This window comes from Papaver somniferum, chromosome 1 (assembly GCF_003573695.1).
Source record: "Papaver somniferum cultivar HN1 chromosome 1, ASM357369v1, whole genome shotgun sequence".
NCBI lineage: Eukaryota > Viridiplantae > Streptophyta > Magnoliopsida > Ranunculales > Papaveraceae > Papaver > Papaver somniferum.
In genome coordinates this window covers 241522011-241594099 of record NC_039358.1, presented here as the reverse complement: position 1 = coordinate 241594099, position 72089 = coordinate 241522011, and the positions used below count along the sequence as shown (strand labels likewise).

The 72089-nt window shown below is 36.8% G+C and overlaps 3 protein-coding genes and 1 long non-coding RNA gene across 16 annotated transcripts; all 4 read left to right on the top strand.

The window, feature by feature from the left end:
* The first annotated feature begins 6299 nt into the window (after positions 1-6299).
* On the top strand, positions 6300-6909 carry LOC113274733 (extensin-like). Its single transcript, XM_026524125.1, has 2 exons — positions 6300-6441; positions 6617-6909. Exons 1-2 carry the CDS (start codon positions 6300-6302, stop codon positions 6907-6909), a joined length of 435 nt encoding a protein of 144 aa, XP_026379910.1.
* An 18024-nt stretch (positions 6910-24933) lies between these two features.
* LOC113274725 (repetitive proline-rich cell wall protein 1-like) lies at positions 24934-25887 on the top strand. Its single transcript, XM_026524120.1, has one exon. The coding sequence runs from the start codon at positions 24934-24936 to the stop codon at positions 25885-25887; it is 954 nt and encodes a 317-aa protein (XP_026379905.1).
* A 2463-nt stretch (positions 25888-28350) lies between these two features.
* Positions 28351-33586, top strand: LOC113321671. 13 transcript variants are annotated; one of them, XR_003346853.1, is made up of 10 exons: positions 28352-29061; positions 29273-29283; positions 29501-29719; positions 29928-30002; positions 30138-30273; positions 30366-30905; positions 30986-31244; positions 31348-31436; positions 33078-33177; positions 33263-33586. It is a non-coding gene; the product is annotated as an uncharacterized LOC113321671 (long non-coding RNA). The 13 variants fall into 13 exon arrangements; XR_003346842.1 differs by adding an exon at positions 29380-29399 and having other exon boundaries at positions 28352-29283; XR_003346846.1 differs by having other exon boundaries at positions 28354-29719; positions 30366-30493; positions 30574-30629; positions 30834-30905.
* A 1969-nt stretch (positions 33587-35555) lies between these two features.
* Positions 35556-42811, top strand: LOC113274716. The gene is made up of 15 exons (XM_026524108.1): positions 35556-36444; positions 36540-36671; positions 36773-36897; positions 37027-37237; positions 37346-37583; positions 37691-37841; positions 37943-38289; positions 38353-38397; positions 39706-40574; positions 40929-41057; positions 41182-41306; positions 41416-41626; positions 41729-41966; positions 42059-42209; positions 42297-42811. Exons 1-15 carry the CDS (start codon positions 35583-35585, stop codon positions 42657-42659), a joined length of 4197 nt encoding a protein of 1398 aa, XP_026379893.1. The 5' UTR covers positions 35556-35582; the 3' UTR covers positions 42660-42811.
* The last annotated feature ends 29278 nt before the right edge of the window (positions 42812-72089 follow it).

Here is a 72089-nt window from a genome sequence, read left to right as displayed (position 1 = left end):
TTATCTCGGAAATACTTGTCGATTTTGCTGTTCCATGCACGCGGTGCTTGCTTCAGGCCATATAGTGCTTTGCGAAGACGATATACCATTTTTCTTTTCCTTTTCGGATATATCCTTGAGGTTGTTCAACGTACACCTCTTCTTCAAGTTCTCCGTTTAGGAACGCCGACTTTACGTCCAATTGGTAGACCTTCATTTTTAGTTGAGCTTCCAAAGCTAACACCATCCAGATTGTTTCCATGCGAGCGACTGGGGTGAATGTCTCGTTGTAGTCGATTCCTGGTTGCTGGGAATATCCTTTTGCAACTAGCCTTGCCTTGTTCTTTTGAATCAAACCATATTCGTTGTACTTTGTCTTGTAAACCCATTTTAGACCAATGATCTCTTTGTCACTTGGATGATTAACAAGCTCCCATGTCTTGTTTTTCTCGGTTACTCGCATTTCTTCGTCCATGGCGTTTCTCCATTTTTCTTCTTTTGCCGCTTCCTCATATCTTTGAGGCTCTAATGCTATAAATGCACAATTAGATATTTCATAAATATCTCTTAGGGAACACACCTTTCTAGGTGGGGCACTTGCTTCCGATGAACTTGGACTTTGTTGTGTTGGACTAGGAGACCTCGGGCTTGCTGGTGGAGTACTTTCTTCCTGATGTGGCTGATCTGGCTCGTCTTCGGTGAGTAGTGGCAACTTGTAGTTGTCTGCTTCATCATTCCAATCCCATGATTTGAATTCATCAAAAATAACATCTCTTGAAATTACCAGTTCCTTTGTATCTGGCTTTAGAAGTCTATATGCTTTAGACTCTTCGATGTATCCGATGAATATTTGCTTTTCTCCTTTTTCATCGAACTTTTCTCTATGTTGGGATGGAATATGTGAGTATGCTACGCAACCAAAAATTCTGAAAGAAGTTACCTCGGGCTTTTTCTTATGCCAAGCTTCATATGAAGTTTTGTTGAGAACTGCTTTTGTTGGCGAACGATTAAGGATGTAGACCGCCGTGTTGACTGCTTCTTCCCAGTAACTGTTGGGTAGCTTCCTTGCTTTCAACATGTTGCGAGCCATATCCACGATTGTACGATTTTTTATTTCCGCGACGCCGTTTTGTTGTGGAGTGTATCGGACGGTAAGCTCCTTCTTAATACCGCTTTCTTTGCAGTAGTTGATAAACTCATTTGAGGTAAATTCTTCACCACGGTCTGTACGGAAAACCTTTAGTTGGTGACCACTTTGCTTCTCTGCTAGCGCCTTGAACTCTAGGAATTTAGGGAATGCCTCGGACTTTTGCTCGAGAATATACACCCACATCATCCTGGTATAATCATCCACGAATAGGAGAAAATATCTTCTGTTGTTGAGTGAAATTGTTCTTGTCGGACCGTAGATATCGGCGTGCACCAATTCGAGGGGCCTTCTTGCTCTCCACGATTTATTTGTAAATGGAAATCTATGAAACTTTCCAAGAATAGAACCTTCACATATTTTATCTCCACCGCTGATATTGGGAAGACCAATTACCATGTTCTTTGATTTTAGAACCTTCAAGGATCTGTAGTTGAGATTCCCGTATCTCATATGCCATAGCTTGCATTCATCTATATGATTGGTACTCATTGCACAATTTTCAATTGATGGCATAGATAAAGGAAAGACAAAATTTCCTGACATTTTTACTTTTGCCACCAATTGTTTATTAATTTTATCATAAATTGTGCATTCTCCGTCTTCGAAATGTAGTGAGTACCCTTTTCTTATAAGTTGTCCAACACTTAATAAATTTTGATCTAGGCCAGGAACATAAAGAACATCAGATATGTATCGAGTTTTACCTGACCTTGTACGTACGGATATGACTCCTCTTCCTTCAACATTATGGAACTTTCCCTCTCCGAGCTTGACCGGTGGAATCTCTTGCTCCTCCAATTTTACGAAGTATTCTTTGTTTCCTGTCATATGGCTGCTGCATCCGCTGTCGACATACCATATACCTTGCGCTTCTTGTTGCGAGGTGAGGCAGGAATAAAATACTTGATTTTGAGAATCATTTTTCTCGGAATAGTTGGCTTCATTATTTTTAAGCCAACAATATTTTTCCATGTGATTTAAGTTATCACATTTGGTGCACTTGTACTTGCAATTTTTAGTTGCATGGCCAAACTTTTTACAAACACTACATCGGAGATTTGAGGAGTAATTTTTTCCGTACCTTTGGTTGTTGTTTCTATAACCTCCTTTTCCTCTTCCACGTCCGCGGTAGAAATTTTTGGGCCCTTGATTTGATGTCGACCCTTTCTCGTGAGGTGATGTTGATGACGATCCCCCTCTGGAGCTTTCTTTTCTGGCTTCCGTATTTTTCTTTTCACTGAAATTTATTTTTGATTGAAAAGCCTGCTCCAACGGTTGCTCCACGAACCTATTTATCCTTTTCTCGTGCGCCTCGAGTGAACCCATTAATTCGTGTACCGAGAGAGTCGATACATTTTTGGACTCTTCAATGGCAGCGATGATGTGATCGAATTTGAACGGTAAGCTCCTTAAAATCTTTTCTACAACTCTTTTATTTTCTATGGTATCTCCATAACTACTAATTTGATTTACTATACCAGTAACTCTTGAAAATAAATTATGGATAGTTTCATTTTCTTTCATAAGTAGATTATCAAAATCTCGCCATAAGTTTTGTAGTTTAATGGAGATTACCTTTTCTGATCCTTGGAATGCTACTTTAAGAATATTCCAGGCCTCCTTCGAAGTTTTCGCCACCGAAATTCGAGGAAAAATAGTTTTGCTTACCCCTTGTTGTATAAATAGTAGTGCTTTAGCATCCTTCTTTTTGTTTTCCTTGTACTCCTTTTTCTCTGCATCCGTACATGACGACAGAGCTTCTGCCGACTCGGGTACCTTATAACCATCTTCTACAAAATCCCATAAGTCTTGTGAAATGAATAATGTTTTCATTTGTAAACTCCAATAATCATAACTCTCACCATCAAAAATTGGAATTAGACTTTGGGCATAATTGAAACCTTGAATACTTTGGTTAATTTCCATGGATAGAGTTTTAGGATTACTGGGTTAGGTTTGCTCTGATACCAAATTTGTTGGCGCAATGCGGAAGTGTGATGGATTTATGGAAATGAAACTAGGGAAAGAGAGGTTGGTTAATTGAAAAGTGAGGCTTATATTAATTTGGAAATGAAAATATTACAAAGGGAATTTTTAGTGTAGCACTTTGGCTCACTATGTTTATGAACACTTTGGCTCTTACTACTCTAGCTCTAGATCTCACTCTCACTCACTCTCAACTCACTTCAGTTTTTGATGGATCAAAATGAAACCATGGAGTGCCTATTTATAGGCCTAGTGAGTGACTATGAAGAAAAATCTAGAAATGAAAATTCTAGAGACTATGATCGACTATGCCTTAAGAGAATTCTAGAGAAAAAATTCTCTAGATTACACGTGATTAAAAGGAAGACTCTAGAGGCCCATAAACTCTAGAATGTACTGGGCTTTACCTAGTCCAGGGGACTTCAAGATTATTCTAGAATAATGATCACAAATTAACTTGTATTTTTAACAAGAGAGTGTCCTTGATCGATGTTGATGCTTGATTCAAATTATTAGATCAGTATTGATTAAATTCAGAGCCTCCCAAATTAATGAGAGGGGTTTCTGGACGGAAATCTATTGCATCATTAGATTCAGATGAGCTAAGTGCAGATACAGATGAAGTTTGGGAATTTGGAAAGGTGATAATATATCCTAGTTTTGGCGAAACATCAGAGTCAAATGCAGGGATTAAATCATAGTTTTCTGGTGTATAATATTGTTCATCGGAGAAATCATTTTCAGGCTCAAGAGGCATGAAATCATCTCCCAAAATTGGTGAAGAAAGGACCTGATTAACTACTTCTTGAAGAAGACCCGAGTTATGAGTTTGATAATCAAAAAACAGAAATTGGTTGATAAGACGGAAGAGGTGAAAAAGGGGGTCTTGGAGGTGAATCCCAAATTCGTTGCCTTTTACCTAGAATTGAGTCTGAGAAAATCAAATCTTCTCCCCCTTCTTCCTCTGAAGGTAGAACCAAAGATGGGTTATTGAGACTATCGTCACTGAGAGAATAGAAAGAGTTCATTGCCACCTCCTTGTATTCTCATTGATGCTAACTGCATAATTCAGGTGCAAGGTTCTAATATATTCACCATGTACTTGTATTACAGATCTCCTTGTATTCTCATTGATGCTAACAAACACTAATATGATCAATTGTCTCGACACCCTTATCTTTTGCGATTTTCCTTCTTGGAGTAAACGTCTTGATGGTCTGGAAATAGACATTCAACATTAGACAAGCTAATTTCAAACTCACAAACAAATGAAAAAAAAACATATTTCTGGAAACTCTTAAAGATTATAAACAGACTCGTGTTTGCTTCCAAACATATTCATTACTGATGCCTAAAGTGCTTTATGGATCTACAAATAAGACCTCTTCAATAAAAATATAAAAAAAGTATTATCATACTCTTCATATTCTTTGTCATAACTGGACATTATGCAAACCCATAAAATCTTTTTGTCTATAATCACTTTAAAGATCTTCATAAACAATACAACCACAAAAATTACACCAGGCCTTGGAATGCGGAACATGGACTAATCACGAATTATATCGAGTGTAAGAAGTGTGCAGCTTTGGTCTATCAAAACCCAAGCTTATTCTATAACAATCACACCATCCTGTAGGGTATGAAGTGCAAAGGATAGAACTAAACCACTCCACCATTAACACAGTCCCATAAAACAAAATTATCTTCCAAATATATTGCATTAGTACTAATCTATTATAATGATACTCATCTCCAATATAATAACATCAAAGAAATTAACAAATCAAGTAAACAAACATAAGACAAGTGTGCAAAGGATATTACCAAACCCTTGGAACTCCTCATGTTGTCCTCTCCTGCATCAATTTTTTGAAGTTGAATAACCACCAGATGCTCCTCTTCCATAATCATACTTGCACAGTGACTCCGAATAATCTAGCATAATGATACTCATCTCCAATATAATGATACTCATCTCCAATATAACAACATCAAAGCAATTGACAAATCAAGTAAACAAGCATAAGACAAATGTGCAAAGGATATTACCAAACCCTTGGAACTCCTCATGTTGTCCTCTCCTGCATCAATTTTTTCGAGTTAAATAACCACCAGATGCTCCTCTTCCGTAATCATACTTACACAGTGACTCTGAATTCAACAACTAATCCTTTCTCCTGTGCATTTGCCTATACATCCAGCAAAAAAACACAAAACTTCAAGATATTAGATACTCATCAAAACTCTATTTGTCATTTCATCAAACAAATAAATTGCATAAATAGAAATGGGTATCTGTTTATTAACTTCAGGGTCGAACTCAATACTAAACACAAAGAAATCCCAAAAAATATCAAAATCCTCAAAATAGAGAGAATTAAAACCCTAGATTTGAAAAGTAAAGGGGTTGTTTTCTTCTCATCTTGTAAGAAAAATCTAAAATTGTTTAAACTCTTAAACAATCTGCAAATAAAAACCACAAATTAATCATATCTAAAGCTTAGATCTCTAAAAATAGATAGTAGAGTCAAAAATTTAGAGAATGTTAGTAGTGGCAGGTGAGAAATGGGAAAAATTAAGGCCTGTTGATTTTCGAGGGAGAAAGTAAGGGTTTTCTGATTGTGATGATAAAAAACGAAGATACGGTTTTGGTAGTTGTAGATGAAGGAAATAAAACCCTAATTAAATGCCTTCGTTTGCAGAATCGAACCCAATCCCAAGAATTTTGATACCAAATCAAAACAATATAGTGAAACCCTAAGAAAACCCCCAAATCAAATCCCTAATTTCATTCCAAATCTAAACATAATTTGAGATCTATTGGTTTCCTCTGCAAATAATGTAGATTTTCATATGAAATTAGAGTTTTGATTTAGGGGATATAGACATGAATTCTTGTTCATGGAATTTGGTGATTTTATTTTCTGTTTGGTAAACAAACCAAAAGAAGAATAAGAACAAGATCGGTGTTGTTTGTGTGCTGAAGATCGGTGTTGGTGTTGTTCATGGATGCGGTATATTGATGATTGCTGTCAAGGTAGCCGGTGGTGGTTGGAGGGAGAGGGAAAGACGAGCTGACGTTGGAGAAGAGATGGATGGGAGGGAGTACTGAGTAGTGAGTGTGAATAGGATAAATATGAGGCGCAGACAGAAGGAGAAGATATCTTTATCCTCGATAATAATGAGGTCTCTTCTTCCCGATCCAGCCATCCATCTCATCTCAATTGATGGCTCAAATCTTATACATCTCCAACCGTTCATCAGACATAACTACAGCGCATGCCTAATGGTCTCTGAATCGGAGTTCCAAGAAGGATACAAGGGTAAATAAAATTTGTTATTCTGAGACAGCTTAGTAGGCTCTCGGATATGGTCCGGTTTTTTATTATATCAGATACCGCTATGTGTGGTCCGCGGTCCAACTACCATTAATGAGGGTCTCGGATGTGGGTAGCTAAACCCCCATTTTCTACTAGTGACCCCCTCCTCCATCTCCAGTACCCGCTCCTTACCATTACAAATCACCCCCTCCTCCATCTCCAGTGCCTGCTCCTTACCATTACAAATCGCCACCTCCACCAGCTCCAGTACCAGATCCTTACCATTACAAATCACCACCTCCACCACCTCCTACTCCGGTCTACAAGCCCGCTCCTCATCCGGTCTACAAGTACAAGTCACCACCACCTCCCACTCCCATTTATAAGCCAGCTCCAATTCACAAACCCACTCCCATCCACAAACCTTCCCCAGTTTACCTATACACATCACCTCCTCCTCCTTACCACTAGTGATAAAGTATCTAAAGCTCCCTATGTTTCACTCTTGTTTGATCAAAAGATGCGCTTCAATAAGCAATTAAGCGTCTTCATCAAGCACTAGGAGGTTGCAGTAAGAATCACAAATGTTTGGATTGTATCTTTTCTTTCTTTATATCATGTCTTGTATTTCTTTTTGTTCTTCTTTTTCTTTTTTGGTTGTACATCTTGCATGGTATGTGTAAACTTCAAATGCATTTCCACGCAAGTGCACCATTGAATAAAATTGCTTTTCTCTTTTATTTGTTTGAATTTTCAATTCATCGGTGGTAGTAGGAGCCATTGGCCAGGAAAAATTAAATTATAGTAAATTCTATCCAAAATCCTAAACGAACAGTTGGTGTAATGTCATTTGGCATCACAAGCAAAAGAAAGAGATCAAATGTTCATATATAAAAATATTAACACCACAAAAAGAAAAATGTTTTCAAAACACCGTAGCAGTAAGTGAGTGAATCTTACTATTGTATGCATCTCTATTCTAAGCCACATGCAAAGGACATAGTAGTATACTCATTAATCTAAACATCACAACCAAATTTAAAAAGACTTTGAAGAATAAATGGCATCTTGCCTATGAATATGTACGTTTGCTTTCTGACAAATTCGGCGACTGTTGTGTATGGTACCTACGTACATTTGTTTTTTGAAGCAGGTACCTATCGACATGCATACATACATGGCACTTCAAACTTCAAAATCAGTATTATGCTGACATATGTTTGTTTTCTACGACAACTGTTTAAACTGATTTGTTATAAGGTCTAAAATGGAGGTCTTTGTTTGAGCACTGTGGAATGGAAGACCGTTTTTATTTTTAAAACTTTAGCCCACAGTTTTACTTAAATCTGTGGTTAAATTTTTTTGTAAGGGTTTAACTGTCAAGAACTTTATGAAAAAGTTTTGACTTTCAGCTCCAGCTATTTTTTTAGAAAGAGTGACTGTGTACTGACATGATCTTCCAGAAAGTGTGTTTGAAAGCAAAGAGAGAAGTAAAGAACTAAAGATTGCACAAAAAGGAAAAGAGAAACTACCTAAAAAGAAATTTAAAAAATGCTGAGACATTCCTAAAAGAAAGTAGATAATTTTACAGTGAAGCGTACATGAATGAAAATCAAAGGAAAAAACTTAATACATACAACAAAAAACAGAGCAGCTCGGATGTGACTATGTGAGGTCTAATGTGATATGTATAGTGACGCATGGACATTGTCGGTTCTTCTTCTATCAGCAAGTTGAGATGGAAAGTCATACACAAGCTAAAAAAAAATGGTTCCATAATGTGTCACTAGTATCACAGATTCATAAGTAAGAAACTTTGTGTTCCAAATAAAATAAAAAATTGAAACGCAATATATTGGATTATCAATAGTGAACCAAAAGCTTCATTCATATTCCACTCTGAACGTGTAGACAGACAATCTTTCAACAATTGATTGAGAATTAAATGTTATCAGGAACAGAAAAAAAGAAAAAAAAGAATGATAATAATTGATTGTATAGACAGGATTTGTTCAATAAATGATGTTTTTTCTTATTTCCACAACTGGGAGGTTTTATGATGTAACGACTTTGCAGATACAACAGCCAAACTATAACCACATTTTTAGATCACTATGCTACCAACCTTTGGGAGTAAGAACTGAGAACTGGCTCTGCTATTACATAACTTTCACAATGCTAATTTGACATCACGTCTGCAAAAAATTCTGCGATAAACAACACAAATTTCATGTCATAGGGAGAGGGTGAAAAATCACTATCGATATTTATCATTGTCTCGACACTTAGAATTCTAGGACTTCTATTAGAAGTTATCAAATTTCATTTGGCGTTACCAATCCTCATATAACAAAACATTCTTCATCTCACCGGATTGGTAACACCTCTGTAGCAACCTTGCAAAGTTACATAATAAAAAATAATGTACAATCGTATCACATGATTGATCGAGTTTTTGATAAAATGACTAAAGTTCACTCGGTTTCATTTTTCATTTTTGTCTGCTCAGTGCTCAGGAGCACGCGACACGAACTCCCAAAGTAAGAAGATGGGCCTCCATCCAGTACTCATAAGAGTGACCTCCGGTGTCGCGGACTGATAGAGCCTTCTTGACCTCTGGTATTTTATTTTTCAAGCCCAATAATATCACAAAACCTAGGGCCTAGGAAATAGGGCTGCACAAGACCCGCCCACGATACCCAAACTCATCCGTACCCGCTAAATCCGTGGATTTTTAGTCCATACCCGCCCGTTGTGAGTGCGGGATTGGTTATGAAGAAAAACAACCCGTTGTCTGTGGGTGCGAGGTTGGTTTAAGCTAATACCCGCCCAAAAAACCCGCAGATTTATACCACTAGATAAAACTAATCCTAGCCGTCCATTATGAAACCCTAATACTAGTAGATAGGATAACTGATAACCATCATTCACTTTCTACACTCTTCTCTCTGTTCAGCCTCTCCTCTTCTTCCTCCTCAGTTCTTCTTCTTCACCTACGAACGACAATTACCAGAAATCTTCACCAGAAATCGACAACAACAACTTCGAATCTTCACCAAAAATCGAAAACAACCGAAAAATCAACAGATTCAACACTTAATCTTCATCTGTGAACTTCCTAGGTATGAATTTTTTGGGGGTTTTGGTTTTTTTTCTCACTTAATCAAGGAGAATAGAAGTTACTCTAAATACCTGAATATAAAGCGGGTTTAAACCCATTTAAACCCATACCCGCCCAACCCGTAGCGGAAGGATAAAAAAACCCGCCCGCTGTTTATGAGTGTGGGGTTGGTTATGAAAAAAAAAACCGCAATTTGTGGGTGCGAGGTTGGTTTAGCTTATACCCTCCCATATCCGCCCATGTGCAGCCCTACTAGGAAATGAATTTTCTAGCAAACCCAAGATTCAAACAAGCAAATCTTTCATTTTATAGCAAACCCAACAAGCCCAGGGGCGCAATTCGACTCCAACAAAAACTGAGTTCTCTCAGGTTATTAAGTGATGGTATAACTCCACAAATATTTTATTGCTGTCAAAATGAACTAAGCGCAAGACGGGCACCTAGCTCAGCTGGTGATCCCCGTTTTTCAAAGTTCATGCGCTCCCGGAGGTCCTAGGTTCGAGCCCCCAATGGATTAATATTGCAGGAATTAACATGGAAGGTAGAGTTAGCTTGCCCCCTTTATGATATAATTTAAGCCTCCCATCCGCTTCGGCTTCCTTGTCTAGGTTACCTATGAGGCTCGCTGGTAGGCTAGCACAACAACCTGTTCAATTAATGTAATAATATGTCGTTGGAGCTTAGCTTGTTAAGCTTTCAACTAGTTAATGTAATACTCTTTTGCATGAATTATTATTATTATTTTTTTGTAATTGATCAATAACCATAATTAAAAGGGAATTGTTGTCTAAGGACTTAAAGGCCTAGACAAATAAAGCTCCCACGTTGAAAGGTGAGAAACCCTAGTTTCCTATTGGCCGGAAAAGGCTTTTTTTGAGTTTTGTGAAACAAGCGTTTTGGTGAGGATACTTGGAAACGTATGATTGGTATAAACAAAATAGGAAAAAGATTAAAAAAAGGAAACAGAATTAAATTTGCTGATGATATAAACAAACTTGAAAAGAACTGGGTTGTCAAGATAGCTAATGCAATATGGGAGATCTGGAAAGCACGCTGCGACTATGTTTTTGAAAATCTGAAGCCATATCCACTAACAGTTATAAAGCGTATCGAACATCTTAATGCAATCACAGGGAAAGAGATGAAAACGAGGACAACTCAAGTTACAGCCCGAACAACACCAAGCAATACTGACTTTAACTGTTGGAAACCACCATCTTATCCCTATTACTCTATATGTTGTGATGTTGCATATAAAAAAACTGTTACAAATGATTCAGGAATTGGTCTAATTCTACGTAATTTTGCAGGTGGATTTGAGCAGGCACAATGCAGCTATGCAGACAGACTGAACGGCGCAGAGCAAGCTGAAAGTGAGGGATTGCTGAAAGCTATGGAGTGGGCTGAAGATTTAAAGCTTCAACATGTCTGCTTTGAACTGGATGCTCAAACTGTGGTAAATGAAGTTCTTCATGAAATTAGAGAAACTTTGCAATAATCCATTATTAGTAGATGTAGTTCTTCATGAAAACCGATTATCTTTGAAATTAGGGAGAAACTTTGCAATAATCCATTATTGGTAGATGCAGTTCTTCATTCCTATTTAATGTATTTTTCCCAACACACCAAACCAAAAATACATCTCCACGGGGCGGGGAGAAGCCCAGCGCACCAAATCAAAAATGCATCGCTACGGGGCGGACGAATCCCCGCTAACACCAAATCAAAAATACATCGCCACGGGGCGGGGAAAACCCCGCACACACCAAATCAAAAATATATCGCCACGGTTGGGGAGAAGCCCCGCGCACACCAAACTAAAAACAAATACGCCTGGTGCGTAGCACGGGGACAAATCTAGTGTTCTAAATTTCCCGTAGTTTCTCAACACATATGCCAAGATCACTCGTATATTGCATGAATTTCTTGTGAAACTAGAAAATAGACAAGGAGAGACAAAGTAGAGGAGAACAAGAGAGAGGGAGATTTCTTATTCATGTGTGGAAAATACAAAGGCTTAGGACTCTATTTATAGAGTTTACATACTTGGTTCCCAAGTAATAGGGTTCCACTAAAGTGGGCATCTATATAATAAACTGTTGTTTATAACACTCCCCTAGATGACCATTGTATCTAAGCAATTGCATCGTTAAAACCTTTATCAGGAAAATCCAAAAGGGAAAAAACATGATCGAAGGAAAAAGAGTACAATTGTGAGAAAACTTAGAACATAATTGGACATGCATATGTTGCCTCGTTAAAACCTTGACAAGGAAAACCCGATGGGAAAAACCTTGGTGAAGGAAAAAGAGTACAACATGATAGTCCAGTAAAATACCTCCTAATTTGATATTGTTTCAGTTTCAGACTTTCTGTCCAAGCCGCCATGTACCATATACTGAATGGATTTTCACCAAGGAAAATGTAGGTATATGTTTAATCCGGAGATTTATTGCATGTCCAAAATTTATATATATTTGTGCCGTACAAGGACTGCTCAATAATTGGTCCTTCTTCTTAATAAGCCTATCTAAAGAGATGAGAAGTGTATCATAGCACCACCACAAAGAAAATCCAATGTGAAGAATAGGAACAAAGAAGGAAGCCCTAGTCGCTTCTTCATATATTACATTTTTAGTGTTACTTATATGTCTAAGTTTTCCTTTTCAAACCACAGCAGAGACTTACTCCTCGGATGAGCCACCACCACCTCCAACTCCAGCACACACGAATAAGCCTACACCAGTATACAAGAATAAACCACCTCCACAATGCTCTCAAATCCCCACATCTCGCAGCCCGATCCTCAAACCAACTCCAATCAAAAGGCCTCCTGGTCCAATATTTACACCTCTCCCAATTTTCAGGCCTTTTCCACCGAAAAGGCCGATAGGTCCAATCCCCAAACCGCTGAGTCCATTTTCAAAGTGAAAATTACAGTCACAGCCATTTTTTAGATTTTCTCCACTGTCAAACTCACTGTCCCAAAAGTTCACTGGCGCACCCAATTTTTCCTCAAAAATTACTCGCTCGCCCATGTTTTCTAAAATTATACTTTCGTTTTTATTTTGTCTTGGTTTCGTTTTTTTTCTCAGTCGGAGGGAGGAGCTTTAGGACTGAGAAATTTCACCCATATTCAGACCTAGCTTCGCTTCTGCAAATAATTCCATTTCAAGCCTTCTGATTCTTCTCAAAATCTCAGTTCACTTTCCTCCAAACTCCTCTACAACGCCATTCCCAGTTCAACCAAGTATCTTCTATGCTACTATGTATTTTCCTCCATATCTCTCATTCCTTGACTGCAAGCGAATCAATTCCCTTACTGCCTCACCTCCATCGACTGCAATAAAGCATAACCAGCTCAATTATCTCAGAACCGAGCTCCATACACCCATGAATCGATGAGTAATGCAATAGCCAACGAACAGCCACTCTCCAAATACGTTCCATGATTTCTGAATTTCAGACTGCATAGAAGACCCCCAGATTAATTGATGTTGTTAACTCCTTTCTGCATAAAAATGGATACTTGATTAAACAGGAAGAAGATTTGCATGGGTTCTTTGGTTAATCGATTTGTAGTTGCGAACGGTGGAGTGAAGTACAAGAAGTTGGTTCTCGGTGGCTGGAGGGGTGGTGCTCTCGTTCCAGTGGGTATTGTCTAATAACCACATCAGAGGCAACTCCTCACGTACTAAAGATGCACACAACTGTTTGCTAAATTTCTAGAGAGAAAGAATTGAAACTGTCGGAGTTGGAAAGATGATTGAGGTGGTATTTGAATTGGTCTTGTTGCTGAGTGTATGGAAGGGTTTTTTGTGATGATTCTTAGTGGTTTTGAGATGGAACCAGTGACGGAAACAGACAGAATAGAAGAGTCTGTGTGTTTTGTGTCGATGGTGTTCTCGAACTGAAATTCAGGGAAGAGAGACGAGAGGTGTTGTGGCTGATTCTTAGTGTTAGTTCTAGTAATTAAATTGGTGTTGTGGAGACACATATGTATAGTTGGATGGCTTATGGATGAGGCTGATGTGATCTTGAGATATTGTTTCGGGAAATCAAATTGGTAGAAGAAAGTTGTCTCGACCAAATTTGGCAAATCAAGAGAGATTATAAAGAGTTTCAAAGACGAGGTGACTGCGAAGTAAAACTGTTGAACAACTGGAGTTGGTGGCTGTAAAGACAGTGTTGTGTAAACGGAGATGATCATCTCGAGCTGTGCTGCCAGAGATAGAAGTGCAGTCGGTGGTGGCAGTGGGATATATAGCGGTTGTATGCAGTTCGTGTTTGTGAATGGATTCGAGCTGGTGGTACAGCATCAAAGGATAAGGTAATACGCTGAGAAGATGGGTTTGAGGGTCTTGTTTGGTGTTGATGGTGATAGCTTGGACATGACTGAGATGATTTATATGTGATGTTCGCGTTGTCGTATAGAGAGCTCGGACACGAAAATTGAGCTGTCATTGATGGAGGAAACAAGGAAGCAGGTATTGGTGCTAGAGGAAACAAGGTGGTGATGCAATGGTTCGGGTGGTAGGTGTTGCTGCATTGAAGTAGGTGAAAGCTGGTAGTAGTGGATTGCATAACTTGTCATGATCCTCAATAATATCTGTATAACCTGTCATGCAGTCGAGAAAATGTGAATTACCTGTTATGCAGTCGTGCAAATGGATGCATAACCTATTATGCATCTAAAATTTTTTTTGCATAACTTGTTATGCAGTCCAGAAAACGATTGCATAGCATGTTATGCAGCAACTTTTTTGTCACTATTGAAACCTATAAAAAAAAAGACTACATAACTTGTCATGCACCAATAATAATATATGCATAACATGTTATGCAGTCGTGAAAATTGATGCATAACCTGTTATGCATCCGAAAATATGGATGCATAATGCATTATGCATCGAGAAAATTGTTGCACAATCTTTTATGCATCGAGAAAATTGATGCATAACCTGTTATGCATCTGAAAATATGGCTGCGTAATGTATTATGCATCAATTTTTTTATGTACGCACTGAAAATCAACCAAAACAATGGCTACATAACTTGTTATAGATGCATAACCTTGTTATGCAGATGCATAATTTGTTATGCAGTCGAGAAAATGGTTGCATAACAAATGGTTGCATAATTTGTTATGCACTTGCAAAATGTGTTATGCATCTTTTTTGGTGGATGCATAATGATTATGTATCAAGTTTTCAAAAATTTTGCCTAAAATGATGATCACCTCCGATTTTTTCGTGAAAAACAAAAATTTGATATTCTTGTTTGTACTCGTTGTGTACCTCTCTTAAAAAGATTTCCAACGATATAAAACTTGTAAAATTCCAAAGCGCGGATTTTTAGATATGTTATATCCAAGTTGTGTTGCCAATTATACCCCTGATGCATAACCCGTCATGCGGATGCATAGTCCGTCATGCAGACATTTTAATAGTTTCATATAATTATGGGTGTCACGGAACTAGAAATTAATTGTGGGCCTGACAATGAGAATATTATTTTTTTTGGGCCTGAGCCTAATTTTCCCTTTTTCAAAGAACGATTTTTTGGGGACCATGGTTTTTTTTGGGGAACCATGGTTTTATTTTGGTTAAAGGCATTAGAAGTAATTTTAGGTCACCCCATATCTAGTTATTTATTTAATACCTAATCTACCCTCTTAATTCATTTTAGGTTATGATTAGTGAATGATTTAGTTAAAAACAATTAGTGAGATTAAATTAAAAGATAGGTTTATTATTAGTTGAGTAGAATTATTGATAGAGTAGAGTTAGAGAAGATGAAGGAGAGAAACATGGAAAATAAAAAAAAATTCCAATTCACTAAGTTTGAGTATTCAAATGATGAAAACTCATCTGATTCTTCATCTCTATCCTCTCCTAGAATATTTGTTAATCTTCAAAATGATCTGGATTTGAACTGGATTTTGAACAGTTCGGTTACTTTATATGAAGAACAAGTAACCGACCTCATCTGAAGCTGTAGTTCGGTTGCCCCGTGAGGTGAACAAATAACCGAACTCATCTGAAAGTGTAGTTCGGTTACTTGTTCCAAACACGCAGGTTACCGAAATCTCAAATAATAGAATTTATAGGAGTTACAGCGTTATGTTCGGTTGGTTCTCAACTAACCGAACTTTGGTGTAAAAAGTTCGGTTGGTTCGCAAACTGCATGCACTTTTGATCTAACCGAACTTTACGTAATATAGAGTATATAAGTTTACAAAGTTTGGTTCTTTCGCAAAATTGAACCTAACAGCTAACCAACCGAACTCTGAGTTCGGTTTCTGTGATAAAATTGTGAAGTTACCGAACTTAATAAACAAAAAAAATGTGAAGTTCCAGCGTCTATTGGCTAAGTTCGGTTACTTTGTAGTTTTAAAAGTTTTTGCGAACAAACCGAACTCTATTGGCTAAGTTCGGTTATTTTGGAACTCAACATAGTGGCCACAACAGCACAGTTCGGTTAGACTGAATTTTTTCTTTTTTTCGGTTCTAAGGGTGGAGTTCGGTTACTTTGTAGTTTTAAAGTTTTTTGCGAAACAACCGAACAAAGAGTTCGGTGACTTAGTTTTAAATCCAATAGAACCGAACTGTTCTCCGTGTTCTTCATTTTCAAGAAGTTCGGTTAGTAAACTAGGGTTTTTTGGAAAATCGGCCTAACCGAACATGGCTCTTTAACTCCTATTACAACCCTATTTTGATGATTTCTATTCGATTGAAGCAATCAAAATCAAATTAAAGTGAAGGGTTTGTTGGAAAATACCTCCGGAATGGTCCCATGGAAGAATCAGGTTGCGGCTGGCGTCTTTTATACTCGATAAAATTATTATGTAACCGAACTTAATTGTGATTGCATTGATGTTGTTACATTTCTTAAATAGGCGGTGGCCGTGGTGGTGGGAGGAGGTGGTGGTGGTAATCGGTGGTTGGTGGTGGTGGTGGTAATCAGAGGTGGTGTGCGGTGATGGTGGTGGTGGTAATCGGTGGTTGGTGGTGGTGATAATCGGAGGTGGTGGTGGTGGTAATCGGCAGTGGTGGGAGGAGGTGGTGGCTATATATATAGGTGGTTAATAGGTTGGTTTTAAATTAAATTAGATTAAGGGTAGGTTAGTCATCTCAACGTTTTAGGACAACCCTTATCACTATAGGGTAGGTGGCCTAATAAAACCATGGTCCCCTCAAAAAACCATGGTCCCTAAAAAATCATTCTTTTCAAACCTACTCCAACCAAAATGCCCCCTACTCCAATATTTAGACCTCGCCCGATATATAGGCCACCTCCAAACAAGAGGCCAATAGTTCCATACCACCCCACTCCAATTCCAGTTCCGCCAAGTCCTACCCGCAAGATTGGTCCATTTAAAAGGCCACCTGGTTCTTTTCACAGGCCCCTCCATACAAGAGGCTAATAGTTCCATACTATCCCACTCCAATATTTAGACCTCGCACGATATATAGGCCACCTCCAAACAAGAGGCCAATAGTTCCATACCACCCCACTCCAATTCCAGTTCCGCCAAGTCCTACCCGCAAGATTGGTCCATTTAAAAGTCCACCTGGTTCTTTTCACAGGCCCGTCCATACAAGAGGCTAATAGTTCCATATTATCCCACTCCAATACCAAAGTCGCCAAGTCCGATGCTCAAGCCTGTCCCATTTAAAAGGCCCCCTGCTCCAATAATTAGAATGATTTTTTAGGGACCATGGTCTTTTTGAGGGGACATCAACGCATGAACCCTCAACAGGAGGACCGGGAAAATGTCTCGAGTATTCATGCTGCAAATACGAATTCTACCGAAGAAGAAACACATAAAACTGGAGATGAAGGAAGGATTGAAGGAAATGAATAAAATATGACACTTGAAGAACTTAGACAAAGATTGATTGCAGAACGACAAAGAGAAGATGAAGAGCGTGTGAATTTGATACGTCAGAATAATGATTTAAGAGAAGAGAATTTCAGATTGCACAAACAGAGATCAAGAAGCGATACGCGATCCAGATCAAGGACCAGCGGGAGTTCATCAAGACAAAGTCAATCTAATCGAAGATATGCTAGGCGAGAGCAAACATTAGGTAATATTGATGAAAAATTGCAAGTAAATGATAATCTACAAGATCAACGCGACGAGAGACGCACAATATATGAGCGATACGAGCAACCACGCGAACATCGTCGTCGACAAGAAGTTCAAAGGAACAACAGATTTCAAATTGAGTCGAACGTCATCGCACTCACCATGAATCAGATAGTGACAGAGAAGATGATCCGGAACAATGAAGAATTCTATTACATGGTAGAGAAATATTGAGGGATCAATATGCACGCGAACAAGAGGAAGAGAGAAACAATGATGTTTGTGAACGTGCTAGATCTGAAAGAGAAAGGCGTAGAAGAATAAGAGAAGAAGCTGAAGAAATAGAGATTGAAGAGGCCATGCGTCAGAATAATCATGAGAATAGATTAAGGAAAGCCAGATTAAAAAGACCAATGCGGCAAGATTTAGACCAAACTATGAGCGAAGAAATTCTCAGAGAAATGGAAGAATTGAGAGAAATGATGACTACGGAAGAAATGGTGGAAGGAGACAGTTAGAGGAAGTAGTAGAGGAAACTGGAAAAACACCTTTTGCAAGGCAAATTCAAATTCCTATAATACCACCAAAATGCAATTTACCCGTGTTCACTACTATATTTTATGGTAGTACATGTGCAGTACAACACATAAAAGCCTATATCCGATCTCTATTGCAATGAGAAGAAAATGATGCAGTGCTCTGTAAATATTTTCCTGCGAGCTTGACAGGAGAATCCTTGCAGTCGTTTGAAGGATTACCAGTAGGAACTATTAGATCATTTCGTCATTTACAGAACGTCTTCTTAGGACCATATATCAGTAATAATATTCCAAGAACAGGAATTGAGACGGCCTTTGGACTTCCCAGAAGGGTCAATGAAAGTTTGCGTCATCTAACAACACGTTGGAGAACCATGTGTAGTGAAATGGCATGACGAGTAGATGAACGATATCTTATACTAGCTTTTATCAATGCTCTTTTTCCTACGGATTTATTATATACACAGATTTTCAGGATAAAATACACCATCACAATGTCGAAGTTGCGTGAATTTCAAGAGGAGTATATTGCGCTTGAGGAGAAGCAGAGAGAAATGGAATCTTATCCAGTGGCAATGCCTAATGCGAACAATGGGAATGCAAGTTTACTCCCAAGAATGACAAATTTTGTTGCGAGTACATCGCACGGAAGTCAAGGAAAGAAATATACAGAGATGGAACAAAAACTGGTAGCCATGGGGTAGTGCAGATCAGGAAGAGCTCGAAAGATAATATAAAGAAACACAATCTCAAGCTAGAGGAAGAAATAACAAGATTCAAAGAACCCCGTGGAAGGTTATGGAGGTCAACAACCATATCATAATAGAAGACAAGGGAATGGAAAGGTGGTCTGTGAACAAATAAGCTTACCAACGTTGAATACTACAGTAGACAAAGTTTAGGAAGCTGTTATACTAATGGAAGAAATTTCTGAACCACACAATGTAGGAGATGAACCACCACCGGGCAGAAGGAGCAAAGAATTCTGTGTATATCATCGCTGTCATGGTCACACAACAAGTAATTGCAGAAATGTGAGGAAAATCATACTGAGAATGATTGAGAAAGGAAAACTGAACCATTTATTAGTACAACATCCACCGAATCTACCACCAGCACCACCAGGAGGAAATACATATGGTGAGGAGAAAGGAAAGAATACATTTGTAATTGAAGTAGGTGCGAAAGCAAAGAACCTCTATTGCAATTCGATTATACATTCTTTCAAAAATATAGAAGATTTTCATGACAACATCTTAAGCCGTGTGTATGAGAGAGATAATGATGGAAGAGAAATCCTCAACCTTGCAAAGATATCACCATTAAAGGATTGGAAAAAACATACCATTTCGTTCAGTTAGGAAGAAACACCAACAAGAGGAGAATTACATGAATGTCCATTAGTGGTGAGGTTGGGAATTAATCCGAAACCAAAAATAGATGATCACGATGAAGAAGAAGATGAAGCGAATAATTGGGATATAAATAGAATACTCATAGATTCTTGGAGTTCTGTTGATATTGTCTTTTATCATACATACAATATTATGGGTGGAAGAGATGACGAGTTAATTCCTTCAACTTACAAAATTTATGGATTCAATGGCGCTGCGAACAAGCCAAAAGGAGAAGTCAAAATGCGAATTCCTCTGCGAAGTCTGCCAACAAAAATTGTATTTTATGTTGTTGATGTTGAATCACCTTATAATGCTCTGATTGGGAGACCATGTTTGCATAGTATCTTGGGCGTGGCTTCAACATTTCATCAATGCATAAAATTTCCTTTACCTCAAGGTCTTGGCATAATAAGAGGAGATAAAAATGAAGGCAGAAATTTTCAAGAAATCGATATCGACGAACGCGAAGAGCGAGAATGCAAACGAAGAAATTGGAAATAACGTGCTAAGGATAGTCAAAGAGGTGAAAGATTAATGGTGGATGTAGTGTCTAAATCTGGGAAGATAAACAAGAAGGACATTGAATCAAAATCTTCTGCGAATAATCACACCAAGCGAGTCAGAAAGATTAGTTTTAAAGAAGGAGAGCGAGTGCAGAGGTAGAAGTTATGTTCTCAGAAGAAAAAAGTAACATGTGCGATGATACTCGCACAGGGGAGATTGAAGATATCATGCGGAATAATGTTCTCAGAAACATTAGTGAACTTAAAGAAATACAAAAGATGACTGTAGCAGACGAGTAAAATGAATATCTTTCTTCATGTATGAGAAATCAGTAAGAATTCAATGTACTAGAGTGATATAACTCAAGAATAAGAATGGAATGAAAAAAATTCTATTTTCATAAGATGATATGATGTCAAATAAAAAAAAAAGAGGCAAATGTAAGGCCTTAAAGTAAGACCTTAGTATAAGGAAATAAAATATATAACCACAGAAGAGAGGCATCCAACTGTGGCGTGCACCCTAGTTCGCATAAATGCAAGAGGCAAAAAGTAAGACCTATCGCACGTCACATTTGGGGAAACCTGATAAGCATGACTCAAGGGAAAGCTACATCGACCCTGGAACTTGAGTCATGGAGATTTGGGGTGAGAAAAAACGAAAAGCCCCATCCAATAGAGGTGCCTTAAATTTTCAGTCTAACTTCATTTCCTTAGATTGGAAGACCAAGGTAACAAAGTCTCTCCTAAGGAGTGCAGAAACTCGATCAGGGCGCCGAGGTACACCGTTGAGTCAAGAGTGTCAGGGGCGTCTGGAGCGTACCTTGCCACTCATGACAAGTCCTGACTATGATGCAGTCGGTCCGAAGATACCCCACTTAGGTTGCGGTCTCGTAACCATAAACCTTATCGGTGGAGGGATAAGAGGATGCACAATCAACTGGTTGTTGTATTACCGGATGGAGGAGCCAACTTTAAACCGGTAGAGGTAAGCTTCCTTGAAGGGGAAATCAGGGGGAATATAAGGACGGCTCCCTCCATTAGGGAGCTGAGTTGTGTCAAAAGACATAAATGTCATAAGGCTTTTTACTCATGGTAGTTTTAAGGATTATCGTATTTACGCACAAGATAAACCTGAAGAGGCAATAATACAAGAAAAAGATAAGGCGAGATCAATGGGTCGATATACTACAGTATAAAGACTTCCTGTGATTTCGTCGCACAAGAACAAAGAAATTTTTGGCAAAATAAGACCTTTAATTAGGAAGGCAAAATAAGACCTCATGAGAAAAATAAGGTATAAGTTTGTTGTGAATTGTTTCGCATGATATAAAATGTGATTGAGGTAGAGAGCGACATTATGTTCATTAGCCTATCAATCTGTGCCAACTAGCAGAGGCAAGAATGGGAATGCAAACATAAAGATAATAGTGGAAAATGGAAGTTAAACCACTTCCAGGATTGGAGGTAATATCACAAAAAACGACTGTGTTCATCAGTTGGAATATTGAAGTGGTTTTTACCAAAACGACTGTTTCTCACAGAAGTTGAAATCATTAATAAAACCACTTCCTCTGACAAATCGATTCTACTAATAGACACAGTAGTTTATATCGATTATATTTAACAAAAAAAAAAGGATTTGATTCAGTTGAGTCTGAAGCTGAGTCTACTGAATCTGAAGCTGAGTCAACTGAATCTGAATCTACAATCAAACTAGCAGTAATGAGTTCATAATTGAATTTTAAAAAATTAAATTGGTAACAAATTAAAAACTTGATCTGTATTAAAATGAGTTTGTATACAACTTCTATTATCATACCTTTTAAGTTCTAAATATGAAAATTTCAACCATAAGTACAAAATGCTCAACCTATATTCCTTTTACAAACTTAACAAATCTAAAAGCTTCAAAATCTTCCATGCGAGCTAGCAGCTTACTACAGGCAGCACTTCATTTACTAGCGAACTTAACAAATCTAAAGCTTCAAAATCTTCCATCACTCCAGTCTTAAGATGCAATTAAAAACCAAGACTATATTAATGACCAACCACTTGACACCTTCACCACCTACGCATAAAATTATCCACTGACATTGAAACTTACAGAAAATAAATGAATTGCATCTACTTCGCATACAAAACCAGGAACAAAAGAGAGAAGATTGCACAAGAATTACATACAACGATTCGAACAAGTGATTGAAAATAAGGATCCTTGTCTATGGATTCCTAGTTCCGGCATTCCAAACAAAGAAAAACGGAAACCAGATTCAGACTTGTTTTATCAACAGATAAATAAAAAATTTAAATGCTCATCAAACACAGGAAGTCCAAGGCATTACTGACCTTCAAAAAGAATGTACTTGCCAACTGCCATCTGAAACCTGTCATTGGTTCAATCTAGCCAAGTGTACCCAAACCCAACTGGTCAAATGACACATCCACATGTTAAAGATGACTATCCAGATTTTAGCAGAAGTCTGTACACAACAAAATCAAAGCACAAACTACTGAACCGCTGCATCAACAAACCAAGTTTATGGATGGACCAATGTTCAATTGGATATATATGATGTGCTGGTCATATCCACATGATCTCTCCAGAACCATTTGAAAGAAGTTTATAGATGAACCATATATTTAGAACTGTAACTCAAGAGTCTGTAAAGAATATTTTCCATACTCCCGATAACAAAAATAAAAGTCTAAGAAGCGAATTACAATCAGTAATCTAATTATATTCGTTCAAAGGTATTTATGATAAAGCTTGTTTTTTACAACCTGAAAATCAAATAAAAAAATCTCAGTAATTTATCATACTAAGTACTGGGGTATAATCTATAAAAGCATTCAATGACTAATTGAAATCTCAAGGATATAGAGTACCCATTATACTTACTTTGTCAAATTTCTTTAGTATATTAACAAAATGAAGCATGTTTAAGTTCCTGAAACAGTACACACACACCTGTTCACTATGACCCGGTTGAAAGTAACCCAGCATTTTACCATCGAAATCAAAAACACCAATGGTCCAGCACAAGCGCTAACTCTGAAGTGATGAGCTTTCTGTCGCCTGTTTCAAACCAAATATAATCCTTTACTTATATTGATCCTTTGCTTACAAATTCACCTCCAAGTTCATCGAGCATCCAATGTTTGGGTCTATTAAGCGTCTTCAAATGCTTCTTCAAATTCTTGTCATTAATGCGAAGAATGAATGGATAGAAATAGACGGTTATAAGGACGTGGCAAATAACGAGAGGATAAAAAGACATGTGTAAGTAAGGAAATCTCAAATTCTGGAAATGTGTCGGCAGAGCAGAATATGAAAAGTCGAGGATGTGCGATATTATTAGATGGAGATTCCTCATATCGCTCACTTTATAAAGAGAACAAAATGAGAAGAGGCAAAATGTAGGAGTGAAATATCGCACATTCATTATGTATGCGAAGTAAAGGTTATCTAATCTAAGCAAAGACCATCGCACATACTAAAATAAGGGTGACGTATTTAATGATGTCAGCATAGTCACGAGTAAAGTGTGGTGACCTGTGAAAAATAGTAAAGTGTGCGAAGTTGAGTGAATGTACATGAACGATTGTAACGCACAATGATTCCGAAAATAGGGGATCTATTAGCTGTCATCCACTACGTATTACCCTATATAAGGGGAAGGAAACTGTGTATTGAGAGGGATCTCTAAGGTGAGAGAGAGAAAGTTTATTTGGAGAACAAATAAAGTCTTTGTAATATTTTGTATTCAATCTCAAGATCTTGATTAATAAACGAGTAATTTTCACCATGATTACTTAGTGAATTACATAATATTGAATGGATGTGGTTGTAGGATTTCCTGCAACTACATCAGGTTCACTAGGAGTCTTAGATACCTTGTCATCAACTGTATTGGCATTTTTATCAGCTGTAGGTCTCTTGACCAAGCGTATATACTGGACCACCTCTTCAAGAAATTTGTCTGTTGGAAAAATTATTAGGTAAGTAAAGTTAAAACTGCAGTTTATATTGATATTTTGATTCTCTTTGCCTTATACAGTAGGTTTATTACCTTAACATAAACAGCAAGCTTCGTGTTGACAACAAAAAAAAAAGTGATTTATTTATATAACTTTAATTAAGGTAGAAAACCCCAGGTTCCCATACATGCGCTAACATTAAAGAGGTCATAGGGTGTCTTATAGGATCTTAGAGAAATATCCTCCTTAATATTGCAAGCTATTCACGCAAAGACGAGGTTGTCATTTGACATATAGAATTTCTAACTCCAATATAGAGGTTTTTTCTTTTTCTCAGTAAGAGAACATGTTTTTTCTTATTCCAAGCCTTTGTAACTTTTGTACAAACCATTCTTTTTTTTTTTTTTCCAAAAGATCCCATGTTTTCAAGAAAAAATAAGAAAAACTAGGTGTTCTAAAAAAAATAAGATGTTTCAGAACCCATGTATCACATCCATCAAGTTGGATTATCTAAATTAACCATGATTTATTAATTAAAGCTGCTTTGAAGCGAAACAGTTTTACCGTCTAAATCCAATGATTCTGCAATACAGAGTCAATGGTTTATCATGTGCCGCAACCTTTGGACACAATTTACGGAACCACCTTCTCATCACAAATGGCTAATATTAAAATCCCGTTACAGGAGGGGGAGTTAATACCTCAGTATAGTCATATAAATATTAACTAACCAAGTTGTGCAACAACTAGTTAAGTGATCAGGAACTTCACATGAAGATGGAAATTTCCCAAATAAACTTTCAACAACTTGGTATCTTTTTTATTTATTTTTCACAATTTGGATATTTTATATGTAAGAATGGGGGGCATCGTAATAAGGCTATATATGGGGGATGAAGAAGTGCACCATAACATCACAACTCGAGAAGCCCATTTAGGAATACAAAAGAAAATGGCAAGATCAGTAGGAGCCTCAATGGCTTCTTTGATCACCATCTTTTTAGTGATTTTGATATCTCTTAGTTTCCCTTCTAAAACCATAGCAAATGTTTATTTTTACGATAAAGCACCAGCACCAACTCCAATGTACAAGAATGCAGCACCAGCTCCAACTCCAGTGTACTATTATGAATCACCGGCTGATTACATATACCAAGGTTCACCACCGCCTGCACCAGAATATGAATCACCACCAGATTACATATACCAAGGATCACCACCACCTGTGCCAGAGTATGAATCACCACCACCTACACCAGAGTATTATCAGCCTCCTACACCACCACCTGCGCCACTGTATGAGCCTCCTACACCGGTGTACAAGCCTAAACCAGTGTATAAGCCCCCAATGCGCAGGCCTAAGCCTCCTGTTTACAAGCCAAAACCAGTCTATATGGTTCCAGTTTCTAACCGTCCCAAGTACAAGCCTCCAGTTTACAAGCCTACTCCACTTTACAAACCTCCGGTTTACAAGCCAAAACCAGTCTATATGGTTCCAGTTTCCAAGCGTCCCAAGTACAAGCCTCCAGTTTACAAGCCTACCCCACTTTACAAGCCTCCGGGATACAAGCCTCCGGTTTACAAGCCTAAACCAGTGTATATGGTACCAGTTTCCAAGTCTCCAAAGTACAAGCCTCCGGTTTACAAGCCCACCCCACTTTATAAGCCTCCAGGGTTCAAGCCTACCCCAACTTACAAGCTTAAGCCTCCGGTTTACAAGCCTACCCCACTCTACAAGCATCCTGGTTTCAAGCCTACCCCAACTTACAAGCTTAAGCCTCCATTTTACAAGCCTCCTGGGTACAAGCATTAGTATAACAAGTTAAAACCACCGCTTACAAGTTACCCAATTCATAAATGCTAGCCACCACCACATTCTACTCATTATACAATTTAAAATCACCCCCTTCATCCTCTCCCCTCTTGTTTTCAGGCAGGATTTTAATAAATTATGTAACATCTCAGTATATTATAAGAAAGAAAGACGAACATGTAGAGATGTTTCATTTTACTTTATTTTGTAATTTGGTGTCTAATTTGGAGCCATTATTGAAGCTCTATGTTGCAATAATTTCATAGATATTCTCTATTTGCATTTTGTTAGAATCTGAAAGAAGATTTTTTTTTTCCTTCTTTTTGAAAAGATGAAGAGAGGATTCTCATATTTGCTATAAATCAATTAAGGGGATAAATAAATCATCTTTAACAAAATCATTCTTACTAAACTTTTAAAGAGTCATTTCCTCTCATAAACATACTCCTCTCGAAAATCTTGAATTGCAGTATCACTAGATTTAATACCCCAAAGTGAAACAGTTGGTTTCCTCTTCCTATTTACAGGTATGGCGTCTCTGGAACACTTCATGATCTCTTCATCATTAATAAGCACCTAAGTTTTCCCATCCCATCTTTTTAACATGAATCTGTGAAATTCATTACAAATGAAGTGCAGAAGTGGTATTCACAAATCAGAGGTGAAGAGACTATAAGCTAACAGCTTCTACTTAGAATCCAGAGATTGAGGATTGGGAGAAAGAAAAATGGTAAATTAAAACCATGAAAGGAAAAATCATAATGCGATTCATTGTGTAGTGGTCGTTGTCTATGTTGCAAAAGGCTTACTAAGCGTAGGGCCAGCGCGTAGGAAAAAAAGGCGCCAAAGAAAGGCGATATGACCTGTTTTTTTGTTTTTTTTCCTCCTGGGCGCCCTAGGGGAGGCGAGGCGATGGGCTTGGCGCTCCCCATGCCTAACGCCTTTTCAAACATAGGTCTTTGTGATTTCCACGGTACGTGTAATGCTTCCATACAAATCCAAAAATCAATTCATATTCATAACAACAACCCATTTCTGATAAGATCAAAGGTTCTTTCTTTTAACACCGCCGACCTCACTGGTCTCTCTCCACTGCCACTCACTCACTTTTCTCTTTTTCTGAAACATAAAAGGAAATTCTAGGGATTTTCTTCTTCTTCTTTTTTTTTTTATAGATAATGCAACATTATAATTTACCAAAATATTAAATCTGACCTTCCCTTGCGTCCCCATGAGGTGTACAAAGCCGCATGCCCTTAGCTGATACCTATTATACACTTCACGTTTATGATGAATTTGGTTAGGTGAATGCAAATTGCTAGCCAAATTTAGGGTCGAAAACCCGATATTGCAACACACGCTAGTTGTGAAAAGCGAGCGTCGCCGTAGGCGCACGAGTCATGCAGGGGCGCCTAGGAAGGCCTAAAAATGTAAGAAAATTTTAGCAAGCCCTAGGCGCACGAGTCGTGCAGTACAATAATGATCTCTTATCATACCATTACATATACATAGTCATCAATTCGTGCCTATACATTAGTAACCAATTTAGATTTCTTTTAATTAGATTTCTCCCAATCATATACATAATGGGTACAAGCTCAAGTGGAAATCCCTGATGATTCCTTCATGTTTATGTCTTCGTTCTTCATAGCTTCTGCCAATTGCCAATCGAAAGTGTAAAGCACATTAGTGAGGACGAGCTCTACTAACAAAGTTCCCATATTTAATCCAGGGAAACCCCTTCTACCACCCCCCAAAACGCAAGTATTCAAAGTTTTGATCTCCAACGTAATCAATGGAGCTGTCCTTGAACCTCTCTGGTGAAAAATCTTCTGGGTTTTTCCAATATTCTGGACTCCTCCCAATTGAGACGGACACTAGGTCTTTACAGATATCATTCCATTTTATTATGTAATAGCAACCCCGTACAGTCATATTGAGCTCAAATAAAAGGTCAGTCTCAGTCCTACTACTAGGTGAGTCTATTCTGCTTGTTTAGTTAAAATTTGAAATGTGGATAATCATGGAATTGGTTTGATTTCTAATTTAATGCTTACTGTCGAAACATGAAGTTTGAAATGTGGATAAGCACCTTGCTCAACTCGTCCTTTTTCAGAAAAGAAAGATAATCCATCTCGATGAGTATTCTCATCCTACGAATTTTCTTTACTGCTGCAACTTGAGTGTCAAAATGAATAATGATTCAAGACCTGCATTTTTATTTGGGTTTTATCTTGTATACCTATTAATGATATCCTCCACTCTCACTAGTGGAAAATGAGGCTTTTATGACCCACATCGGAGACCCTCAATGACGGTAGTTGGACCGCTGACCTAACATAGCATTAATAGCTGTCTCTGAATAATTACTATTTTTTCCTAAATCTGCTGCGGATCCCTTCATAACCGATTCACATTTGATAATTTTTTATTCTTTGATGGAGCATATAAATACTTCTTTCTCTCACCCATTTTCTTTTTTCTTTCTCTTTCTATTTCTTCTTCTGCTCTCTTGCTCTCCCTCTCTAACCTTATGAAATGGCTCCATGGAAATGGAGAAATCAATAAACCTTAGATGTAGTTTCAACCAAACTAATAAAAACCCACCCTTCTCTTGATTCTGATTCTAAACTCCCTCAACTCACTTGTCCAGTTGTAAATCTCAAATCTGTTGGGAACAGATTCAATCCAAGTTTTTTTTCTATCATTCCAGGGTTTTATCAAAATCTCTAACTAGATCTAAATAAATAATCACCTCATGGATGATTACTGCTAAAGACCTTTGTTTTAGGGTGTTCTAGGGTTTCTGAATCTGAAATTATGAGTCTGTGATGGAATTGGAGAAAGGGTTTTCTATGAATCTTGAGACAAAGATTAAGATAATTTGGGGTTGGAAAGAGATGAGTTCGCTGCAATTATTGAAGAAGATGATGATTAAAAAGGGGTTTCTGTTATTGCCTAGAGAAGAAGCGAATCGTATTTGAGAATTAGAAGATGGAATTTGTGATATCATGGAAATAATCGATTAGAGTTGCACTAGATTCGAAGTCAGATGGGTTTGATGTTGTTGATATGGAGAGGAGAAATCAGAGAAGATTAAGAAAAAATTGAAGTTCTTAGAAGTCTAAGATTGAGAAATCAAGAGATTGCAGGTGGATGTGATGATTTTCATAGGTTAGTGGTGCTGCTTTATTCGAGTTAAAAACAAATTGAAGTTCTTAGAAGTCTGAGATTGAGAATTCAAGAGATTGCATGTTAGGGTTTGCAATTTAATTTTCTGATTTTTGTTCTACTACATTTTTTGTTTGCTGACATATTTTTAATTATTATTTGTTTTTATTTGATTTTCCACAAATTTCATTATTTAAAACTACACTTCTTGAAGAGCTTCTTCAGGTATAACATCTATCTGCATTTTTTAGAAGCAATTTAGTGTTTTGTTATGGGATTATTGAAGTACCGGTGTGCTGATAGAGTAATTGTTTATTCCAGGGTTTGAAGTTAGATGATTGGTATGCTGATGAGGGGATTATAAGCATGATAGAGTAATTTGATTTGATCTGATGTTGGGTCATATTTTTTCTTTGATACATGTTGGGTTTTCATTTTGCAGGAACGCATATCCTATGCGAGAAGCAAGGTAAGATCAATGAAGCATACAAGAATCTAGATGAAGATTGGTTAAGAAATGGAGAAAAAGTTTCCCCAGCAGAGTTCGCAAATTTGAATTGTTACTTTGTCTTACAAAGATTTACCTTTAGCTTGTACTTGCATTTTCATCTTAGCACCATCGATTTTGTTCCATGATCAAAAGTGGTCCAACTTTTCAGAGGTATTTTGGACTGAAATATGTTGTTAAACCATGTTTACCATTATCTTGTTGTGCAGAATTCAGAATCGTTAGATGAGCATAAGTTACTATTCATTTTATAGTGTGACTCGATAACTATGTCATTATCTTATTTTTAATCTTTTATCATCTTGCTTAATTAGATTGTCATGTTGTTGAATATGTTTTGAAACTGTTGGCTTGTTTGCAGGTGCTGATGGGGATCAAGTTAGGAAACCAGCTGAATTTGGGGATTGCGCATATGTGGTCAGAAACGATCGTCGAGGTGATCTTCATGGTTCTCTGCAATGCTTTCTTTATTTGTTAAATTACTAATTTTTGTTGTTTAACCATGGTCCCTCCTTCAAAACCAAGATCTTTGTAGTTAAACTTCTAATGCCAATACTGATTTTTCCTACAGGTACGTGCAAGTTCTGACTTCTGAGTTGGGGGGGTTCAATTTTTGTCATTAATTAAACAATGGTCTCACCTTCAAAATCAGTACACACCCAGTCTCTTGGATGTTGGTACTTTAAGTTCGTGGAGTATCATTTAAGGTAAACATCAAAATTTCCATTTATTGCACCATTCTGTTATATTCTTTGTTTGTTAGTTATCTCTATAAGTGGATTACTTGTTTTGTATGCAGGGCACACTTCCTTGCTAATCCTTACTAAATTAACAAGCATTTGATGAAGTTGTAGCATAACTTGATGCTGGAGATCGGTCCCAGCTGATCTTGGAAAAAATCATTTTAAAAGTTTTTTTAGATATAAGGTATATATGATGGTCTTGTTTTCTGTATAATCTATTTATTCCACTTAAAACTAATTTTTCTTGTAGCTCATTTTGGACAGAACTTGTCCTGTAGCTCATCTTGTAATGATGTTTTCTATTCTGAATGAAACTTGAGGTATAATAATTTATTTAGTATGCGTACATCTACTGGAATATTTTTTTGTGTATGCTGAATCCTGCATTTTTAAGTTTCCAGGTGAATTTGTTAGTTTATTCAACTGTCATGTAATCAATAGCCTAAGCATTTGCAGTTTGGGGGTTTCTTAATTGAGAGTTTGTTTTAGATTCATCTAACTCTGACTAAAGAATTTTATTTCAGATTAATGGGAAGCAATTTGGTGTTGTTCCGAGTCAGGACAGTGACACGCTGTTCATTGGCAATATAGTCAAGGTTCTATCCCAGTCTGTTTATGTACTTACTTCTATTTCGGTGTAAATCTATTAAACTGGGCCACATTTTTTGTTGCGCAGTTGAAGGCAAAACTGATACACCATGGTGTTGATAACTTTGAAGACTTGACACTGGTCGAGGATACTAAAAATGAGGGGATGAATAGGGGGTTTGCTTTTCTGGATTTCGGTACTCGTTCAGATGCTTAGGAGGCATGCAAGAACTTGCATAAGAGGGATGTTTTGGTTGGTACCGATAGGCCAGAAAAAATTGCTTTTGAAGACACTTTCATTGAGATGGATACTGCCTGTGTACCTGCTATAACGATTATTGGTAGAGGTGAATAGCTTTTCCCTGTCCGGAAGTGTTTAAAGTTCTGCAAGTTTCGTGTCTTATGTGTATTTTTGTTATGTTTACTAATATTAGGTAGTTTCAATTGCAGCAAAATCATAATAGGAGAATACACTCGGACATTGTGGAGTGACAAGTGACAACAGACTACATAAGCAGCAGAAGGCTCAATGATAAACGGTAAGTTCTATGCCTAAAAGATCCTCTTCATCTTTACCTAGGTAGAACCTTATTTGTACTTACTTAGACTTGATCATATTGTTAGTTAATGTAGCCTTATTCTACCCACCTGGTGCTCTAAATGGCATAAGTTTGGTGTATTCTATGAAGCATATTTTATTGTATTTTTTAACTATTGTGAACCTAGCATGAATTGTTTTTGTTAAAGTGTACTGGGTGTATACTATATTTAAAAGTTTTAATAGTTCCTAACATGTCCTATAGACTGGGTGCAGTATAAATAACATGGTTTCTCTGTCATACATGACCATCCAATAGATTACATAGGTAGTTTTGATTTCTGCAGGTCCCATCCTGTTATAAGAGTCTTAGTAATAGTAACTTGAGGTTTATAGTGTAATGATGGATTGTTACATGAGGCTTATAGCGTTGATTGTTATTTGTATTACCTGCACATATATGAATTTTCCCAAATTTTGTTGCTCATATGCACCCTATAGTTATAAGAGTGTTCTTAAGTATTGGAGAGTGTGAGGTGACGATCAATAGGATCAGCCATTGAAACAATTATGGCCTATATCATCTGGATTTTGGATAGTTACTTTTCTGGAGCCATGTGTTCATATTTTTTATTTTTAATTACTTTGTGCTTGTGTTTACTTCAGTATAGTTTTAACAACCTAAGTTTTTTCTCTTTTCGTACAACAAAATTTTGGGAGAAAATTGAATGGAACAAGGAAAAATGCCCATGCCACCACATGTTATGCAAGTCATTGAAGAAGAATTTTCAAAGCTCCAGCTGTTAGGAGCCACATGTTGGGAAACTTAGATGAAGCTCACAATGTTAGCGAATGTCTATTTCCTTTGTCGTATGGTTTTGATTGCTTTTAGTTGATTTCTTTTGATGCAATCTGCCTTTATAGCAAGGATACAATATTTACTACCCTATGAGCAACAATGATCTGATATCTGCTATAGCTATAATTGTCCTTATATTCGATATACTTGGTTGAGTGTTTCGTGTCTTGAGTAAGTATGTATTTGAATGCACTTAATCTGCCATACATCTTTAGTATATTGTTCTGCGAATACAACATAGTAATGTTAGGGAAGCTTGCCTTAGGAGCGAACACAACTGGTAATGTGTAGTCTCGCAGCACTATATAATATTTATGTTTTGCATATGAGGTCCAAAAAGCATAGCAGGAGCTAACACAACTGCCATATGCTTACCCATGTACGATATCATTGGCAAGTGGATGGAAGAACTTACCCTCAAGAATGCTCCTTACTTGACAACTTATGTACCCTTAGTTTCAGGCTCGTAAGTTGTTAGACCTTTTCATTAACTTATTGCCTCTTTGAATGTCGTGTTTGTCTTTATTAAGCTCCGGATTTCTAAATTATATTCCCATGTTGATAACCATCTAGAGTTTAAACATGTGAAATAGTCTTCTCAATTGTTCTTTGACTATGTTATAGGCAGATTAGATTACTAAAACAGTTATGTGAGTGATAATTTATGATATGAGAAAGAATCTGAAGAGTATGATAATACTTTTTTATATATTTTATTGAAGAGGTCTTATTTGTGGATCCGTAAAGATGTTTATGCATCACTAATGAAGTTTCTGTGCTTAGGGCTGCAGTAATCTACTGAGATTCGTCATGGAAAGTGGTAACAAGGGTTGCGAGGTTGTTTCCTTAACTGCTGAGTAAGCTGTCATGTGCTTCTGTGAGAGTAAGTTGTCATCTTTACAGCTTGTATTATTTATGACTGTTACCTGTCCTTGAAAGATTCTGAATTGTTGTGTTTTGATATGTAGGTTCTCTTGATATCCTAGTTACTTTGGAGCTTACACCATAGTGAGAGGCATGGTAGTGTCAAGACATTTTTCATATGTTTCTTTTGGTTTGGCATCAGCTCTGCAACTTTAACATTTTGATTCTTGCCTGTCACACATTTTCGGAACATCGTCTATTAGTTTAGCATGTCGTTATAACTTACTAGCTAGCTTGGACATGTCTTGTTCTAAACTAAGAATTTCATTCTTATGTGCAACTTTAAACCCCATGAATGAATGAACGAAAGTTGAATTCTCAATTGGAGTTTAAATTTGAGTTAAATTTGAATTTCAGTTTGGGTTCCATTTGACTTTGACTTGACTTTTTCGTGACTTTGACTTGAGTTCCATTTGACTTGACTTGACTTTGATGCAGTCAGATTATTTCAGATTTAGCCATTCAGGCATTTCAGCAAATCTGAATCTATATTTTTTTTTATATTATAATATAAATCTGAGACCCACAGCTAAGGGTCTGTACCACGTAACCTTTAAAATCAGTCATTATTTTGAGATCCACGGCTAGGGTCGTACAAAACAGCGGCGCTTTATTAGATACCCCAACATAGACGGTTGAAAATGGTCGTATAACTCGTATATATGACTTATCCTGATGGTCGCGGAACTTCTATTTTCCACTAGTGTCTCATTCAACAAGGTAGGACAGTAAACTGGTAATATGTCCAAATCGATTGACTCACGAGTCTTGCACTGTTGCACAAATATGACCTAGGCCACTGAGAGGTGATCATAGGCATCCATAGTCTTCACTTGTGGATAAAAATTATTTTCTTGTCTTCATAAAATTTAATCCGAAACTGGCCCTTGCGTTCCTGAAGAAGTCCATTGAGCTGCCTCAACAGTTTCAAAAAGCCAAATCTAGATCATGACATAACATATAGCAGTGTTAATTTTATGCCAATATATATGTAAGCCAAGATATGTGCAACATCATTGCAAATTATAGATGTAAAACTAAATTTACGAACCACAAGGCAAGAACTGTATAAATATTATAATTTCCAAAAATCAAAATAAACCCTAATTTTTAAAAAATAAATAAAAACTAAATTATAATTCATCACCAGGTCATCTAATATTAATACAGTATTTGCTTAGGTGGTGAACAATTATGGGACTAACGCGGAACTGGAAAGAAGAAGGAAGTAGTGGAAGGTGAACGAACGTACAAAAGTGAAAGTAGACGCTAAGAGAAAAAAACAAAAAGAGATCAGATAAATGGTGTCTCTTCTGACGATTCCTTTGAAATTTCTTCGATGATTTTTCTTTGTTTGGAACCTTCTCGTACTGCTTGCAACGTGAACATGAAACCGAACTATGTCCCCAAGACCCTAGCTGTCCGATCAAACAAAAACTAGGAATATGACCAAATTAACTTGACTCATCACTCATGAGTCTTTTGCAAAAATGTAACTGATCCACCTGAAACTTAAATCATACGTTCAAGCTTGTGGTTAGAAATGATTTCTTAGTCTTCGTAGAATTTAATCCAAACCGGCCCGATAGAATTTACACGATACTCATTGGATAACAATTGTACCAGTTCTTTACTGATCAAAAACAAAAAATCATAGGTAAACTTGTTCCTGTTAATCCAGATACCCCAAAGAAGAAGGAAGACACATTATATCCTGCTTAAACTTAAAGCAACAATGATATACTCATAAGAGAAAACAATTTCTTAAGAAAGTTAACTAGGAAAAGGGGGCTTAACATCGATCTGCAGACCAGTCCAATTCCACTCCTTGATCTTTTTCCATATTGGTCAAGCAGAAGCACACCCAAACAAACCCATCTACACCAAATTCTTTAATGATCAAAAAGAAAAAAAAGCACACCCAAAGAACAGGACCACACGAGTCTCCAAATCCCTGTTGCACAAGTTGCAACCTGGATGCTCACTAATACCTTTGGCATTACTGCCATAAAAAGAATTTAAATTTTAAAGAACATTTGAGTGCAGAAAGAAATATCCAGTCTCATCCTTGGAAATTTCCTCTTTATTAATGATGAGCAACTCTCTTATTCAAGATGACAGGACAGTAAATTAGGAATATGTCCCCAGCTGTATAATAAAAAAGAAGGAATATTCCAAATTAATTACTTGACCCAAAGTCTTTTGACTGATCCGCTGCAACTTAAATCATACGTTCAAACTTGTGGTTAGAAATGATTTTTTAGTCTTCATACAACTTATAAGCCAAACCGCGTTGCATGAAGATACTGCTTGGCTATTTATACAAAACGAAAATTTCAAAAATTGATCATCAGAAACAAAAACATGGGTCATTCAATTTCCAATCATGTATTTATCCTTTTCATCTACTTATTGTTCTCTTTTTCTAGCTTACTGATCATACAATACCCAACTGCACTAGCACACCAATACCGTTTGCATTTATGTTCACTAGATAATTACACTAGTAATGGCACATTTCAAAAAAATCTCAACCTACTCCTTCCTTCGCTGCCCTTAGGCGGCAATTCACCCATAAAAAAGGGATACTATAATGCCACCGTTGGCCGAAATCTGGATACTGTTTACGGATCATTCCAGTGTAGAGGTGATGTTCCGGTAGATGTGTGTCAAAGTTGTGTCAAAGTCGGTACCAAAGAGATAAAAGAAGATTACCGATGTCCAAATGCTAAACGAGCAATTATCTGGTATGATCTATGTATGATAAGGTATTCGAATAATTCTTACTTTGCTACTAGGGGAGATACACCAGATATTTATTTAGCGAATACTAAAAATATTACTAATCCAGATCAGTTTAGACCAATTCTAAGTAATTTCATGTATGGTTTAGTAAGACGAGTTGTGTCGAGTAATGGTTCAACCAAATTTGCTGCTGGTAAAATACCTTTTACAGATAATATAAACATATATGGATATGTACAGTGTACTGAAGACATATCATCAAGTGATTGTAATCAGGGTCTTAATCTAACTGTATCTGAATTACTAAATTTGACTGAGGCATCACGGGGTGGACAAATTCTCAAACCTAGTTTTATTGTGAGATTTGAAATATATAATTTATTTCCATCTCTTAGTAATCCCTCACCACCTCCGTTATCTTCTTCCGCGCCGGTACCTCTAATGTCCCCGCCATCTTCAACCAAAACAACCACACTGGACGGTAAGTAGCACTTGTTTGTTATGTGACAATATTCATTCAGACTCTATTCATACTTCCAGTCTGTGCCTGATTGAGAAATGTTTATATTTGTGCAGAAAATGGTAATAAATCATCCATACTAGCTGTTAGTATAGTTGTCCCGGCAGTTATTCTAGCACTTTGTGCCATTTCCATTTGGTTCTTCTGTTTCCAGAGGAAAAAAAAAAGACAGACAGAGTTTTTTGACGGTAAGAAGCTGCCTCAACACATGATTCTTTGGGATATATATGCTTTTTCACATGGATCTTACTTATTTGCGCTCCCATATACTGTTGTTTTGCTCATGAAGATGTCGATGGGGAGATTCAAAGTGTAGAATCTTTGCAATTCAACTTCAACACAATAAGTGCTGCAACAAATAATTTTTCGGAAGCTAATAAACTCGGAGAAGGTGGGTTTGGCCCTGTATACAAGGTACGAAACATATAAATGCATGTAAAATAAAGCTTAGATTTAAATTCCGCATATATAGGTGATTGTTTTTTTGATTTTCAGATTGTTTAATTAGAACTTTTACTTTTTTGTTTCGTTTGATTTCCTCAGGGTACACTATCAGAGGAGCAACATATAGCGGTGAAGAGGCTCTCTGAAAATTCAGGACAAGGTGACCAAGAGTTCAAAAATGAAGTTACATTAGTAGCTAAACTTCAGCACAGAAATCTTGTGAAGCTTGTTGGTTTCAGCATAGCTGGTGAAGAAAAACTACTCATCTATGAATACATGCCTAATGCAAGCCTTGACAAGTTCTTATTCGGTTTGCCTCCCGACCCACTCTATTTCGGTGTATGTTATTTGATTAATAGATGCTTTTTGAGACTAAAATGTCGTCTTAATTTTTTTTTGGGCGGATGAATGTGTGTAGACCCAATCAAATGTGCACAACTGAATTGGGAAAGACGGTACAAGATAATAAAAGGGGTAGCAACAGGACTTGTCTATCTTCACGAGGAGTCTCGACTTAAGATCATCCATCGGGATCTCAAAGCTAGCAATATATTACTGGATAAGGACATGAATCCCAAAATTGCAGATTTTGGCATGGCTAGGCTTTTTGTGCTTGACCAAACTCAAGCAAGTACAAAAAGAATAGTTGGAACGCAGTAAGTATATATACATATAAACTTTGAATCCTTAAATATGACTGTTTATAACTGTATTAAAAACTTATTCTGATATTTCTATTCTGTTTGGGTTTTGGGATTTTCAGCGGCTACATGGCTCCAGAGTATGTAATGCATGGAAAATTTTCTGTGAAATCAGACGTGTTTAGTTTTGGTGTTTTAGTTTTAGAGATTCTTAGCGGACGAAAGAACAACAGTTTTCACAAATCAGAAATCGCTAGGGACCTTCTAAGCTATGTGAGTACCAATTAATAATATCTTTTTTTTGCGTTCAATCTACTTTCGTTTACGTAATAGATAATAAAAGTATAAAACGGAGGTGAAATTAACTGATGCAGGTATGGAGGCATTGGAACGATGGATCTGCTATAGAAATATTAGACCCAACTTTGAAAGACACATATTCTAGAAATGAAGCGGTGAGATGCATCCATGTCGCATTGCTATGTGTTCAAGAAAATGTTGCAGATAGACCCACAATGCCCACAGTTGTCCAAATGCTCAACACATATTCTGCGATCACTACCGATTTACCTTCAGAACCTGCATTTTTGGCTGATAGTAAGAGACATCCAACCCTAGGAAGTGACAGTGAAGAACAAAGAAGCTGGAAGAACGAGTTAAACAATGAAGCAACGACATGCAGCGTGAATGAAGTTACAGTTTCTGAAGTATACCCTCGATGATGATATAATCTTATTCAGTTGTGTTCTTCCTTTTTTTTTTTTTTTTTTTGTTCTTTTTTTAGTTTGAATGAGCCATGTGTTATTGTTAGTAGTACTGCACCTGGAAAGTAAGGACTGTAGAGAGAGTATCTTGTTTTTTTTTGTAAATTAGTTGAGTCTCTCCAGTTGCTTTTAGTTTGAATTTCAGTTTGTTGGTTAGATGAGGACTAATTGGGTTGTTTATAAGTCAATCAGATCCCTTAAATACTAGATCGGTTTTCGAGTTAAATTATACCATGGATTTATGATGAGTTTAGGGTCTATACCCTAACACAATTCTGGACGTGTCTTCTTTATTTATGGTTGCCAAAACAAAACACGATTCGTTTCAATATGAACAAGACCTATGTAAGATTTGGATTTGGCCTCGGCCAGTACATGGATTTCTTTGGAGAGTAGTTGTCCAAGATAAGTTAATCGAGCGCTGTTCAAGGAATTCGAAGTCAAGTTCGAAAAATTACTAGCTTAGACAGGAATAATACCCCAAAGCAAACAGTCAACGTAGCTTGACCAACTGGGAAATATTCGGTGGATACCGGAGTACAAAACAACTTTGAGGATACTGTACAGTATTACCCACAGTCCACGTTCGTTGACCAACTGGGGAGACGGTACAGCAGCTGCCAGCTGCTTCAGATCTCCTCCTGCTGCACATTATCGATAACGGTCAACGTAAGTTGACCATCTGGATTTATTCAGTGGGGTACAAAAAGAACTTCCGCAGTAGTGTGCAAGGGATTTCCTGAAACTACCAAAAGTTCTACATCTCCCATTAATGGCGATTTTAGAATTTTACAAGAAACCATGGAAACTGTGCAAGGGATCGGATGATGGGGTTCTATATCTGTGTCAGATCGAAAATTACGACCTAATCACTGGAATTAGGGGCCGTTCATAGGACACAAGATGTAGAGGAATGGTGATAATGGATTTCATTAATTGAAGCTCCATTATGAACTTCGATCAATGCAATTAAAGGTGTGCTTTTCTCATCTTGTTTCAATTTTAGTGGATCCATCTCTAATTTAATGAAAAGATTGAATTGTTCTTCATATGAATTTTCTTTAGTTGCGACAGCCAGATTTTTTCTTAATTTGGGACCCCCCCTTGATTGACGGCCTTTGACCTTCACCTTCTTTTTCAATTCATAAATCTGTCTCTGTAGGTATGTCTGCTTGACCCATTAGTCTTTGCACTCATAATACCTGGTCTATGGATGAGACGCACCCGCAATTTTCCTACTTGTGGATAAGAATAAATTTTCTAGTTTTCATAGAATTTAGTGCAAACCAGCCCATGAACCCCTTCAAGAATGGTTGGCGCTTATTAGGAAACAACAGTAGAAGAAGAACCCATGAATTCATCATCTGAAACATAAACATTATGGGTTGTTTTCATCTTGGATTTATCTTCTTCGCCTACTCTTTTTTCCTAATTTCTAACTTATTCATCACCATACAATACACAACTGCACAACAGTATGTTTATCATTTTTGTTTAGGAGATAATTACACTAATCGCAGTATATTTCAAGATAATCTCAATTCGCTTCTTACTTCACTGACCATAGATGAGACTGACATCATAGATGATGCATATCTCAATAACACAGTCAGGAAAAGCCCCGATACCATTTATGGATCTTTACAGTGTAGACCTGATGTAGCTTCATCTAATATGTGTCCAAGATGTGTTGAAAAGGCTACTCAAGAGATCACGGGTAGGTGCCCCAATTCTAAACAAGCAATTATTTGGTATGCTGAGTGTATGTTTAGGTATTCAAATCAATATTACTTTAAAATTATGCAGGACAGACCAGGAGTTTATCTATGGAATAATGTTAGTAATGTTTCGATTCCTGATCAGCTCACCCCAATTTTAGGCGGTTTACTGAAAGACTTAGTAGGAGCAACTGTGTCTAGTTTTCGTCGTAATTTTGCTGATGGAGATGCAAATGTTACTAATAATACAAAAGTATATGCGTTTGTACAGTGTACTGCAGATATATCTTCAAGTGATTGTAGTCTATGTCTTCTAGGAGCTATATCTGAATTACCAAACTGTTGTGATGGAAAAAGTGGTGGAAGAATCATTAGACCTAGTTGTAATTTTAGATATGAGTTATATCCCTTCCTGGAGGATATTAATACTCCTTCGCCACCGTTATCGTCATCTCCTGCTCCTCACCACTCACCACCTCCTCCTCTTGCATCATTGCCTCCACCTCTATCAACTACACCAAACTGTAAGTAGTATTCTTTTCCTTAGTTATCCTCTACTAGAATCGAATTGAAAAATTCTTGTGGATAATAATTTAAAAACTCATTATGCTCCGAACGAACTGAATGTCGTCTGATTTTCAATCCATTTTGGTGACTCGTCGAGCCGGAAGAGTGTATTCAAGTACTCCTGCTTTGTATTTGTTCATAAAACCTTGTTTATCTCTATGTTTTTTAGATATGTAACATCTTACGGGTTTCTTAGACAACCAAGATTTAATCCTTACAATTTATGCTGGTTTGGAATGTGGCTTCTCTTAAAAATTAAAAAACCATACTATTCTTCTGCTCCTAATTGGAAAATGTTCATATTCGTGCAGCAAACAGGAAGAACTCACCCATACTTGCTATTAGTATCGCCGTTCCTTCAGCTATTGTAATACTTTCTGGAATTGCATTTTGGTTCTTCTGTTTCCACAGAAAGAAAACAACGACAGAGTATATTGATGGTGAGTTAGCTATCCCTCAAACATGACACCTATAAATATATGCTCCTTCATATGGTTTGCTACCTTTCCCGAAATTGAAAATCTTCCTTATTTCTTCCGATTTATTGTTATTTTACCCTCGAAGGTTTCAATGATGAGATGCAAAGCACGGAATCCTTGCAATTCAACTATAGTACATTAAGTGCTGCAACAGATAATTTCGCTGAAGCTAATAAACTCGGAGAAGGTGGGTTTGGATCTGTTTATAAGGTACTAAAAACATCTAAATGCATGTAATTCAATTTCCATTAGGTGACTTTTTCTAAACCATTTAGATTGCTCATAACTTTTACTATTTGGTTTCATTTGATGTCTTCAGGGTACACTTTCGGACTGTCAAGAAATAGCCGTGAAGAGGCTATCCAGAACTTCCAGACAAGGTCGGCAAGAGTTCAAGAATGAAGTTACTTTAGTAGCTAAACTTCAACACAGAAATCTTGTGAAGCTTATAGGTTTCAGCCTAACTGGTGAAGAAAAACTACTCATTTATGAATTCATGCCAAATGGAAGCCTAGACAAATTCCTATTCGGTTGGCCTCCTATTCTGTGTCTGTTTACTCTTGTTCTATCATCATCCCTGGATTAAAACGGGGCTCTAAAAGTTTGTGTTTTCTGGCTAAATGAATGTGTAGATCCAGTTAAACGTACACAGCTTGATTGGGGAAGACGATACAGGATAATAGGAGGGGTGGCAAGAGGACTTCTATATCTCCATGAGGAGTCTCGGCTTAAAATCATACATCGGGATCTCAAAGCTAGCAATATATTATTAGATATAAACATGAATCCTAAAATTGCAGATTTCGGCATGGCTAGGCTTTTTGTGCTTGACCAGACTCAGGCTAGTACAACCAGAATAGTTGGAACCCAGTAAGTATAACCTATGAATTGTTGAACATCTAATTTTTCATAGTATCAAAACACATTATATTCCTATTTTGTTTTGGTGTGCGGATTTGCAGTGGTTACATGGCTCCAGAGTATATTATGCATGGTGAATTCTCTATAAAATCAGATGTTTTCAGTTTTGGTGTCTTAGTCTTAGAGATACTTTGTGGAGAGAGAAACAGCGATTTTCATAAACTAGATGTCGCTTGGAACCTTTTAAGCTATGTGAGTATCAAAGTATTTGTTCTGCATCCAATCTACTTTTGTTTAGTTTACGCGATGGATAATAAAACAGAGGAGAAACTGGTGCAGGCATGGAAACACTGGAAAAATGGATCTGCTATAGAAATATTAGATCCAGCAATGAAAGACACATGCTGTATAAATGAGGCGGTTAGATGCATCCATGTTGCACTGTTATGTGTTCAAGAAAATTTTGCAGACAGACCGTCAATGCCGAGAGTTGTCCTAATGCTGAACAACTACTCTGATGTTAATCCTAATTTACCTTCAGCACCTGCATTTTTGGCTGATAGTACGAGACATATAAAGCCCCATCCAACTTTATATACAGGCAACAGTGAAGAACGAGGATTCTCAAAGAACGAAACGAACAGTGAAACAGCGACGTGTAGCGTGAATGAAGTTTCAGTTACTGAAATATGCCCTCGCTGATGAAGGTAAACCATTACTACATTTAAACCATTTGAAAATAACAAAATCATACCGAGTGAATTTGAATTTTTTGAATTTTCAGTGAGCCATTTCTTGTAAGCGACATTAGACCATTCTGCAACTAGTTCATTTTTTATTTTATTTTTTTTTTTTTGAATTTTCAGTGAGCCATTTCTTGTAAGCCACATTAGACCATTCTGCAACTAGTTTTTTTTTTTTATTTTTTATTTTAATTTTTTAATTTTTGGGTGGGCTTGAAATGATAATTTTTCCTCCAAACCTTCCTCCACTGAAATGAATGAGACACTGACTTTAAGCTGAATGGTTTCAAGCTAGATCTCAAATTTTCAAAATCAATCTAAAGACATTCAGATCATTCTTGATTCAACGATTTTACTATATTACTAAAGAACTATTACTAGAGATACAGGGTCAATGGTGTGTAATTTCGAGCCATTGAAGATCTATGTGGCAATAGATCATATGTTTCTGATGATAGGATATGATGAGATTTGTATTTACTTAGAGCAACCACAATCATAAACGGGACTAAAGACCAAACGCCATACCAAAAGCTAAATTTATTTGGCATTTTCAGAGGTCAAGCGTAGTGGTGAAAGACTAAAATTTAGTCAGGCGAACAAAATAACAACGTATGAAATGGAACGGATATACAATGAGCGTACAATGGTCAGGCGTTGGTATTGTGGGCGTATGTATGGGACGAATGTATTTTGAACGCCTGGTGTTGGGCGTGAGTATTACTAACGCCTGGCAACAGACGGAAATGAAAGACTACGCCCAATCAGCAGACGGAAATGAAATACTACGCCCGATCAGCAGGCGGACTTATAGCAAACGTCTTGTTGGGGGAGTAATTATTGTATATGTTGGGGGAGTAATTATTGTATATGCGCTTGATGTGAGGCGCTAATAATACTCTCGCCCCAATCAGGCGCTGATAATACTCTCGCCTCAATCAAGCGCCCTTTATATCACCGCCCCATCTCAAGCGCCCTTTTAATAAACGCCCCACTGTCAAGCGGCCCTTATACTTACGCTTAAACCATACGCTCATTATATCTTCGTCCCACTATACTTGGGTTTGGTCTGGGTTGACGACTAGTTTTAGTCTCAAACCCTAAAAATCCAGACCAAATATGCTTATAGTCTGTTCCACTACGCTTCCAATCCTGACCAAATTTGGGTATAGTCCCTAATTATGATCGTGATTGTGGATGCTCTTAGAACCTGAATGAAGATCTTTATATAAAAATCAGTTTATGCTAAAACTCAATTAAGGAGATAATTAGATCATCTTAAACAAGCATTCCTTTGGAAGATCTGGATTTACAATATCACTAGATTCAATAATACCATGATATAAACAGTTAGCTTCTTGTTGGAAGATCTAGAGTTACAAAATCATTAGATCGAATACACTAATAATGTAAACAGTAAGATTTGTGTTATTGGATCTCCGCAGCCCCATCCCCTCTTTCCATGTATAGCAGCATTTGCACCTCAACATTTCATGAGTTTCATGCAACTGTGCTTCTAATCTGTTGAACCTGTGACATTCATTAAAAGTTAGGTCAACTTAACACATTCAAAAAGTGTATAACAAAGAAAAGAAATAGGTTACGCGACACAAAATATTTCTTCAAGAGCAACGATTGAGGGAAACAAAACATTTCACAGCTTCAGCCCATCAAATCACAGGGTAGAGGTTTCTGGAGATTGTCCATGTGGCAGATGAGAACCCAAAACCACATATTTGAACGCCCATCAAATCACAGGGTAGAGGTTTCTGGAGATTGTCCATGTGGCAGATGAGAACCCAAAACCACATATTTGAACATTGAGAGGAGAAATCATTGGGCTGTTGATTTTGTGGTGTGGTTTCTGTGACCATATCCAGGGGTACCGTATAGAGCTTCCCATACAAGCTAGAAATTACATCCATAACAACAACAACACATTTCTGATCAACAGATCTTTCAAAGAGTTTTCTATATGAAATTTTGAACACCGCCTCACTTCCACTCTCTCCCTTCTCTCTCTGGAACCTAGTTAGTAATTCTCTGAATCGTTCCCGAATGATTCACGAACGTATCCGAACAGATCGAATCCGAATGATATTTCTCAACTATTTGAACTCCGAACCTAGTTTCAGGATTATATGGACCTCACGAATGATTCGCGAACGTATCCGAATTGACCGAATCCGAATAATATTTTCGAACTAGAATTCGGAACCTAGTTTGAACGCCCAACCTCGCTCTCCCATAGGTAACTCTCTGACCAAGGTTCTGTTGATTGGTTTTTGTTTGATTTTGTATATACTTTATATTTAAATACAATTATTCAGTTAAAATTTTCTATTGGTAGTTGTTTAACCAGTGTTTTATGTGTTGATTTTTGTTTAAAAGTCTATAAACTCGTTTTATAATACATTTATGCGATTAAATTGTTTACATCTTGTTAAATAATCACGCTAAAATGTATTTTTCCATCTTATAAATCATATACAAATAAAATTAGTCTCGCAATAAGGTCATAATACTTATCAATTTATCATATATGTAAGCCGAATTTTAAGTGCGGAACTCACATTTATAAAACGAATATACGCGTACGTATGACGTTCCGAACTACTATCCGAACAACGAATCGTTGACCGGATTTTTGACCAAATCCAACCTATCTGAATCCATATAATTCTCGTACGTATGCCGTCCCGAACTACTACCCGTACCCCGAATTGCTAACTAGGCTCTGGAACATAAAATGGAAATGCTAGGGCTTTTCTTTTTTATGTATATACACAACAAAAAGTTGTGTTTTACCAAAATATGCTTTAAATCTGAACTACCTTGGAGTTTTGGCGTGGGCCTTTGGAGTACACTACAAACCCCAACAATGCAAGTCAAGTCACTTTTGGGTTTCGATTCGTTTGCGTGATAAATTTGTCGATGTGAATGAATGCCAATTACTCAAGAAATGGAGTATCGGAACCCCACCTACGTGTAACTATTCTAGTATCATATTTGAAGAGTAAGAAGTCTTAGGCAGTTTTGTTGGCTCTAACAAAGGTTTTTCCACTTAATTTTGCAAGGGACCGATGGACTGTAATGTCTCCCGGGCATGCAAAGCCGAGGTTTTGGCACATTTATAACTTTGAAATTGGAATAGTGGTTTTCTCAATCTTTCAATAGAGAGTCTCCATAATTTCATCATTCTTGAAGTACTCTTTATTTGGTTTTGAATGTAATGGCAACTGCAAGATGAAACTAGGCTTATATAAAGATAACTCTCTTTATTAATGTTTAGAAAATCTCTCAAAACTAAACACAAGCTCTAATTTTGCTCATATGATCAACCACAACTTTGGTGATCATATATATATAGAACTATGAATTCCTTTTCCTAGTCCTATTACCTTATTACATGTCTTTTCTTTTCTTAGAACTAGATGACTTCTAATTCCCTTAGGATTACATCAATTTCCTAATCTTGTCCTAACCAGCTTGTTAGTGACTTCTATGTTGAAGTTTAACCAACATTCTCCCAGTTAAGCTTCAAACTTACCCGTGACATATCTTGTACTCCAATCAGTTGTCTCATTTCTTCAAACTTGATCCGAGCTAATGCCTTTGTCAATATATCTGCTTTCTGCTCAGTTCCTGGTATGTGTTCAACGTTGATGATCTCCTTCTCGATACATTCCCTTATAAAATGATATCTCTTGTGAATGTGTTTAGTCTTACCATGAAACACAGGATTCTTTGTGAGTGCTATTGCAGATTTATTATCAATTCTGATAAGAATTTGTTCTGCATCTCTTCCTTTGATTTCACCAAAAAGATCTTGAAGCCAGATTGATTGTTTAGCTGCTTCTGTTACGGCCATGAACTCAGCTTCGCATGATGACAGAGTTATTGTGTCTTGCTTCTGTGAGTACCATGTGATAGGTGCATCTCCTAGGTAGAAGATATGACCTGTCGTACTCCTTCCATCGTCTTGGTCAATGTTGTGGCTACTATAACTATACCCTACAATATTCTTTGATCCTCCTCGACCATACTTCAACCAATACATGATTGTTCCTTTTAGGTATCTTAATATTTGCTTCATGATGTCACCATGAGACTTGCGTGGACTTTGCATATAACGACTAGCTACTCCCACTGGGAAAGCCAAGTCTGGTCTTGTGTGTAACAAGTACCTAAGACACCCAAAATTTCTTCTATAACACGTTGAATCAATCTCTGCTTCTTCTTGTGCCTTTGAAACTTTAAGTCCAAACTTCATTGATATCTTAGTTGGATTACAAGTTTCAAGTCCTGCTTCTTTCAGAATTCTCCTTGCATAAGCTTCTTGTTTAATCTGAATCCCATCTACTCCTTGATGGACTTCTATGAAAAGGTAATAAGTGATTTTTCCGAGGTCTGACATCTCAAACTTTGATGACATTTCTCTCTTGAACTCATTGATCACCTTAAGGGAGTTTCCAGTCAAAAATAGATCATCTACATAGACTGCAATCATAAGAAGCGTTCCCTTTTCTTCTCTTCTGTATACTGATGTTTCTTTAGAGCACTTAACAAATCTGATTTCTCTTAAGATTTGATCTAACTTTGTATTCCAGGATCGAGGAGCTTGTCTTAGACCATATAGAGATTTTGATAACTTATAAACCTTATGCTCTTGTCCTTTCACTTCAAAACCTTCTGGTTGTTCAACATACACATCTTCTCGCAATTCACCATGTAAGAATGTTGTTTTAACGTCTAAGTGGTGAATTTCCCATGAGTTTGATGCTGCCTCTACAATTAATAAGTGTATTGTTTCAATTCTAGCAACTGGTGCAAAAACTTCATCAAAATCTATGCCTGATTCTTGTACATATCCTTTAGCTACAAGCCTTGCGTTGTATTTATTGACAGTACCATCAGCATTCCGTTTTATTTTGAAGACCAATCACTTTTACCCCACCTGGCTTATAAACTAGAAACCAAGTCTTGTTTCTGTTGATTGAAATAATTTTTTCTCTACATGCTTGTGTCCATTAAGTCGAGACCTTTGCTTCCTGAAAATTCCTTGGTTCATCATTAACAGAAAGTAGCATAATCTCACATTCTTCTGTAGCTTGAAGAACATAATCCCCCAGATACTGTGGCTTTTGTATTTGTCTTGTTGATTTTCACAGTGGAATGGGTTGAGTTATTTCATCGATTTCCTCTTCTTTTTCTTCTACTTCTTCGTTATTCTCAGTGTTTTCATTATTCTCTTCTTCTTCTTGATTAACATCATTGTTTCCATTGGTATTGATGATTATGGGTCCTTTGCCTTCATCAATTACTTGACCCCATGTCATGTGGAACATTCCTGGATCCCTACTTGGTCCATCGTTAGTTTCTTTCCAGTTCCAGTTTGCTTTTTCATCGAATACCACATCTCGACTCACTATTGCTCTTTTCGTTGTTGGATTGAATAATCTGTAAGCTTTGGATCCAGGCTCAATTCCTAGATGCACAAGAGTCTGAGATCGATCATCCAGTTTCTTAAGAGTTGCAGAATCAACTTTTGCGTATGCTTGCAACCAAACACTCTTAAACGATCTATGTTTGGTTTTCTCTTTCGCAATCTTTCATATGGAGTCATGTCTTTCAGAGCTTTCGTAGGTATCCTGTTTATTAGGTATGTGGAGTGTCGTACAACTTCTCCCCATAGATAATTAGGTACCTTCATAGCCTTTAAAGAACTTCTTGTCATCTTCATTAGAGTCCTGTTTCTCCTCTCCACCACTCCGTTTTGTTGTGGTGTATATGGTGTTGTGAGTTGCCTTTTGATTCCATTTGACTCACAAAACTTGTTGAACTCTAAGGAAGTGAACTCTCCTCCTCTATCAGTTCTAAGCATTTTGACCTCCTCTTTTAACTCTTTTTCTATCAGATTTCTGAAAGCTTTGAATCTGTCAAATGCTTCACTCTTTTCTTTCATAAGAATAGACCACATATATCTTGAGAAGTCATCTATAATAACAAATATGTATTTGTTATTTGCAAGGGTTTGTGGTGTAATAGGACCACATAAATCAGCATGAAGAAGCTCTAATGGCTTTGAGGCTCTGAATGTTGTTGATTTTGGAAAACCTTGACGCGTTTGATTCCCAACTAAACATGATTCACAGATCCTTGATTCATCGTTTATCTGTGGTAGCCCTCGAACCATCTTTTTCTAAGACATAGTTTTTAAGGTTCTGAAACTTATGTGTCCTAACCATGCGTGCCACTTCCATGTCTGATCTTCCAGTCTCATATTCAGACACAATGTCCTTCCAATCATGAGACTTATCTTGTAGAGTCTATTCTGTGAGCGTGAGACTCTAACTAAAAGTCTTCCACTTGGGTCATGAACTGTTAGATAATCTTGTCGCATTCTAACATCACATCCAACTTCTGTAGCTTGTCCTAAACTTAAAATGTTTCTTTGTAAGTTTGGGATGGAGTATATGTTTGTGACAAGCTTCTGTTCTCCGGTCTTGCTCTGAAATAGAATTGATCCTTTCCCTTCAATTTTTACAAAAGATCCATCCCCAAACTTCACTTGTCCTTTGATTTTCTCATTGAGTTCAGAAAAATAGTGTCTCTTACCAGTCATGTGATTATTGGCTCCAGTATCTAAATACCAGATTCCTTCTTCTCCATCCTTTGATTCGTAGTTCTTTGGTATTATTTTCCCTTCGTTTAAGAATACAACTCTGTGCATGAAAAGAGCTGTATCTGCTTCCCTTGTTTCATTCTTGTTTGCTTCTTCCATCTTTTGTATTCTTTCAGGGCATACAGAGAAGAAGTGTCCTAGTTTATCACATCTGTAACAAATAATGTTTGATCTATCCTTCTTTTCTTTCCCTTGGTTTTGATCATCTGACTTGTTGTTCTATCTTGTGAGTTAAACCTTCCTCCCCTTCCTCGGCCTCTGTTTACTCTACCACCTCTTCCACGACCTCTTCCTCTTATCGCAGAGTTTTTTTGGTAAGAGTTTGTGTACAAGAGTTTTCCTTGAGTTTCTCCATTGTTTTCTTCATCAAGGATTCTCTCTTCATATGCTTTCAATCTTCCAATTATATCTTCATAGTTAGTCTTCTTTAAATCTAAGACTTGTTCGAGAGAAGCTATGATATGAATATACTTGGATCTTGGTAAACTATTGAGAAACTTCTTTACCAGTTTATCTTCATCAATGGATTGTCCAAGTGACGCAGATTTTGAGGCTATCTCTGATAGCTTTCCTGCAAAGCTATCAATAGTATCAGTGTCTTTCATCTTCACTCTTTCAAATTCAGACATTAAGGTTTGCAGACGGGGTTCTTTAACTCGATCAACTCCGAGATTACGTGCCTTTATTGCATCCCAAATTTTCTTTGAAGTTTCCTGTTCACCAACTTGTAGAAGAAGACATTCTGTTATTGCTTGAAAGAGTAATCCAATGGCAACATTGTTTTTGTCTGGGTCCAATGTACCAGGATCAATTGTTTCCCAAACTTTGTAGATTTTCATCAGTACCTTCATTCTCATGGCCCATACTGTGTAGTTTGTGGCGTTGAGGATTGGAACTTGTATTGATGGTGGCGTGAACTGTTTTGCACCCACAATGGTGGTTTCGTTTTCCATGGCTCAGAAACAAGCTCTGATACCAATTAATGGCAACTGCAAGATGAAACTTAGCTTATATAAAGACAACTCTCTTTATTGATGTTTAGAAAATCTCTCAAAACTAAACACAAGCTCTAATCTTGCTCATATGATCAACCACAACTTTGGTGATCATATATATATAGAACTATGAATTCCTTTTCCTAGTCCTATTACCTTATTACATGTTTTTCCTTTTCTTAGAACTAGATGACTTCTAATTCCCTTAGGATTACATTAATTTCCTAATCTTGTCCTAACCAGCTTGTTAGTGACTTCTATGTTGAAGTTTAACCAACAGAATGTACTAAACTACAAGATTTTAATCAGTTTTTGTTTTGAAGTACTCCTTGATTATTATGCTTTTATTTCTAATATGTACAAACTTATGGTCTGCTTGCACAACCAAAATGTATGAACTGTAATGGAAGTCACACAAATAGGTATCTGTGGCTCATGCAAAATGTTATTTGATACAGAGGTTTTAATGTCCCAATACAAAGGTTTTTCCACTCCCTGAATTATTCCTTGAAGCTGTATGTTGAATTAAGTTCCCTTCAAGCTGGATCTCAACTATTCCTCTATGTTTTTCCACTCCTGTAGCATGTTTGAGAAGCCATGTCAATGGTGTGTAATTTCGCCCCAAATGAAGCCCCATGGAGCCAGCTCCATGTTGCATTAATTTCATTTAATTTCTATTCTTTGTATTTACATTTTTGTAAGAAATTGAATGAAGATTTTACAAAATAAATAAAAGATAGTCATATATATTTGTATCTATTAGGATAAACTTCAACAATATCATTCTTACTGAATTTTAAGAGAACCATTCACCCATGAATAAGCATACAAATATTCTTTTGGGAGGATCTTGAATTACAAAATCATTAGATTTAATTATACCCCAGTGTAAAATGTGAGCTTTCAGTTGATGGGTCTGCCATCCCTCCCCCATTGACAGCATTTCCACCCTGCCATCTTCTGTCCTGTTTCTGGCAGTTTAGCTTTTACTTCATAGAGACCTGTAAAATTCATCACAATTGAGATTTAACTTAAACATTCACAAAGTGTGTATTTAAAAAAAAAAAGAAAAAGTTCTGTATAGAGAGACAACTAATTACATTCGGATCTGCTTTAGAAGTTCAGAAAAAAGTTACAACTTATGGAGATCTTTAATGAAGAACATATAACCATCAGAGGAGAAATCATTGTGCTTTGATCTAATGTGTGATCTCTAATAGATGTTTCCCATGTAATGTGTAATCTTTCCCATACAAACTCAAAATTATACTCAAAACAACAACCCATTTCTGATATCAGATTTTTGTAAGGATTTTTTTGATAGTAACACCGCCGGCTTTACTCTCTCAACTTTCTCTCCTTCTATAACATCAAATTGAAATTCTAGGGCATTGTTTTATAGACAACACAAAATCATGATTTGCGAAAATGTCCTTCAAAAGAACAAGAACTTATTTATTTCGCGAATACACTGCATTACGTCTTGATGTTTTTCCTCAAGTATTGGATTCGCTACAAATTTTGGGGTCCAAAGAAGACTACGAAAAATCAGGACCACGCAAGATTAATTAAGACTGCAAAAGAATTGCCGCTAGGCTTTTGGAAACACTGGATCCGATCTGTAAAACTATATCCTACGCTTGGATATAGTTTTGGATACAATTGCCAAAGAATTACTGAAAGTTCGCTGTGACGATGAAGCCATATCATTCGGTTTCTCTTTGCCAAAAAATAATCTTGAAAGGATCCTTTTTTCTTTTTTCTCGTTATTGCACTATAAGATTCCGAATATACCAGAGTGGCATACCTATGAACTTTTAATCGTTCTTCAATGAGAAGGAAGAATCCAAGACACACCCGCATAAAATAAAGCAAAAGACAAGGAAACATTTCCTTGAGAAACTTCTATAAATCGTATTCATCATAGCACAGGACTGATGAAAATCAAGGTATAGAGAGAGAGCAGAGAGGAAGAAACGCGGAACACACGAGAGATTACATTGTGTTAGTTGGATTCTCACAAAATTCATTAACATAAAACAGTGCCTTTATATAGGCTGTACAATGATGTTAGCACTAAGCCATTAACACTTACATGCTCAACAGACTCCTAACTAACAGGACCTTACAACCCATGACTACTAACTTGTAAAACAACCCTAAGGACTAGGAACCACTATTACATAGCTACACGACTCTTAACCGTGTAAGTTCTGTGAATAACCACTAACAATATGCCAAACGTGTGAATACTACACACACAAGACTCTAAGACTTGTAGTTTGAGATTAAACAAAAACTCCAACAGCCTCCCTTAAACTCAAATTACAATAACTTCATATATGTTCCATGATAACTAGCAGAGACATTACCCCTACGCCTTTTCCCGGCATACTCCGCTGATTCCATTTCATTGGCAGACCTATCTACTACACTTGTAGATATCGTATGAATTCCCCCACATATCTTATCATAACATGGCTCTATCACGGCCAACCTACTTCACTTGCAGGTACCTATGACTTCCGAGACATATCATATCATATTTCTTGCTGCAACTTGAAACCTCACGGCCATTGATAGACACATTTTTGTGTCTAATTTTTTCTCAATACTGTGTATTGCTAATGTTCGATTTTGTACTTATTTGGTTATTTATGTGTTTGTAGGTGTTTTTGGAGAAATAAGCTATTGTGCGAAATTGGCTCGAAAAGTGGAATTTGCACACCCAGAGGAAAATTACTAAATGGACCCGTTACTTTGGATAAGGGGTACCCAGTTGATAAGGGGCACCGCAGAGCAACCACTATTGGCACACCGGAGTTGGATAAGGGGAGGTCATATCCCACCTTTTGAATTTTGGAAACTGGCGGGAAAGTTATTAAGCAGCGAACCAGATTTGGGTTAGAATTTCGGGCGACGTCTGGAGAGATTCAAAAGCTGATTTTCTTGGGCTGGATTTCTTATAGTTAAACAAGGTATAGTTGTTTAAGTCGATTAAGTAGGGCCAGTTCTTCGGTTAGAAGTTAAACAGGGGAAGAGATATCCACGGACCACGGATCTTTGTTATTTCCTGGATTCAGTTTGGCAAGATTCTCTCGAATTTTCTTAGATAATATGGGTTGGTTCGGGCCTGGGTTGATCAAACAGGAATGGTAAGTGATGAGGAATCAGAAATAAAGAGATATTCTGTCCGTTTAATAAAACAGGGAGGGAACTTATTACGGGAATTGTTTGTGAAGGAAAGAGGATTGTTTATGGGATTCGTTTGAACAAATATGGAAGATACGTGCAAGAATAGGACCTCCAGGGTTCGAGTGTATAACATGCAGGGCGTGAGATAAATAAAAGAGGAAAAGAAAATATATATCCCGTGACTTGGGGTGAAAGGAAAACATGGATTAACTCGCAAGAATTGTGACCTGTGGAGGATATAAAAGCTGCTCGGATTCACGTAAACAAGGGTCGAGAGTTTAGGGACCTAAGGAAGGTTGCAGAGGAAGAAATCTAGGTTGCAGAGACGACTTTATTTTTGTTAGTTTTTCTATATTTCTTTTGGACTTGTATATATTGTTTGTTTATTTTTAGTATTTTATTTATTAAAAAAAACACGTGCACACACAAATTGCATCGTCGAGCTACCGAATTTAGGAAAACTCGTGGATTAGTAAGTTGAACCCGTGCCTTGGGCCTTATGGGAGTTACCAGCTGAAAGTCCACAAACCTCAGCCTCGTACCTTCGGGTTTATTTTGCTGTGGTAACCTGAGCTTACCCATTTTAGTAAACCTTGCATTTCCACGTGCACAATATAATGTCGAACCGGTATTATAATAACCAATACAATGAATATTCGACTGAGCAACATGGACATCATTCTTATTATGAACATAGTGTGAATAGTGGCTAGGAACGCCAACCTTTTCAAGGTTATGGGTCATATCAGGGTGAGACCACTTATTATTCGCACACCCACCAGTCATATGAGCAAAACAATTCCTCTATTTCTCTAGAAGAGGCTCTCAAGAGTTATACCTTATTTGTCAAAGAAACCTGTAACATTCTTCCAGATTACTGAGAGTACAAATAGGATTTTGGAAAAATTGGCTCAAGATAGTCTTCATTTTCAATACAGTGTTTCCAATAGTACCCATGAAAATGAGGATAGTTATTTGCATAATCAAGATGATGAGGTTATAATTGGCAACACTACCTATTTAGATGAGGTTCAACCATTTTCATGTTGTTGTAATGATTATGATGAGGATATTGTTGATGAAGAATCTGGCATTAGTGATCAGGAATTTGTTACTTCAAAATAAGTTTATGATGATAGTGTTATTTCTGGTTCAAATCCCGATAATTTTAATGATTATTCACCTATACAAAAGGACGAGGATTTGACTAGAGATAACACTTCCTTAGATGATGTAATATTTCCTTTTGATTACGAAGCCAATGATGGTTTAGAGGAACAGGTATATTTTGAGTCTAGCAATTTAGAAACAATAGACTTAGAAAAAGAATATGAACCGTCGATATGAGTGAGGATGTACCTGACTTAGAAGAATCAATTGACCATTTTCAGGAATCTGATGACCTAGAAATTAGGCAAGTTCTGACTAATCTTTCTAGAGACACTGAAAACTCTAAGTTTGGGGGTGATTACCATTCTCCATGTGCTTTAACTCTTAGAAAGGTCCCTCACTTGGGACTTGACATATGTGCCTCAACCATTTTATAAGATTATCTTCATACACATTTTCCTGAACCTAGTAATGTCCATAAGGAAGTTCAGTTATTAGAAACCCATCCTCTGGTTGATGTGGTTCGCCCAGGCTATGATACCCAAATTGATTTTGCTTTCCCACCAAAACTTTTCTTCGAAATGTGGGAATGTATAAGTTTTAGATGTGTCAATTATTAAGTTCTGAGACTAAACCTAATTATTTTAGGAAAATAGAATTGACACATTTGCTTAAGAATGACCATCACTTTCTTTAGGGTCAACTGTTTGAGTCAAATATGATTGACTATGAGGATCCTCAATTATTCAGGTTATTATTACGTGCTTCTAAATTATTATTTGAGTTTTTGCAGACTTTACAACCTGATATTTCGGATCTTACTTATGAGGAGGTGCAGCCCATGAAAATATTTTATTTAGACCTCTTTATAGAACCAGAACCTGAACCACAACTAGATGTAGTTGTCTTAAACAGGAAACAAGACAAGGGTATACTATGTTTATTCACTTTCTTGGTTTGTTGCAATTTCCTTTTGTCTGTGATAACAATTTTTGATGTACACGTCCCACAGTTGTTCCGGCTATTGCTATATGATTCGAGGTGATTAATCCTTTTTTAGTCTGGCTGAAGACATTAATCTTAGCACTTCTTGGGAGGTAACCCATGCTCATGCAACACGGTAATATCTTTCTTTAACTCTTTTGCTTCAAATGGTAACAGTTTCTCCTTGTTCATGTTTTTAATTTCATCTTTAGAACATTGAGGAAAATGTTATATTTAAGTTTGGGGGTATGGGAGGAACATTTTAGTTGCATTAATAAACTCTAAAGACTAGAAATTTATGCTTATTAAGGATGGCACTAACTAATCTAAGTGGATGGAAGCATCTTGGTTGTAGGAGTTGAGGAACCAATCTGATTAGATGGAAACATCTAAAGAGTCTATTCATAAAAGCACATAGCTCGGGTGTTATAAATAACATGATATTTTTACCATACCTCGTTGAATCCTTTTCACTTGTGTTTTTATTTTGTTTTCTTTTTAAAATATATTTGTCTAAGTGATTAGGTGGGGCCGAAGAATCAAGTTGTTACCACTGATAGGGCGAAATAGAGTGATTGAGATTCCAAAAAAAAAAAAGCGAAAAAAGAAAGAAATTGAGACCAGACATTCAGACCAACCAGAATAAATTAAATAAAGTCGACCACTGGTACCCTTGTATATGCCAGCTGAGTTGACCTACAATTAGGATTATAGACCACCGGTTCCCTTGTATATGCCAGTGTGTTGATATTAGTCCAGACCAGTATCTCAGTCCATTAGGATAGGTTCGTTTTGGCAGTGGCCTTCATACAGATATGGGAAACACTGTTCACCTTGGTCAACATCAAAACCATCTACGTTTTTCTCTACATCCATCTTCTTAATCTATTCATGTGGGTATATATCTAGTAAGCCCTCCCGAGACTTTAACTCGACCTCTAGGGCCACCTAGGGGTTTAATGGCTTATTGCATATGCTAAATGCAATAGACGATGCCTGCGACAGTGAGTTAGGATTTTATTTAGATTTGCTCGAGGACTAGAAAATGATAAGTTTGGAGGTATTTGATAGACACATTTTTGTGTCTAATTTTTTCTCAATACTGTGTATTGCTAGTGCTCGATTTTGTACTTATTTGGTTATTTATGTGTTTGTAGGTGTTGTTGGAGAAATAAGCTTTTGCAGCGAAATTGGCTCGAAAAGTGGAATTTGCACACCCGGAGGACAATTACTAAATGAACCCGTTACTTTGAATAAGGGGTACCAAGTTGATAAGGGGCACCCTAGAGCAACCACTATTGGCACACCGGAGTTGGGTAAAGGGAGGTCATAACCCACCTTTTGAATTTTGGAAATTAGCGGGAAAGTTATTAAGCAACGAACTAGATTTGGGTTAGAATTTCGGGCGAGTTCTGGAGAGATTCAAAAGCTGATTTTCTTGGGCTAGATTTCTTATAGCTAAACAAGGCCGATATAGTTGTTTAAGTCGATTAAGTAGGGCCAGTTCTTCGGTTAGAAGGTAAACAGGGGAAGAGATATCCATGGACCACGGATTTTTGTTATTTCCTGGATTAAGTTTGGCAATATTCTCTCGAGTTTTCTTAGATAATATGGGTTGGTTCGGGCCTGGTTTGATCAAACAGGAATGGTAAGTGATGAGGAATCAAAAATAAAGAGATATTTTGTCCGTTTGATAAAACAGGGAAGAAACTTATTACGGGAATTGTTTGTGAAGGAAAGAGGATTGTTTATGGGATTCGTTTGAATAAATATGGAAGATACGTGCAAGAATAGGACATCCAGGGTTCGAGTGTATAACATGCAGGGCGTGAGATAAATAAAAGAGGAAAATAAAATATATATCCCGTGACTTGGGGTGAAAGGAAAACATGGATTAACTCGCCAGAATTGTGACCTGTGGAGGATTTAAAAGCTGCTCGGATTCACGTAAACAAGGGTCGAGAGTTTGGGGACTTAAGGGAGGTTGGAGAGGAAGAAAACTAGGTTGTAGGCACGAGTTTCATCACCAACAGAGAAGAAGAAGAAGCACACAGTCGACGCTTTCTGTGTGTCGTTAATTAGGGGTGATCTTTTCTCCAGTATTGCGACTGTCACTTTTGACAGCTTTAGAGTAAAGTTTCTTGGCACCAGTTCATCAGCTTTCTTGTAACAGTCAGTTTGTAACGCCGCTAAAGCGTTGCAAACTGCCTCAGTTATTAGTTTTCTCTTGTTTTTCACACTTTTGAGCCGTGAACACCTATTTTGAGCACGTGAATAATATGAGGAGCTAAACCCCAACACTAGGACGACGGAGGAAGCCCTTTTTCATGCATGTGGTAATTCTATTAGTTATTTTATGACTTATTGCGTTGATTTTTAATCGATTTATGATTTCTCTTTGAATGGTTGTGGGTTCAATTGATGGGACATGTTTAGCTTAAATGTTTTGATGTCTCATGCTTTAGATATACAATCATTACTTTCGGAATCTTCCTTGGCAATAAATTAGCTTCAATAAATTGTTATTATGTGAGCTATAAATGTCTAGAATTATTAGCTGAACCACATGATTATGAGTGAGAATTGGTGGAAACCCAAGTCTCGGTTCTCTCGATATTTTTTGACAACCGTGTATATATATTTTCTTTATTTTTAATGTTTTCTTAAATCAAACCTTTACAAGCCCGAGTTAAACGAACTTTTACATACCACTTCTACAATCAAATCAGCCATCTTTCGACAGACATCCAAAAAAAAAAAAATATATTAGACATCTCCATGTTACGGGTACTGCTGCTATCTTCACCGTCCACAACCTTCTTCTTTGAGTTATAAAACTCACATATGGGGACAACGTAAAACACATCATGTGACTCAAAGCAAACAAGTTACAAAACTTTAACTACTGACCCATAGTTGTAAAATCAACACCATTAATGAATATAGAAAAACCATTAATATTTACTAAAAACAGAGCTTTGCATAACTTAGATTTAGGCTTTACTCGGCTCCCTCAAACTGCAACACGTTAGGTATCATTACAATAATATGAAAATGGTTAAAAACCTCATCTAAACAAGTAGTGTTACCAATTCTAACCTCGTCATCTTGATTATGTGAATAACTATGTTCGTTCTCAAGGGTATTATTGGATACACTATATTGGCAATTCAAGTTATTTCGAGAAATACTTTCGTTCGTATCTAACTCAAGTCTACGTGTCGACTCAGCTATCCTCTCAAGGGTCTCTTCCAAAGAAAGTTCCCTTAGTGTTGGATCTAAGTTTTGATTTAATCTATTGAGGATATCTTCTAAAGATTCAGTTGTTGCTACAATCCTTTCATCCATAACTACGTTATTCGATCACCTCAACTAACTTATAAGTCGATTCAGCTAACTTACGTGTCGACTCAGCTAAATCCCTGAGGGACTCTTCTAGAGAAGGAATAGGAACAGAAGGATCATAAAAAGGACTACTTTTCAAAAGTTTGATTGTATCCTCTAGAGACGAAGAACTATTACTATAATTTTCTTGCTCGAATGACCGATGTACGTGTGGACAGTAATTGGGCTCACCATGGTATGACCCATAACCTTCGAAAGGTTGGCGTTCCCAACCACTATTCACACTATAGTCATAAAAGAGTGATGTCCATATTGTTCAGTTGGATATTCATATTCATTTTGATGGGTATTATAATACCAGTTTGACATCCTAACTGCAAGGGAATTCTACACAAGCACAAACAAGGATGACTCGACCACAACAAGCCTATTTTATCTAGCAAACAAAAAGCGTGATGGCTCCTTTAGATTATTTCTAGACCAGCTTCTAATCCTTCGAAAGGGAATTCGTTACAATTTGAGCAAACCCCTCTGGAATCAGTCCGAGTTAAAGTAAGTTGAATAGAGGCGAGGGAAGATCAGTGGAGCTTTGATACCCAAGGCCTCACCGGCATTACAAGGCGGCGCAGTCACGCATTCAACTCACAGAAACCATCATGAACTTTGAAGTATGCTTAAAAGAGTAACCAATATTTTTCGAATGACTTTCCTATTAAGCTCGTTACCCCTATCGGTCTCGTTCTAGTCAGTATTTTAAGGCTTAGGTTCGCGTAGGTTACGTGTTCCTAAGGCGAGAAAGAAGGAAACAGTGATGAAATCCGTGTCCTTATCTTGATTTGGCCAGACCTTGACCTTTACTAGAAAATTAAATCCGATTTCAGGTCCTCAACATATATGCATACAAAATCATCCAGTAAACCCGCTGACAGGGGATTCGCGGGTGTTTAGAATTCTTACCTCCCGTTCCAGACGGGGGATGAACTGTTGAAGTCGACTCGGGCCACCGACGAACCCGAGGGGCCGAGACAGTATCTTAACTGTCGTCCTTCCCTGTGCAGTTTATATTTAAACCAACCCTTCCTTAGGGTTTTAAAAATAAAGTCCAATGTTCAATGTCCGAAAAAAAATGTCCAAAAATAAAATATTACAAAAATAAAAACCTTAATTACAATTTCTAAAAAAAATAAATAAAAATAAAATAAAATAATATACAAAATCTTCTTCTTCACTCCTTTTGGATTTCTCTTTTCTTTCCTTTTTGGGCTTTTCTTTTCAGCACTTTTTCTTTTTCTTTAGCTTAGCTCCAAATCTGAAAGCAAACAAAAATACCAAAACGCGTAAAAAAGAACAAATAAAATAAAACCTAAAAACAAATCTGCGTCGCCGGCGCCAAAAATTGATCGAATTTTAGATAGTGGTAAAAAGGTTGTCGTTCACTCGGACTTTATTGAGATTAATTCTAGGCTTATATATAAAAAAAATACTAAAAAGAAGAAAATATGTACAAAATATTTGTCATAGGATGAAGAGAGTTACTGGGACTAGGATTTCGTCGAATTCATAACGTAGGGTTCAATTTATTTATTCTCAACAAATAAAGCTCAATAGATAAAATTAACATGGACTCTGGTTTTGCCAAGGAAGATTCTCAAAAGATTGGTTGTAAATCCTAAGCATGATTATCAAAACATTTACGCTAAGCATACCTCATCAAATTAAATGACAACTAATTAATTCAAATCATATTTCAATTAAAATCAATGCAAAAGTCTTAAAAAGAATTAAATAACTTTACCCATGTATGAAATTCGTCTTCCTCCGTCGTCCCAGAGATGGGTTCTAGCTCCGCATGGTAGAAACACACTCAAAGGAGTTTTTCATTGCTCAAAAAGGTGTTCACAATAATGAAAATAGGAGAAAATTAATAAAAACCGGGTTTGTATCAATTATATTTGTTACAAACCAAACAGTTACTGAGAACGATAACTATGAAGTGTCGCTGGTACTGTTGAAATACGACTGTCTTCTATGGTCTTATGTTCTTCGTGTTCTTCTTCACCAGCAGAACTGGTTCGTCTCTGCAACTTCATTTTTCTCCATCCTCAACTCTCTGTTCGCGCCCCTATCACTCCATAATCCTTTTATGTGATCCCATAGTTAAGCCTATATATACCCATTCTGACCGAGAATATATCCTCATAACTCCGAATAATCCTGGCAGTCAATAACGAATACTCCCATGCAAGATACGAAAATTTTCTTCCCTTTTTAAATCTTCACGCATCTACAGCTTCTGAATCTTCCTTATTTAACTTCTCCACGCATCTGCAGAGACCAAGTGATATCCAAACGCGAGCAACGCATGTCTAACTACGCCCAAATCCCGTGAATATCTCAGCTGCTCACGTACTCCCCTGTTGACTTCAACACGAGTTAACTAGCCAAATCCAATCGACTCAGAGACCCAAATCAAGCTTGTTATGCTCAATAAAGTCTGCCCATGCAATACCAGCTATTGAGTCTCATAAAATCGCGTCCAAAAGGTGAACCATAATTCTGCCAGTATCACAGACAGTTTTCCCTCCAAACTGGAAATTTGAACGATGAAGATGGTTCCCTCCTAGCCAAACTGGGGGTGTGAATAACAGGTGCCCAACTGAGGTGCCCCTTATCCAAAGCAGGGGTCCGTTTAACAAATGTGCTCCGAGGGTGCCTTTATCAACTTTTCGAGCCGAATTTCCCAAAAATATTTATTGCCCAAAAATACCTACAGACACACAAAACACCAAAATTAGTACAAAATCGAGTGCCAAAAATATATAGTATTGAGATCAAATTAGACACAAAAAAGTGTCTATCACCTACATGTAATTGTTCTAGTATCATTTTTTATATCTTTTGATGGGCAAACTTAATAAATTGAAAAACACACAAGACTTGTGAGCAAGAAGTTACAACTTAAGAGGAACATAAAGTCCCAAGAAAAAACAGAAAAACAAATTAAAAACTAAAGAAATTGTTCTAGTATCATATTTGAAGAGGAAGAGGTCTTAGGCAGTTTTGTTGGCTCTATCAAAGGTTTTTCCACTTAATTTTTGCAAAGGACCGATGGACTGTAATGTCACTCGCTCATGCAAAGCCGAGGTTATGGCATGACATTTAGAACTTTGAAATCTGAATAGAGGTTTTTCTCAATCTTTCAATAGAGAGTCCCCATAGTTTCAAAGTTCTCCAACCATTACTCTTGAAGTACTTCTTATTTGGTTTTGAATGTACTAAACTCCTTGATTATATATTATCATACTTGGATTTCTAAAATGTAATTATTTACAAACTTATGGTCTGCTTACACAACCATGATCTATCTGTGTACTACTTATTTATGTAAGGGATGGATGAACCGTAATTTCTGTGGCTCATGCAAAATGTCATTGATATCTTGAGTTATTCCTTGAACTCTATGTTGAATTAATTTCCCTTAAGCTGGATCCCAACTATTCCTCAAGGTTTTAGCAAGTTTCAGAAACCATGTCAGTGGTGTGTAATTTCCTCCCAAATGAAGCTCTATGTTACGTTAATTTCATCTAATTTGTATTTTTTTTATTGTATGAGATTGGGGATTGGATAAAGATTTTTCCAAAATGAAAAAAAAAAAAAAAATTATCATGTTTGCTATAAATCTATTAAAATGAAGCAGCATCAACAATATCATTCTTAGTGAATCTTAAGAGAACCACTCACTCATAAACATACAAATATTCCATTTGTCAGATCTGGAATTACAAAATCATGTTAAAACTGTGGGCTTTCTGTTGATGAGTATGTCATCCCTCCCCCATTCACAACATTTCCACCCTTCCATCTTCTGTTCTGTTTCAGGGAGTTTAGCTTGTACGTCATGGAGACCTGTAAAATTCATCACAAGTGAGATTTAAATTAAAAATTCACAAAGTGTATAATGTATAAAAAAAAAAAAAAAGTCCTCTATAGAGAGACAACTTACATTCGAAGCTGCTTTAGAAGTTCACAACCATCGGAGATCTTGGTAAGTCGAAAATCAATCGAAAACATATTAAAACCATGAGAGGAGAAATCATTATGCTCGGATATATTCTGATATCAAATCTTTGTAAGGATATTTTTTATCGTTCAACGCCGCCGGCATAACTCTCTCAACTTATCTCTTTCTATAACATCAAATGGAATTCTAGGGCATTGTTTTATAGACAACACAAAATCATTATTTACGAAAATGTCCTTCAGATGTGACCTTTTGGGGTTTAGCCTCGGCCTTTAGAGTACACCCCCCAACATTGCTAATCATTTCTCTTGAAGGGAATTGCTAGAGAAATGGATGATGGAAAACGCCACATACATGCAATTGTCCTAGTATCATTTTTGTAGTGGAACTGGTGGTTGATTGATTTCAAAAGTTGTTGTAGTTGTAGTGGTAAACAGGTTCTTTTCAGACTTGTGAAGAAAACAATTTTTCTAGATTTAAATTAAACACGCAAATAAATAAAATAGTTCAAACCTTTAGAGAAAAACACCAAGACTTGGATTCCACCATTGATCCATTATTTGATAAATTCTAATAATTAATATTCATGCAATTTTTATTTTAGAGTGATTCTAATATTATGCCTTTTGTAGATTTTTGAAGTAATAAATGTAAACACCAAGCATGAAACATCAAGAGTCTTAAACTAAGCATGCTCCATCAAAATGAATCACAATTATTCAATAAAAATCAATTTTCCAATAAAAATTCCATGCAAATAATCATGTAATAATATTGCAAATAAATAATAAAGTTAGAATTATACCATAAATAAGGACCAATGGCTTCCTCCGTCGCCTTGGCTAAGGGGTTTAGCTCCTCATCTCAAAAACACACTCACAAGATGTATTCATGGCTAAATAAGTGTTTTTATTGATGAAAATAATTGATAATTGAAGTTTGTAACGCTGTTATACTGTTGCAGCGTCACTGTTACAAAGGGGTAGTGCTGAAAATAATCGATAGAACACAAGTGTTGTATAACAACGACACAGAGAGCTCGCTGTTTGCACTGTTGAAGAACTACGACCCGCAGTGGACAGTCGATGTCACTGTTGATAAACGACGGCCTTGGAGAGTCTGTTCTTCACGTTCTTCCTCCTCGCAGCAGCAGCAGCAACAATCAATGGTATCTTCCTTGTCTCGGCTCTGAACTCTCTCCTATTTCTCTCTAAACTTTTCTAAAAACTTTTTATGACTTGAAACCACTCTTATATATCCCACAGACCCCAAATATCTCGTATAAATTCCGACTTTTTTCTTTTCTTTTTCTTCTCTGCGCTGTTGAGAGAATAATCGCTTCTGTTGAGCTTCTTCACGTGCTGTTAGCTATAAAATAGCTACCAAACTCTTCCCTAGACTTGAATAAGACCGTGTACATGTTAATCCATCGTCAAAGTCCTCCAGAAATCTCTCAAAAATCTTTGAAAGTGCATAACAGGACACGTCTCTCTGTTTTAACTTTGATTGCTTCTCCCGGATATTCTAGCCCAATTAAGCCCATGAAATCATCCATACTAGAATTTTATATCCATATCACGTCCAGCCCAATCAATTTCCGGTGTTTAATCTCCCTAAAACAGCTCCAACAATCGGATCAAAATTCAACAGCGATATGCATGGCCTTTCCCGCCAAAAACCAGTATTTGAAATTTGAAGAAGACCTCCCCCTATCCAGTTCTGGTGTCCCTTTAGCAGCTGCCTGGAAATGGGTCACCCCTTAGTAATTAGGTTACCCCTTATCCAAAGTGAGAGTCCGTATAGTAATTTTCTCCCACGAGCGCAAAAACCACTTTCTTAGCCAATTTCGCTGCAAAAGCTTATTTCTCCGGAAATACCTACAGGGACATAAAAAGCCATAATAAGTACAAAAATGGGTACTAACACAATATACAATGGGGCTATATTAGACACATAAATGCATCTATCAGTGGTCATAGGGGAGTCACGTTGGCTCTAGAAGAGGTTATGTTCCCCCTTCACGCAGATATGAGGTTATCAATTTACATCAAGAATTCTTGAAATGCAAATTGAAAGGATTTTTAGTCGCTCAATAGAGAAAAACTAGATTTCAGTTATCCTAATTATTGGATACAAGGCTCTATAGGATTAGCAAGAGGCTTATGTATAATCTGCATAGATGGTTTTCGTGTAGAAATTATTCAAGAAGCTATTGCTTCATACCGATCTCTTCTAGGTTTGACGATGAGGTTTTAGGGATCCATCTACTTGGTCATATCATACCGATGCCTTCTAGGTTTGACGATGAGGTTTTAGGGATCCATCTACTTGGTCATATCATTGGAAGGGGAAGCTTTAATAAGAGTTAGGTTATGGCATCAATTTTTTCCTCCTGCACAATTGCATCCAGTAAATCAAAGAAGATTTCTCATGGTGAAATTCGCACTAACATCTTCCAGATCTAATTTATAAACTCGTAAGTAACATCAGTTAACTTAAAACCTAATTGCATGGCCTTCAACTGGTTACAAGAGTAAAATTGGAACTGCAGTCTATATTAAAAATTAATTATATTAACAATTGATTATTAACTTTATAAGTGTGCAAGACTAGTAAATATTCCTTTTGAAGATCTTCTGGGTTCACAGTATCATCATTAGATTTGTGGAGAAGATTTCTCCCTCTTGTGTAACCGCTAACCAAGGATTGACGAGCACGAACAGTAGTTTTAATAGCTTTATGATGAGATTTTCTTGTATAATCAGCTTTCAATGATTCAATCTATCTTTATGATGAGATTTTCTGTTATGTTTTTCTTATTGTTAACTCCAAATATCTCTATAATAAAAAATCGATAACAAAACAAAATCTCAGACATAACATGCTGTGGCTTGGGTGAAATGCTGTTAAGCGAAGAAACAAGTCTACCATATTGATACCATGAGAGGAGAAATCATTTTGCTATCAAGTGTGGGTTCGTCTCTTTGATCTCCACCATGGTATGTTTAAGGCTTCAAATAAGAACCCAAAATTACATTCATAACAACATTCCATTTGGTTGATCAGATCTCAAAGATTTTTGAACTCCGGCGGCTTTGCTGGTCTCTCTCTAGTTTCACTATCTCCCTTTCCTCTCTTTAGAGCAATTCCTATGGGACGCGCGTTTATTGTAATGGCGCGCGCTATCCCTAATAATGTTGGCGTCAACAGCAATGACGCCCGTGTTGGAAGAAGAAACTCCTAGTGCTTTTCTCTCTCCAAAACCCGTTTAAGATATTTAGGGTTTATTTTTTATTATTTTATTTTTATTAGTTAAATATTTCGTGGGACCCAACTCTTAATAATTTATATTAAAAAAATCACTAGTGGGACCCAATTCTTATTAGTTTATATTAATAGAATCATTAGTGGAGCCCAATTTGTTCATTTTGCTTTGTTTCCCATAGTGGAGAATTCAGTTTGTTCATCCACGTGGATGAACAAATGTTTTTTGTTTTTTTTTTTGAAAAAGATAAGATGGAATTAGAAAACAAAGTGCCAAGACAACACCCTCGAAAGATACATGAGAGAAAAGAGAAATTACAACTGACTATTCTCTAAACAAGATTTTCCAATCAAAAAAGAAGTCATCTAACTTCATGTTTTTGAATGAATCAACATTAACTGACCAACTAAGCAACAACAACTTTATATCTATAATAAGAGAGTTTAAGATTTTCCTCCCTTGCTTCTTCGCTATTTGAATGTCATTTCTTATGGAAGTGGAAATTGAAGATTTCGACCAAACCCCTTGTATTCTTGCGATATTGTCTTCCGTTTGCTTTGTGGTGGGTGGTGTGGGTGGATGAACAAATGTTTGAGTTTGTTCATTCCCATAGGAATTGCTCTTACGTTCTTGTTTTACAGAGAACACTAACTTGGGATTAACCAAAATAACCTTTCAATCTGACCTACCTTTGATTTTAAGACCGGGCCTTTAGACTTTGGAGCACAGTACCCAACACGACCAACCACTTTTGAGTTTTAAGAGATAAATCAAACTGACATTAACAAACTAACATTAACAAACTAACATAAACAAACTTACAAAATGATATGCACTAAACTTGTGACACCATTTCCTCATTGGCATACAAATTTCATTCACGAGATCTTTTTTTGAAAACTTGAAATTTATTAGAGAAAAAAGGGGTGGGGGAGGGGGGAAAGGAGCAAGAAGCTCCAATTTCGACAAAGAAAGAAGAAAGAAAAGCAAAGAAAAAAAAAACAAGTACATAAGCTCAAGGAGGAATCTATTCGAAGAGGGCATCCCAACCAAATATCCAACTGTGGAAATTAACTATCACTTGCGGGCAGTAAACTTTTATCCAAGAAAAGATCAAAGCTTTGATTTTGCAAACCAACTCTTGGACATAAACTTGTTTTTCATTCACAATATCTTGATTTACAGTATAACATAGTATTTTATTACTTCCTCCCCGTTTTCATTCAGATACTACAATTTAGTGGGCATCTCACACTGCCTCTTTGCTACAGGGACGGATGTAGGAAGTATAAATTTTCTTTTAAAACCTGTGATAAAAGCTTGGTCAAGAAAAAAAAAAATTTAGGCTTGTGGACTAGCAAGACCACCCGGGCATTAGCCCCCTTTAGCCCAGAAGTAGGTCCGTCCCTGCTACGCTTTGCCACCAAAGTCCAGGGTTCTATTATATGGTGATCTAAATGTCAAATTGAAATCATAGAAACATTAGCTTTGAAGCTCCATAACATTGAGGAAGATATCTTGAATGAGAGGATAAAACTTGCTTGGTTTGCAGTATACGGTAAAGTGCAATTGAGACTAAATTTTAGTCAATAATGTTCCAGTCAACATGACTGAATTTAAGGGTTTGAAGAAATGGAAATTATGAGATTCGTATCTGCATTAAAGATCGCATCATTAAGAACAAATGGATTTTGACATTTGCTATAAGCCATAGTTAAATAATCTTCCATAAAATCATTTGGTTTTTACAGAAACGAAATATCATAATTTCTAGAAATCAGACATATCCTCATTAACATATAAATATTCTCATAGGAAGATTTTGATTTAGTACATTAATTAGAAGATTGAATACCCTAATAATGCAAACAATGAGCTTCATGTTTATGGATCTCTTCTACCTCTGCCCCTTCCAGTATTTGACCGCCACTGCTCGACCATCGTGTGGTCGGATTCAGGTAGATTTGGTTCTAACTCATGGGGGACCTATAAAATCAATCAAAAATGAGCTTAACTTAGCATTCCTCAAAGCGTAAATCTTAAAAGTAAAAGAAATCTTTACAGATAGACAACATACCTCAAAGTTTTATTCCTAGGATCCATAAGCATAAATTCCCAATTTAACAGTTGATGGTAACCAGGAATTCTTCAAAGCACATATTAAAACCATGAGAGGAGAAATCATTGTGCTATGATCTAATGTGTGATCTCCACCATTGTATGCGTAATGCTTCCCATACAAAGATCTAATGTGTGATCTTTAAGATTTTCGCTGAACACCGGCGGCATAACTTGGCTCTCTCTCCACTTCCACTTTCAGACTTTTCTCTGTTTGAAAGAACATTATGAAATTCTAGCTAGGGCATTCTTTAAAAGGCAACACAAAATTGTGATTTACCAAATTGTCCTTTAAATCAAACCTTCCCTTCTTGGGTTTTAGCCTGGGCCTTGGTAGTATACTCCCCCAAAAACTAACCCATGTTTTTGTTGAGCCAAGTGGATGGCCAAACTGGTTTTTCCATCATGGTAAAGCACTTGACGTTAGATCATTAAGCGCGCGAGCGTAGACAAATGCTGGAGTTTCTAGGTAAAGCGCCGGCGTTAGAAGGACAAGCGTTGGAGCTCAAAGCTTCAACGCGGCGCTTGAACGTATGTCGTTAGTTGTTTTTAGCAAAAATTCACTTTTTACCTCTATAAATTAACATCAATTTCAAACAATTCACTCATGCCAAAATTCACTTCAAGTGATGATCCTTGTTGATTTTCCTCGGAATCAAACTTTGTGATACCCATTTCATCCATCACAGTGAAGAAACTGTGGAGTCTGAGAATGTTACTCGTCTTCCTTACTAATAAGTAACTTCACTGAAATCTCCATAGTGGTGTTAGGAGATGCAATTGTACCGGAAGTCTATTCTAGTCCCAGTAGTATGGGGTCATCCATAAATATTTGTGCAAACCCAAGGATTCTAAATGAAATGTGGTGAAATCGAAACTTGTAGATGTCAAATAGTTATAGCTTGGTTGATTCCCTGGTAGTTCTAACTTAATATGCTCGTTTATTATTTTTTCCAGACCTTACTTGTGAGAAAGGAAAAGTTCTCTAGAGACTCAACAAAACTGAGTCCAACTAGTCGATCCCGGGATTGACAATGTAAAAGTCTTTTTCGATGGTAAAAAGATCGAATTGCAGCTAGTCCTCAAAGATTGGCAGTTGGGGCTTTGATTGGGTTCTAACTAATCCACATACTTTGAACTGTTTCATTAAGTAATTTCGAGCCGTTTGTTACAATCCAATATTTAAATTACATTCCCATAAAATATTTATGACAATCCATATTGTTAAGATAAGAAAATGGGTGAGTAACTCAAGGTACCAAACTAAAAGCTTTCCAGAGATGCTTCCCATACATTCGATGTATCCAAACTACTAAAATGCAAACACAATGATCATAAAGTTGTTCAAATACCTAGATATTCAAATTAACATAAGTAGGAAGGAAATGTGAAACATGAAGTATATACATTCATCCTGCTAGTTTATTAATCGTGATCCTGCTAGTTATTATGTTCACTAGCTTCATTAATCGATTTGGGGAAATAGAATTGAACCCTTAATAACTTTAAGGCCTTTGCCATAGCTTAGAAGTATCAAATCCACACAAGAAAAGAGAAACTAAAACATGCCAATGAGATAGAGAATATATAGATCCTTAAAATTGACGTTCTATATTACTTTGAAGTATTTAAAAAAAAAAAAAAAAGTAATTAAACATATAAGTGTAAGCCAAAACCAATTGTAACGTACTTTACAGTAAAAAGCTTACCTAAACTTTAAAATTTATCTAACTGATTGTGTACTAGAGGGAACGCTAAACGCCTATTTTATGCAACATCATAGATTTGTGAGAATGCAATTGAGACTAATTGTTAATTAACAATGTTCTAATCAACACTAATATCTATGGACGATTTTGAAACATAATCAATCAGTCATAAAAAGATGCTGATAAATGAAAGTAAACATACTTGAATAATACAGTTGCAGATAGACTCGCAATGCCCAAATTTATCCAAATGCTTAACAAGCCTTTTATCTAATCCGCAGTGAAGGATCCATATGGAGCATGAATGAAATTTCAGTTACTAAACTACACCCTCATTGACAATACAGTTGTACGTATTCGGAGCGGTTTTCCTTATCCTTTCTATTTCTATCTAGCAAATCATGGAATCTACTTTAATTTTCTTTTTTCAAATCATGGAATCTACTTTCAATTTCTTTTTTCGATGGCAATACATGAATTTTAAGCGATGTTCATTAAGAATTCTGTCACCTTAGTACATGAATCTTGGCCCAGAGATACAATTTTGGTACTTCATATCTGAAAATACAATTGTCCAAACTCCTGACCTAGACACAAAGTCAAAACCCTAGATTCTGATCGATTATGTTGGGAAATCGCAATAAAATTGGAGGATTAGGAGATATATTGGAATTTACCCAAGAATGAAACTTCATCTTCGATGATGATTCGATTTCGAAACCCTAACCTCCGACGATCTAAATGAATTCAAAAAATCAGATTTTCCCCATCAAATCTGAAAGTAACACCATGACTACTGTTAAAACAGATGAATCACAATACTGAAGATCAAACTCAAAATTTTTAGGGGGAAGTTTTCTAGATTCGGATCAAAATTGCGAAACTATAACGTAAGGCTAAATTTTTTTCATGGGAATTTCCGCAGAGAGAAAATAGAGGAGAGAGAAAGAAAAAAGAGAATGAAGTTAAGTGAACCGAATGTTTTGATTTATCTTCTTGACTATTTGATTATGTTGACCCGGTCAAAAGTTATTTGGGTTTTTAGTTGTTCCGTTTTTTATTTTTTAAGACCATAATTTTAGAAAGATGTAAATATGGACATTTGTCTCACACTTTTACGAGATATATGATTAATTTGCATCTAAGATCACAAACCCTATAAAATCAATGATCTTTAAGTTTTAGCTGTAAAAAGATTACACTGTCTTTAAAAGTTGTGATGTATGGTGTGTGATCTAAACAATGTTTTGTCGTAGTGATAGGAAAATCAATTCTCCAGAAAAACAAATGAGAAAACAACATCTGACTAGCTTCCCTTTGAATACGGCTGAACTAGTGAGGTGCAAATTCAAGTTCAATCCGCGAAGAAATCATAATGCTGTGGGGTGGTTTCTGTGATCTCCAGGGTATGTGAAACCCAAAATTCCATTCACAACAACAACCCATTTGGCCATTTCTAATGATCAGATCTTTGATATTTTTGTGAGTCAAAATTTTTTTTTTTTTTTTTCTAAGGTATTTTTTGTTTATACAAGAGCAGAGCAGAAATCTAGGTTTTTATGTTAATAGACAGCGGCCTCCCAGTCCTCTCTTCTTCAGAATTCTCGAACAGCTGAATTCTAGGGTTTTATTTTTATAGATAGCACAAGAATGTGAATTACCAAAATCTCCTCCGTGTTTTACTTTAGCATGGGCCTTGGATTATTTTTGAAGAGAAAGAGGTCAGGCATATGGAAGCGATGGATTCGCTACAATTTCCCCTGGTCACACAGAGACGAGGCTGTCACATGACATCTAGGATTTTGAAATCTTCCACTCTTAACGGAAAAAACCTAGATCTAGCTTTCCCGAGTCTCCGGATAGTCTTCATGGTCCTCTTTCTCAGTAAGAAAAAATATGTTTATGAAGAATGGAGTTGTAATAGCAAGTGACAAGTCAAGTAGAAAGTTTCAGGATGGGTGT

Coding starts and splice junctions, on each gene's coding strand:
- LOC113274733 (XM_026524125.1), top strand. CDS start 6,300: ATGAGGTCTCTTCTTCCCGATCCAGCCATCCATCTCATCTCAATTGAT. Junction 6,442..6,616: donor GTTCCAAGAAGGATACAAGG/GTAAATAAAATT, acceptor CTCCATCTCCAG/TACCCGCTCCTTACCATTAC.
- LOC113274725 (XM_026524120.1), top strand. CDS start 24,934: ATGGGGGGCATCGTAATAAGGCTATATATGGGGGATGAAGAAGTGCAC.
- LOC113274716 (XM_026524108.1), top strand. CDS start 35,583: ATGGGTCATTCAATTTCCAATCATGTATTTATCCTTTTCATCTACTTA. Junction 37,584..37,690: donor AAAAGAATAGTTGGAACGCA/GTAAGTATATAT, acceptor TGGGATTTTCAG/CGGCTACATGGCTCCAGAGT. Junction 41,627..41,728: donor CCTAGACAAATTCCTATTCG/GTTGGCCTCCTA, acceptor ATGAATGTGTAG/ATCCAGTTAAACGTACACAG.